Raw genomic sequence first — 72,089 nt, 5'->3', positions numbered from 1 at the left:
AAAACTAAGCAACAACAGGCGGTCTTATCGCTAAAGAGCGATCTCTTCCAGACAACCTTCGGGTAATAGAAATTATCGAAGGGAAGAAATAAGTATAATGGTAGCAAAAAATAAATGAAGTGCAAGAACAGGAAACAACAGGAGTTTACAGGAGTAAACAATTGGTGTGAACTAGCGATAGCGTAAGACCGAGAAAAGTGGCGCGGTCATTGTGTCAGAAGCCAACTGTCATTTTGGGTCACTTCGCTAACGGAGTACTTATGATATACGGTATAAAAAATGTATTGCCTTGCTTCAGATAGTTTTTATTTTTACTTTTATTTACCTAAAACAGCCCATTAAAATAAATTCCCTAATCATTTTCATTACAAGACGAACAAAGTTATGAATTGATCCATACCTGTCCTCAACTTAATGATACCTTCTGTCAGGATAAATATCTTCCTATATTTTTAAGGCTTAGGTCAAAATAAAAAAGAAACATAAACTCAAACTCAAAATATACTTTATTCATGTAGGCCTAGCATACAGGCACATTAGGTTTTGTGAGATTTTATTCCTTGTTTCTGTATCCCAAAGTCCAGACTTTGGGATACACTTTGGGGACCCAGGTCCAATTTCGCGGGAAAATTAAAATAAATATTTGCACAACAAAAAAGTACTAGTAGAAAGTTAGGAAAAAACATGATATTTATTTACTTCTCATTTTAACAGATAAAGTTTGGCTACGTTCACACGGCGACTATTCGATTCGATATTTTCTCGCATACGGTTTTATCGTATACGGGACGTCTGTTCACACGGCACAACATCCATTCGGTTTTTCTCGTATACGGTATTGCCGTATACGTGACAACCTCTCACACGGCGTCTATTCGATGCAATTACCTGCCGCCACACCACCAGTCGTTGAGTGCACGCCGACATGGATCCCCGTATTCCATTTCTTTTATATGTTTATTTATCTTTATTTATTTTTCTTCTTAAGTTAGGTTAATTATAATATGAATATAAAAGTAAAATATAAAAACACTTACAAAACAATAAAAAAAATTATAAACACATTATAAAAAACCTAACCTAGGGTGCCGCCGGCAGCGGGGCATTATTATTACCTGTTAAACAAACTCTGGCGCAGTGGTCGTCACGTGTTGAAGATCTTGTGGTCAAATAAAACTGATGTCTTCTGAATATCACGTTGTTTTATTTTAGTAATCGACAATAAAAAATCATGTAGAAACTTGTATAAATAAAATTGTAAAATAAAATAAAATTGTGCAGCTAGTGGGCGGAAGCCATATTTGCAAGAGATTTGCGCCCCCGTGCGCATCTCGTATAAGAGAAACCAGTTTATCCGTGTGAACGACTCAACGTAAACGTAAGCGCCACTGAGTATCGCATTCGATAAAATCGTTTCGAGAATCTCGCATTCCCGGTGGCAAGACCCTACGGTATACGGTAAAAAATATGTCTCGAATACGAGATTTTCTCGTATAGACGCCGTGTGAACGATTTTCAGGTTACCATACAAATTTTGCTGTCACTACGATATTCGATAAAATCTCGTGTACGGTATACGAGAAAAATTACGCCGTGTGAACGTAGCCTTAAAGTGAAGGTACCTACATCGCTCTATCTGGATCTCAGCCTATATGATGCTAATACCTTTAAGTATGCGAACTTAAACAAAAGCAGTTCTGAATGTATTTAACATGCTCGCATGCGCAAATATAAAGGATTTGAGTGCATTATTTTGATATATAAGACTTTTAAAGATCTTAAGATTATAGCAAGAATTATGTAGATTTTTCTTTATGCATAGCACACAACTACTTTTCTTTGAGTACTATTTGCTGACCTTAAGGATGACTCACACTCAGCGTCCGGGCCCGGGCCGGGGCGCCCGACACTTCAGTTTTCTGTAGAAAGCATCAAGCGTGATCACCGATTACCTATCATAGAAAAATAAGTGTCGGAAGCCTCGTCCCGGGCCCGGACCGTCCTAGCGTGAGTCATACTCTATTTATTTGGGCACTTACATATATGCAAATGCTGGTATGGAACTATTTAAATTACCTATATACTGACAGTCACCCCTTTTGGCACAAAAAGTCAAGGCAGTAAGTTAAGCCTTCTTGACGCCTAATGGTGTATAAAATACAAAAACAGAAACAAGGGTAATCATCATCATCATCATCATCATCATCTCAGCCATAAGACGTCCACTGCTGAACATAGGCCTCCCACTTGTTAAAGGGGGTGAATGCCATAATCGCCACGCTTGGCAGGCGGGTTGGCGATCGCAGTCGAGTACACCGAATTTGAGGGACGCTGCTGCCCGTCCACCGGTGGTCTTGGACGTAGTTTAAGGTCATACCCGGGTCCAAGGGTAATCTAATGTTGCAAAATTAAAGGTCAAAATTAGATCATTTTAATCGTTTCTTTTTATCATAATACATAGCTCAAATCACGTGTCGGGTCGTGTGCTTGTGTGTGTAGAAATTTTCTGTTTCGTCAGAATTTTCCATATCCATCACAAACTTATAATGACGAAACATGCGTGTGTCAACTCGTTACCATAAATCCTGGGTCCGAACCATAGAGAAATATAGTAATAGAGTGCTCACTCCATACCTCAGTTTTAATAGCAAAACTACTGTTATTTTCGAGTAGGGGTATTATCAGTACCGCTACTTGATATTAGAATTCTCTAGTGTCGCGACTCACGAAAATCGTATTGAACAACAATTTACAACTAATAATAAAAGCAGAAGGAGCTGAAAATATAGTTCCAGTTACTCCGGTTATGATTAGCTGAAAATTGTTGAGCATTAAGGCTTGGCCACACACAGAGCGCGACGCAGCGCCGCGTCCGCGCCGCGTCCACGCCGCGCGACCGCGGCACATGCTAACAGGTTACCGACGTCAAACAGACTGCGTCCCGCCTAGTGATGTTACGATTCGACTTCACAAATCGGTTCAAACCGATTTAGGTCTGAAGTCGACTAAATCGACGTGAGTGTTCCGTAAATCGACTTAAGATACGTTCACCCGCTCTAAACGCATCCTTTCATATTTGTTGATGCGTCACTTTCATTTGACATATTGAGGATTAAAATGTACGCAAATTGATTTCAAACCACGAAGAAAAACGTTGCCATGCACATTGCCGCCATTATTGAGTCGAGTCGAAACTTGGTATCTACAGGTAAAGTAAAATGAAACTTATTGTTTATGTTGTAAGGTTCAATTTCGCATGGGCTTAAAGCGATTGATTTGGCGGTATACTTGGATCGGTTTGGCAGTTTTGCGCCGCGTCGATTTGCTAACTCAACGATTCGCGGCAATGACACGAAATCGCACGAGACCGCACGCTCTTTCCTGCTTGCTCGTATAGTGCTTTCCCGTTTTAGATTTAGAAATTATAAAATTGTGATTTACCGCGCAACAAAATTAAAAAAATATTACAAAACTTTTAAGTCAAAATTTTTGCTGTCGATCGGATCAAACAAAGCGTAAAATTGACAATTCAATTTCCTCACCTCAAAGACTACGGAGCGGTTTGAACTACTGATACTTAAAAAGTAGAAGTTAAATCGACTTGGCCAAATCGGTTTGCAAACCGATTTGGGTTTAAATCGGAGTCGACTTATTCGGTTTGAAAATTTTTCGATTTGGCCCATCACTAGTCCCGCCGGTATCACGCCCCGCTTCTGTCGCGCCCCGCGCCGCGCGGCCCCTTGCGTCCGCGCGGCGCGTGCGCAGCGCTGCGCCGAGCGAACGCGGCGGCCCGCCGCGTCCCGCAAGGTCACATCAGTAGGATCGGACGTTAGGCAGCGAGCGGTGCGCCGCGTTCCCGCGCGGCCGCGCCGCGTTCACGCGCGCCTTGAGGGCGTGTTGAGAGCGTGAGGCCGGCGCGATCGGCGCGCGCCCTGTTTGACCAGGCATCGCGTCGGCATCACGCGGCGCGGACGCGGCGCTGCGTCGCGCTCTGTGTGTGGCCAAGCCTTTAGACTTTTCGGTCGGTGGAATATCTATTGGCAAGTAGCACTACTGATAAGGGTAACATTCCATTTCCAACGACAGCTGCACTACTGTCAATTTTACTATGGAAATTGACAATGACAGCGACGCGATCAGTACCGGTAGTGCAGCTGCGGTTGGAAATGGAATGTTACCATAATTCCGCTACTCGATGCCGATTACAAAAATAATAGTCGTTTTGGTACTAAAACGATACATAAAGCATTTATTACAACAATCATAAGTAATACATAGACCAAGGGTTAGGTAAGGCTTACCTAACCCTTGGGTTACTACGTGTTTGCTTTCCGGCGTCGATATAGGAAATCTGCCGCCAACGAGGAGTCGATCATGGATGACAGCTTGGAAATGGGACGAAATACCGTGGAAAAGGACCTGTATCTATTAGATGACTATTTCTCTCGGTGGCGTTTGTGCCCCAGCACTTCCAAGACCGAGGTGTCCTGCTTTCACCTGTGCAACAAACTAGTCAACAAGGAGCTAAGAGTAAAATTCAGGGGCAATCTTGTCCGACACCACTTCCTTCCTAAATATATCCGAAGCATCCTGGATTGAAGCCTTAACTTCAAGGAGCACCTAAGCTCTATCTGCAAAACTGGGTAAACAGATATAACGCTGGAGACTAAAAAGCTGTTCATTTATACAACTAGTGCGTATAACGTATTGATTTTTTTCAAATTTCGCTTCAAAATAATTAAACTATGTATATTATAAAACTGTAAAATCGAAAAACTCGAAAAAGCCGGTTTTATCAAATTAAAAACCCGGTTTTTGCAATTGGCTGTAAACCCGGTTTTTCCGGTTTTTTCGATTTCGGTGAAACCGGGTTTGTGACGCCTAGGTAAGTAAGACATATGTAGGTAGGGTAGAAAAGGGGTTTCAGTCGATGTGTGGAAGGGCGGCACCGTCGTCGAACCCAAGCCGCCTGGAGGTGGACTTAAACCGGTGGCGTGTGCCTCGGATGCACATGCTGGTGGCGCGTATAACGGCGATACTGATCCTGCATCTCAGCCAGCCCAGCATGGTGCTTAGAGAACGGTTCCACCGTTGAGATATGGTTGGTACTAAAACTGATGTATGGAGTGAGCACTCTATGTATTATTTTCTCTATGGTCCGAACTATCCCGGCGGTAAATCTCGGAGGATTTAGCCCCTTGCCCACCGATTTATACCACCATGAACCCATAATTTTTCATCCGACGTAGGCTGGGTATTGGGTTAAGTTTTGGTGTGCATATTGTTTTAGAGTGGGAACAATCTTGCTAACCGTCTTGCTTGTAAAAAACCGGCCACGTGCGAGTCGGACTCGCGTTCCAAGGGTTCCGTACACTACCCAATTTTTAATAATGTATTTTTTATATGTGAAACGTGAGTGAATTGTCTTTAATAAACCTGTAGGGGTCGTATTACCTAGTCCGACTAACGCTTGACAGCATTTTTCTAATAGGTTTTCCTGTCATGTATAGGTAAAGAACTATTTTGTTTGTTTTTTACTACTATTTTAACCACTTTAAATTAAGTCCAAATTCCCAGTTCATCTACCTACCAACATTTCTAAAGAAAACAGAACAAGCAAATGCGACTAAATATTATCAATAAAGAGCCTTGTTTAGGTAGTAAAATCTGCACTGACTCACAATTTATCACCACAAAACTGCTAACCAAATAAGCGAAACGTAAACTTGGCGCTAACTTTCCCACGTAAATTTAAATCTGTCCACACCGAATCGAAATTTCAAAACTTTCCAACGCAGTCTTGTAAAAGTACAACTTTTATTTCATTACTCACGTAGAAAATCGCGGGACTATTCCGAAGTCAAACCTAGAAGAGAATTTCCAGAAACTAATGTTTATTGCGCTTAAACTTGTGCAAAATTTTTGTCTTTTTCTTTTTGGCAGTTGCGATAGAAATCATACAACGAGGGGACAGCATAGGAGCCGTCTGATTTTTGGCGCGAGGCGAAAATGTAAAGTTTATGCTGCCGATGTAGCCCACCAGATAGTAGGACCTACTATGCACAAGAAAACGTACAAGAACGGTAAATTGTAGGACTTGCTTTGGCATATATGTTATGTATGTTTCCAATTCAGGCCACAAGATGGCAGACCCTCCAACGCGCAGGGTCCCTTTAATTTTTTTGTTTTTTGTGAGAGACCTCCAACTGAAGTATTTTTCATATTTCTAAAAGCTCCTAGCATAGTGGCTAAAAACTAAATATTTATTTTATTGTCACCAACGTAGAGCTATCTTCATCGATTTTGCGATTGCGACTTATTTTACCCCAAAATTTTTATTTTAACTAAACTTTGCACGTAAATTATTAAGTTCATAGACAGCACTTCACCATTCACAAGCAGTGGTGGCCGAGTGGATATGACTTCTGACTTTCAATCCAGAGGTCGCGGGTTCAAATCCTGGTTCGTACCAATGAGTTTTTCGGAACTTATGTACGAAATATCATTTGATATTTACCACTAGTTTTTCGGTGAAGGAAAACATCGTGAGGAACCTGCATACATCTGCGAAGGAAATTCAAAGGTGTATGTGAAGTCCCCAATCCGCATTGGGCTAGCGTAGGGACTATAGCCCAAGCCCTCTCGCGCATGATAGAAGGCCTGTGCTCAGCAGTGGAACGTATAAAGGCTGAAATGATGATGATGATGATGACTTCACCATTTCGTCCGAAAAATTATTAGATCCAGAAAGAATTACCATAAGGAAATCCCGTCGTTTTTCTAACATCAGGTAATTTTTAAAACCTCTATCGTACCTGCGTAGTGACCTTTGCCGGGTCCCGATCCATCAATCCATGCACCAACCACTGCCACTTAAGCTTATTGCCGGCTACAAATCAGACTCGACCAACATCTACAGTTTCCAATAAGTCTGGTATATCTAGTAGTGTCACAGAATAAATAATATTACTAGTTACAAAGGATTCACTCCCTAACAAAACGCGTCTGTTACGATCAGGACAGGGCCGCTAGGAGGCGACAGCGCCACGCGCTTATGGCTAGCCACCAAAATTGGTGTGGAACGGATGTACTTACTTTTTGGTGAGCCACGCCTGCCAACACTACATCAGTTTCCAATAAGTCTGGTTATATTTAGTAGTGTTCATAGTTCACCGAGCAAGTGCAAGGCGAAGACTAGACAACCCTAGACCCTAGTTGAGTTAGACCAAGAAAAGTTTGCAGCGATTTTGATAGCCCACGCAGTGCAAGTGTTACTTATACGTCATAATTAATCGTATCGTATTTATTTCGTGTAATTTTCGTGGCACTTTAATCTTATTTTGTGTTTTCTTGTATATCTAGACACGCGGCAGCGTGTCAAGCCAAGTTCAAGCTAATGTATTGTACCGATTGACTGTGCTTACGAATAAATCAATTCTATTCTATTCTATTCTATAATTTCATAAAAGTTTGACGTTTAAAACGTGGTATTTCAAACGTCAAACTTCTATGAAATTGTGACGTATAAATAACACTTACACTGCGTGGGCTATCAATATCGCTGCCGAAATTTCTTGGTCTAACTCTAATTAGGTATTTTAAATTCATATGGTACGAAATAGGCCAATCAAATTAGATCTTTTCGAAGAATTAATTCCCAGCAAACTAGAAATCATTTTAATACCTTCATTTGGTCCGAAATGCATGTATTCCGAGTTTGCTCCACCCAAGAAGGTGTGTATAGGCTATAGTTCATTTTTCTAGCATTAGAAAGAACTTGCAAGAAGGTAAGCGATCTTGACATGTCTTTTAATTGAAAAACGCTTTTTTAAAATCAAAAACTATTACCTATGAAAGCAAAATAATATAAATGATCGTATTAGACTCATAATTGTTACATATTTGCCGTAACTTATTTGTAAATGTGTTTTTCAATTAAAAGACACATCAAGATTGTTTACCTTATTTCTAATGCTAAAAAAACGAACTATAATTTTGTACCTACCACTGTTTTACCCCAATAATATGAAGACGCTTTTGTAGCAAATGCTAACACAACCTAAAACACAAAATGATCAAAGCTGGAACTTTGCCCACAAAATCGCGTATCGTTTCGCTAGTTTCGACGCCACCGAACCATACCTAATTTAACTATGCCAGTTTCTAAGTTCTGTTTAGGTATTACTTCAACTTAGTTCCTAAGTTAGAACATCTTTGTTCAGTTTGATTGGGGACGGTTTGGAGGAGTTACGAGGTTGGGAATTGTACGTTTGAAATATATATATGTACCTATATATCTTACAAATAGTTAGTAACTATAGTGGTAGTGGTACTATGTAAACTTCGCAATAAGGTTCACGAGCTTATTTAAAATAATAAAAAAGCTAACGCTTAAGTCATTTATGCCAATTTCCGATATTTTCAATATTTTCCACAAAACATACTCATAAAATTTTGGAAGTCTAGAATCGGGTGAGAAATGCGAGCTGCGAAAGAGGACATAAAATTCTGCCCAAACAGAAACGAAGGCCTTCGTTGACGCTCGATGAATTAATTAATCTTTTTTGGTCTTACTTTGGCACATAATCAATAAAAACAAACTTTTGGCTTTACTGGGAAAAAGTTACAAGTTGGTAATAAACAACAAAACCGGGCAAGTGCGAGTCGGACTCGCGCACGAAGGGTTCCGTACCATAATGCAAAAAAAAAAAACAAAAAAAAGCACAAAAAAACGGTCACCCATCCAAGTACTGACCACTCCCGACGTTGCTTAACTTTGGTCAAAAATCACGTTTGTTGTATGGGAGCCCCATTTAAATCTTTCTTTTATTCTGTTTTTAGTATTTGTTGTTATAGCGGCAACAGAAATACATCATCTGTGAAAATTTCAACTGTCTAGCTATCACGGTTCGTGAGATACAGCCTGGTGACAGACGGACGGACAGACGGACGGACGGACGGACGGACAGCGAAGTCTTAGTAATAGGGTCCCGTTTTACCCTTTGGGTACGGAACCCTAAAAAAGTGTTATGTTATGATAACATAGGTATTAAAAAAAATTACACAAATTATACGATACAAAAGAAAAGGCACACAAACATACACCTTAAAAATAAACATTTCATAATTAATTATCATTAGTAAGATAACCTATACACAATTAGTTACACAATACGTAGCAAGTGTTAAAAATCTACTATACGAATAGAACCAATGTAAGCTCGTATTGATGACGAAATTTTTTTACTTAAAATAGTTTAATACCTACTGGGGTATACCTTACTGTAATTTCACATGACTTTTTCTTCGAACTTGGCCTAACGCACTGCCGTTTGTTTAGATAAAAACTATAAAAGTATTGTCAAGGTTAATTTTTGCAATTTTAACCCAGTATGTCCTACATATATTATTTCACTTCACAAAATCTTCAACACGCTGTATTTAAAAATAAAAGCGGAAGTTTCACAGCAAAAGCCATTATTGCTCGAACCTAATTTCCGAAGCAACAACGAAGAAAAACAAAACAAAACAAAACAAAACCCCATCACGTGTTCAGGTAATGCATCGCGCTCGATCTATCATTTATCCGACGGCGGGAATCCATTACTGTACTGTACAACACTATCGGTGCATGACTATCGACTATCGATAGATGACTCGACTTATCGATGCATTTTATTATGCAACGCTTACCTATTTATTTGAATGTACTAGAATCTACATATATTATAATTGTATATTACTTACTCACACTTACAGCGACCCAAAATGAGACTTGGCCTGCGACACAAGACAGCGCCACTTTTCTCGGTCCTAGTGCGACCTCTCGCCAATTGTTGACTCGAAGTTCGCGCAGATCCACCTCCACCATACATAACTAATACATTATTACAATTCATATAATAATATAAACATCGGATAACGGGAAATTGTTAAACAATAGGACCATTATTCGATTAAGTATAGTTCGATATTTTTCGTTCGATTTTTTAGGCTAGGGACATCTTAAAAAATTCTAACTGTGACTCGAATCTAATACGTCCTACTTATTTAGTTCATAATTCAGGTCTTGATCTATTTCAGGCCCCACCCGATAAACGTATCTATTCATTTATATTTTATGACATTAAACTGGGTTATATTTCACCCAAAAAGAGAAATAAAATTATTAACTAGTTCCGCTAAGCTTTATTGTTGGTTGTTTTTTGTATCTGAGTGATTTTAAATTCACAACTAGATAAATTTATTCAAAATTTAAAAGCGCTTGAATAATAAATGTATATCGATGTCGATGAAAAATAAAGTGTAAGGTACAACATTAAGTTGATTATTCGACATTGCTACCATTTTAACAATATTATTATATTAATGTTTGTGTAGCATTCTATAAATTGTAAATTGTAGGTATAGTTTGTAGCTTTCTAATAGAACCCGACGGGTAATCCTTTGTCTATTGTTAAGTAAAACCGCTCGTGCCACGTGCCACAATCACTTGCTTTAAAAATCGTTTCGTTATTTTATACTACACTAGATAATTTATCGATACCACTACAACCCTAATCTAAGCAAATACAGACGTAATGGAGACCGGTTGATAAAATTATCGATAGCGAGCGATATAAATTGACCGAGCCGTGACAGTAATACAGAGGGTTTACCGCGAAACACGTTCGACGTGTTGCCTCTCCGTCGCACTTGTAAATTCATACGTAAGTGTGACAGGGAGGCAACGTCGAACGTGGTTCGCGGTAGGCCCCCAGAGCGCTCCTATGCCAAGTGATTGGGACACAATGTTGCTAATGGTTTAATGGTAAAACCATTCATTTACTGGCTAATGCGGGTAAATTAATTACTTTACGAGTACTTGTGGTGCTAAATTTTGATAAAGAGAGTTTTATTCGTGTTTTTTACTTGATTGCTTTCACATTGCTGGCTCGAATGTTCATTATTGTCAAGAAAGAATTATCCACTGTAGTCACATCATTTATAGTTTTTATTCGTAGGAGACAAATTCGAACTTAGGTACATCTTGTATCAACTTGATATCAAAATTATGTAGGTACTAATTTTGTTATCCTTTGCTCGTGCATTTTGCTCGAAGGTACTGTCAACGTCAAAGATCTGTTTACATTTTTCACCTTATTACAAAGGAGTAAGGTGCTAAAGTAAGTAAGTAAACATATCTTTGACGTCGACTGTACTTCGCTCGTACTAATGGCTCCTCTACACGATGGGCCGACGCCGGCCACTCCAAGGGACGCAGCCATGCGGTAGAATGAGATAACAATATCACTTTAACGCAAAAATGCGTCCCTTGGAGTGGCCGGTGTTGGCCCATCGTGTTGAGGACCCATAAATTGAGGGACGGATTGAACGTCATATTAATAGCGGTAATAATGCGGCGGCGAACGTCACTTATTTTTCAAGGAAATTGACACATACAGCGGCCACGTCCACGCCGCAGCAACAGCGACCGTGTGCGTTGGAGGGTCTGCCATCTTGTGGCCTGAATCGGAAACATTTGTGCTCATGTACATTGCCAAAGCAAGTGCTACCATCTACCATTCTCATCGGTTTCCTTGTGCATAGTAGGTTCTGCCATCTTGTGGGCGACAACGGAAGCATAAACGACACCTTTAGTTACGCCTCGCGACAAAAATCTGACGGCTCCTATGCTGCCCCCTATAGTTCATGCACGGGGCCTATAATGTTGTTGCAGTCGCCATACGAATCATTTTACCTATAATATATATCTGGTCACGCTTTAAAATGGTTTACGAAATACGAAATGGGCGTAGTTATTTACTCACACTATTTAGATACAAACTGTACTGCGTGATTTTTTTTTAAATTAGTGTTAGTGCTTGTTCTTCTTGTCCGATTGAATTCAACTTTTCCTTTGTACATGTATACATTGTAAAACCATTTAGCCTGATAGAAAACTAAAAACGCTCAGCAGCGCAACGGTGCAGTTAGTGTACTAAAAAGTTGTAGTGTAGGGCAGACTTTAGTTTTAATAACGCTAGCGCCCCGCCCCGACTTTGCACGGGTTAACAAATTATACACCTAAATCTTCCTCAAGAATCATTATATTGATAAGTGAAATTCAGACAGAACCAGCATTATTGCTGCAGTATGGAAACGCGACGTTATGGTAACATTCCATTTCTAACCGCAGCTGCACTACCGGTACTGAACGCGTCGCTGTCATTGTCAATTTCCATAGTAAAATTGACAGTAATGCAGCTGCGGTTAGAAATGGAATGTTACCCTTCTGCTGCCTGCAGCGCTCCAGCAAATGTGAAAATTCCGGGCAGCAATATCGATTTATTTAATTCGAATGTCAGTTTTAAGGGCAAATTTTCTATTACACACTGACAAGATGAAATAAAAGTTGATTCGCTTACTATCGTATACCTACATCAAAAGATCAAAAAGTCACATGATATCACGTCGCACGTTTGATAAACGTATGCAAGTATGAAAGAGAAGTTTTGCGATCCCGATTGCCAGTTTAGTTAACATACCTATATTCGTTGTTTCAACAATGTCCAAAGATATTATGTACTTAAAACTTACTTCACCTATAATTAAACAATACAGGCACAAAGTCTAACCTTGGGCAAATCAAAGCCATAAATCCGGAGCAAACACAACGCAATCCTACTTATGAAGCGGCCAACTGCCATCAAAACTGCAGTAGGGAAGGAACTTTTCTCATTCCGCTTTCATCGCTCTAAGATGAAATAAGTTCTTGTTGTGTTTAAGAGACGTTCGTTAGGCTATCGTGTGGCTTGGAGCTGTCGTTTTACGAACAAGAGAATACTTTAATCTGATGGTGATACCTTCTACAGAAATAAGCGCCCGGTTCCACGTGAAATGCTTGAGAAGTATTATTACGCGTATTTATATAGAGTCTGTTCGGAAAGAGAAGAGTTGTGGAATGTATTGGGCTCCATTTATTCTACGGCTCTTCTCTTTCCGCACAGACTCTACTGGAGACGTATTCTGAGGGCCTAAGATGGCCGGCTCTTTATCATTTGTCACCATGCCTGTCATGTTCGAACAAGTATGTAAGTGCGAAAGTGACGTATGACATGACAGGTGTCATCTGTCTGTTCTGGATTAGGTCTATGTTGCTCTGTGGTCAGTGACCGATACATCAGTCAGAATTCAGTCTTTGGCGTTGAACCTGCGCTACGGTGCGGATATATCGGTCATTGGCGTCCAAAAAGATAAAATAATACGTTAAAAATGTCATCCCAAAAACGATTTAAATACTTTATCTCCAAATTATAAACATACTAGATAATCTAAACATAAAACTAATTAAAAACTATATATAATATAAGCTAAATAATAATGACAAAAAAAATAAAATGAAAACTAATAACTATAACTACCTAAAAAGTAAAAAACCTACAAATAAAAAATGGCCCCAGGTCTGTGCCCTGTCCCAAAAATATATCCGCGCAAAAAGTAATATGATTATAACATACGTTCCACTCGGTCAATATTCCATTACCACCGCGACAATATTTTCACTCAGATGATGATAAAACACGTTAGCGTAACGTGCGTTACGTTTTGACCGTAGACACTCCGGCCGGAATACCAATAGGCGGCGTGCGTCTCGCGTAGTGATGTACCTAATATTCCCATGGTAAGGGAATTAATATGGTAGAAACTAATAATGTTTATTAAATGTACATCTAGTGACAAATATGCTTGTTTCAGATCAAACTAAATCAAAATACAAATTTTAAATTGCAATAATGCTCAACTGTTAGTTACTTACTAGTTAACGGGCACAAGAGAGCAAATACTAAACATCAGACAGCTCATTGAAAAGTCTTATGAATACAACGCTTCTTTGGTCCTCTGTTTTATCGACTACAGCAAGGCGTTCGATTGCGTTAACTGGAACAGCTTGTGGACTGTGCTCTCCGATTTAGGCGTACCTCAGCACTTAATCTCGCTTTTCCGATCCTTATTCAACAACAACCGTGGAGTCGTTAGGGTAGACAAAACCCTCTCAAGGCCCTTTAAGTTCGGAAAAGGAGTGCGACAAGGGTGTATTTTGTCCCCCATTCTCTTCAACGCCTACGGGGAATACATCATGCGACGCACTCTTGAAAACTGGGAGGGCGTAGTCTCCATCGGTGGTGTTAAAATCACCAATTTGCGCTACGCCGACGACACCACCCTCGTCGCAGCCGATGAAGCGGAAATGGGTTTGCTACTGGAACGCATGGAAAGAGTAAGCGAGGAACTTGGGCTCTCCATCAACAAATCAAAGACCAAAGTAATGGTGGTTGACCGCGCCAAGTTGCTAGAGCTCGACGGGGCACTCGACCTCCAATACGTGGACAACTTTGTATACCTGGGCTCCACCATATGCAACAATGGATCATGCGAACTAGACGTGCGGAAGCGAAATGGGATGGCGAAAGGTGCGATGACAAGGCTGACTAAGATCTGGTCAGATAGGGTAATCTCTCTGAAGACAAAGGTTGGGCTGGTGAGGACACTGGTGTTCTCAATCTTCCTCTATGGGGCTGAAACTTGGACCCTCAAAAGAGCTGACCGCGTACGGATTGACGCATTCGAAATGTGGTGCTGGAGGAGAATGTTACGCGTTTCTTGGACAGCCCGCCGTACGAATGTGTCTATCCTACGCGAAGTGGGGATCATCCTAAGACTATCGACGATCTGTCTACGCAGAATCTTTGACTTCTTCGGTCACATAGCCAGAAGACACGACACCCTAGAGAAAATGCTGGTGACAGGAAAAAAAGAGGGATATCGAAGAGGAAGAAGTCCTATGCGATGGACTGATCAAATCAGTGACAACTCCGACAAGAAAATTTACGAGGCCATTCACACTGCCGAAGACCGAAACACGTGGAAAGCAATCGTTCGAAAAGTAATTTATAGAGGTCACGACCCTCAGCTATGAGGAATACGATTCAAGGAGGAGGAGGGTAGTTAACGGTTAGTTAACTAGATATAGAAGTTATTGTGGCAAAAAAAAGTGATTGACAAAATGAAGTATCGACATGTCTGTTATCGATGATACCTTAACGTTTTACTTAAATATTACATTTTATTAAAAGAAACTGATATTCTCTTCATATATCTTCTTCTCTTTTCATATATTGGTAGGTACCTAGTTTTCTATTCTTTTGGCACTGTATACTATAGTTTACGTTTTAATTTTTAAGTGCTAAAGAGATAGTAAATAAATTCATATTATGTAATAAAGAAATTATGTACCATTTTAAAATTTATTTGCATTATTTAAATTTTTCGGTAACTTTTTTACTAAAAATTACATATTTAAAATAAATAATAATATAATATTCTATAACAGATTTATCGATGTTTCATTTTCTCAAACACTAGTTTTTTGCCACAAAAACTTATATGTCTGATTATAGCCAAATTCTTAAATATGCCTCAAATTGAGATAAGAACATTCTTGCGATACCTTTCCTCAAAGGTTAACTTGAAGAGATTCCTCAAAGGGTTTGCTTTTGTACTTCTTACTAATTGTATGTTATTTATTATATCTTTTTGTACAATAAATAGTTTACTACTACTATACTACCTTTAGGAATATTCCTTTAATTAGAGAATATTCTCGTCAACGGCACATCTCTACCCAGTCTCGTACACGGCCATAATAAATATCACTCTCGGGCTTATATTTATTCGTTGCAGCGTTAGATTACTCTTTGGTACGTGGGGTGGGAGAGGTTTGCTTGGATTGATAATTAGGCTACCAGTTCAAGGATTCCTTCAAAAGAGGCACGTTTTGATGACACGTGGAAAGTTGTTTTGAAACAGGTTTTATTTATATTATACATCATATGGCATCCATTTTGGTGTCTTTTATTAGAATAAGATATTTGTATTATAGGTTAAGCAACACCAAATAAACCATTTCTATTATATTCTATTCTATTCTAATAATAAAAACTTTTTACAAAAAAAAGAAAACCGACTTCAAAAAGGATGAAATAAAATATTATCCTTTTTAAGTCTATGCGTTACCAACTGATATGTTTGAAGTCGGTGCCAAGCCAACTTTTGAAGCATACCATGATTTTGGTGCGATTCGATAAGGATGTACGTTGGATTGCCTTCCACGACGACAATGAACGTACTTTCTGTAGGTACAGTCGACGTTAAAAATATGTTTAGGTACACTTTTCGTCTTATTACAAAGGAGTAAGGTGCAAAAGTGTAAACATATCTTTGACGTCGACTGTACTAAGAACACACCTCAGAACACACGATCAAACCTTCTTGGCACAGTCCGTACCATGTTTGTCGGCACGCAAGCGTGGGATTGGGACTGAGTTATTTCCCGTTCCTTATTCAGAGGACTACATTTCAAAATATAAAACAATTCAAGGAATTTACGTTCTTGCCAAATTTCACCTAAAGCGGTTCAGTTGTTTAGCCATGAAAAGGCGACAAAGAGGCAGACTTACTTACACATTTATAATAGTTATTAGTACAGTTCTAATGGGGTTTTTATAGTCATAAAGCTGATTATTTTTGACGGGTATTGTTACTACTTGGCTTGGCACCGACTTCAAACATATCAGTTGGTAACGCATAGACTTAAAAAGGATAATATTTTATTTCATCCTTTTTGAAGTCGGTTTTCTTTTTTTTGTAAAAAGTTTTTATTTTTCAATTTTTAGTTTTAATGCATTGTTAAGAGCAGGACGCATGAATTAAAAACAACATCATGATTAAAATTAAATGCGGGTACCTACTTTAATAAATATGTAATCAGGAATTTTCTCGAGTCCGTCTGGGAAATTATAATTCCTGTCACTACACTAAATCCATCCTCTGCCCCGTCACTGACCCAATCCCTCAACCCCCCGATCACTCTACCTCACAGCGCATCAACCCCTGATCCATGAACCCCTCGACCCTGAACCAGCAGCCCTTCAACCGCCATTCCCCGACCCCTTAACTCCTAACCCTAACCCCCGATCAGTAGCCTTACCAGCTTACCAAGAGTTTGACATTGATTTATTCGCTAGCGTGTGTGTAACTTACTTTCTTTGCATCTCGCTCGTACTGGCATATTAGTGCGAGCGAGATGCACAAAAAATAAGTTACAAAGACGTTAGCGTCGCTAACTTAGCGAATATGTCAATGTCAAACTCGTGGTAGGGCTACACTTGCACTACATCAAATTGGCGGTTTTCGGAAGCAAATGCTCGAGTTACTTTAGAAAACACCGAAATCACTTTACACGTGCCTTTAAAAACTGAGGAGTTCCCTCAATTCCTCATGGATTCCATCATCAGACCAGAACCAAAAATAATTTGGAAACACCTTGGAGGTAACTCCTTCCAAACAAAAAAAGAATTACTCAAATCGGATCACAGGTGCCGGAGTAATCGCTGAACATACATTTCAAAAAATCATCATCATTATCATCAAAACAATCATCATCATCAGGTTCTACTTCATCAAAGTGGTGGTTTTCGGGAGAAAATGCTCGAGTTGCTTAAGAAAACACCCAAATCACCATGCATGTGCCTTTAAAAATTTAGGAGTTCCCTCAATTCCTCATGGATTCCATCATCAGAACAGAACCAAATTAAAATGGGACCAACTCGGAGGTAGCTCCTTTCAAACAAAAAAAGAATTACTCAAATCGGACCACGGATGTCGGAGTAATCGGTGAACGTACATAGAAAAAAAAAAAAAAAAAATAGCCACAACCGAATACAGAACCTCCTCCTTCTATGAAATGGAAGTCGGTTAAAAATAGTCTAGTCAGTTCTATATTTTTTCTATAATCTAGCAATAGTTTCGCACGATTCGACCACCGAGTAAAGTATCTCGCTGCGGGTTACCAAATGAGAAAAGTTAGACGATCTGAAACGCGTGGCGCTATAGGGCTAGTTTTTAAGGTTCCGTACCTACCCATAGGATAAAAGCGGGACCCTATTATTGATTCTGTGATAGATATCTAAGTAAGTGCTCTCATTGGGAATCAACTATCCAGTTATCCAGTACCCAGGGATACCCACGATCAGATATCAGAATCGATTATTGCAAAAACTTCGAAATAGTCATTTATATTTCGAATTATTTTATACTCTAAATGTAGGACTCAGTTGTGTTTTTAGGTAACTTCATATTATTAGATTGCCCAATTAGAAAAGAAATAAATAACTGACAAAGAACCAATAAATACCGTTTTCGTTCCCAATGTAACGGTTTGCTATAAAACCTCGTCGCCCCACGTTGGGCGCCAATGCGACGCCTGCTATGTAGAGACTTGCAGGAAAGTGCCTCCTAACAAGGACTTGTTTCGTGACTTACATTCGTGTCGGCTCAGTCAAAAGGACCCGCGTCCTTAGATAACTTGTTTTGATTTTAACTTGTTTTTTTTTAATATGAATGATTTTTTGTAAATTTATCTTTCTGCTTCTTTCTAACCTGTCTAACTCTTCTAAATGCGACGCTAAACGTCACACCATACAAAAATACCGGTATCCGATCCTACTGCGCACGCAGGGTCACTACCGACTAGGCTAGGGGACTACTAAAAGCCAGAGTGTGAGGACTATTCGGAATGAATAGCAAAGGCACCATAATGAATTGAGCCAGAGTCACATTCAGATTGAAAATCTTGTTACGGTTTTGATCTTATTTCGATACGACCTTGAAGATCGTTCACGCTGATTGATGCATGCGAAAGGAAGTGAAAAAAAAAAACCGGACAAGTGCGAGTGGGACTGGCCCACGGAGGGTTCCGTACTTTTTAGTATTTATTGTTATAGCGGCAACACTATCACGGTTCATGAGATACAGCCTGGTGACAGACAGGCAGACAGACAGACAACCAGACAGACAGATAGACAGACAGACGGACAGATGGACGGACAGACAGACAGACGGAGTCTTCGTTATAGGGTCCCGTTTTTACCCGTTGAGGAACCCTAAAAAGGAGCGCATGAATCACGAAAACGATTGTCAACATCATATCAAAACCATAACGAATTTTCAAATAAGAATCGACCTAGTTTGCCTATTATAGGAAAAAATATATATAATGTCGTTCCCTGACGCGCCCCACTGTAGCCATATGTGGCTAATAGCCACCGCGCATCAGTTTAAAGACGGGGTAATGGATAGCCGATAATGGGCTCTCATATTAATTACCGTTAAGAGCCGTGGTAATAAAAAGTGCTTTTGCAATCAGTAAACCTTTTAAAAATACAGATGTAGTGCATAATTATTTTCCTTCGTATTTTCACGGAAACGTACGAACGTGTCTTGCTATATCAGTCAGTATCGGTACAAAAAGTCCTGAGGTTGATATAAGTAGCATGAGAAATACGAACGTTTCCGAGAAAATACGAAGGAAGACAATTATGCACTACTTGCACCTCTGTCAAGACTCTTGTAGATCTGTCTAGCAAGCGCAGCGTAGGACGTCCACCCACAAGATGGACAGACGACCTTGTTAAGGTCGCCGGAAGACGCTGGATGCGGGTCGCTTCCAACAGCACGCATGGAGATCCAAGATCCTATGTTCAGCAGTGGACGTCTTATGGCTGAGATGATGATGATGTACATCTGTATATCGGAACGATCTGGTAAACTTTACATATGAGTATGATTGTGATATAACTAATGGATTGGATAATGTTACAATAACTGGATGCGATGATTTAATATTAGGTTTAATTGCGGAGTCCTTATGACTCATCAAACTAACAGATCAAGACAAAAGCACATGATGTCTCGCAAGATAGATTTACATACATACATACATACATATAATCACGCCTATTTCCCGGAGGGGTAGGCAGAGACCACGGATTTGCACTTGCTACGATCCTGACATACCTCTTTCGCTTTCTTCACATTCATAACATTCCTCATACGCTCGCCGGTTTAGGTGCTCTTGACCTGGCCTTTCTTCAGGATTTCTCCGATCTAATCAGAGAAAGTCCGCCGAGGTTAAGATAGATTTAAGGTACCGTAAGGTCGGGGTACTTTAGCCCTTACAAGGTTACTTTGTCCGCCCATGAAAACCCATTTAATGAAATAATAAATTGTTAAAAACGCCACTAAACGCTTATACAAAAACAGATTAGTCACATAATGTCATTTTTAAGAATTTATCAATTCAATAAAATAGGTTTTCATGGGTAAACAAAGTAACCCTGGGGAGCTAAAGTACCCCGACGTTACTTTAATATGTTTCTAATGCTAACTTAACGTGTTACTTAATTGTTAGGGTAGGTACCTACCTTAGGCAGGAAATATTAGATTAATGTACTAAACATGGTATTTTTTGGAAAATTTCCATTAAAAAAAATCATTTCTAAAAAAATATTCAAACGCAGACGCATCACTTTCGGTATTTTATGGATTAAAATGTGTCAAATTCATAAACATAGCGTTTGTCAATGTACGTTTATATACGAACAAATATCCTTAGTCACTGAAAATCTCTTTCCAATATTTTAATTCCAATTTTATGAAACTTTTTTACCCTTTACAAAAAGTAAAATAATAAATATTAAATGATTCCGAGTATAAAAGTTTCAGAGTACTTAATAGTATCTATTCTCTTAAGAAGTCCTATTTCGCATTAATAAATAAAGGTTCTAAGCCCTTTGAGAACTGATTTCAATGTGAGTGGATTAAATTACATTAAAAGCATTTTTCCAGACCTTGTATCAAAGCTGAAACTATTGAAACAGAAATTGAGCTTTGCATTTTATATAATTATATTTCATTAGGAACCCTTTTTGGTATTACCTTAAGTAGAATATTAATAATCTGATTAAATGATTTTATTACTTTTCTTCTTACTTATACATTATTATATGTATAGATTGTTTCGAAAAATAGCTTTATTTTTCATCACTTTTATTATTTAGGAGGTAAACGAGCAGACGAATCGCCTGATGGTAAGTAATTAGCGGCACCCATCACTTGCCGGCCTGTCAGTATAAGGCACTGGTCCCACCGCGAGCCAGTAAGCTATGAGCTATCGGCTATAAACACGAACAAAAGATAAGCACTCCCGTGTAAATAAAAAAGACACGGCGATATTTATAGTTACTCGCCCAGCGGTGAGCTATAAATACCGCCGTGTCTCTTTTATTTACACGGGAGTGCTTATCTTTTGTTCGTGTTTATAGCCGATAGCTCATAGCTTACTAGCTCGCGGTGGGACCAGTGCCTATGGGTGTAGTTACGCTCTTGTATCGAAGGCTTGATGGTTGTACGTGGGCCATACTGAAAGGTTCTGGATTATGATAATTGAAACGACTTATTTTTTTTAAGTGGTCTGTTCCAGGAATTTTCAGTATGCCCTCAGTATACGAGTATGTCCGGAAATACCGCGGGCGACAGTTAATTCCACAGTTTAGCCGTTCGAATCAGGAAGTTTGTGGAGAAACGCAGAGTGTTGAGGACTAGATTTAGTGGAAAATGATACTAAACTTGACTTAGAACCTAAACTTAAAGAATTATTAACCGCAAACGTCGCAGACGCTTAAACCCCCCCTGGAGCCACCCAGATTTTTGATGCAGGTGGGAGGGGCCACCTGCATCAAAAATCTGGGTGGCTCCACTTCTTAAATCCATCCTTGGGTCCTAAGGACCAATCCTGCTAAAGGAAATCTCTTGTTCATGCAACGCCGTGGTTGACCTTTTTTTGCTCTGAGCAAACACAACATATGAGCGTGTAAAGCCGGGTACTCACTAGCGAGCTGTAACTGTAACCGTTGCATGTACTGTAACCAAAAAACATAGTGTGTACGTGGTTCGCAAACCTGCTGCGAGCGGCTCGCAGCGAGCCGACATCTACAACGTACTCATTTCTGAACCCGTAACGTTGCACGTAACTGTAACAGTTACTGTTGCCAAAAACATAGTGTGTACGTAGCTCGCGAGCCTGCAACGAACGCTACACGAGCGGCTCGCAGCGAACCGACGTTTACAACGTACTCATTTCTGAACCCGTAACGTTGCACGTAACTGTAACTGTTACTGTTGCCAAAAACATAGTGTGTACGTGGCTCGCGAGCCTGCAACGAACGCTACACGAGCGGCTCGCAGCGAGCCGACGTTTACAACGTACTCATTTCTGAACCCGTAACGTTGCACGTAACTGTAACTGTTACTGTTGCTAAAAACATAGTGTGTACGTGCTCGCGAGCCTGCAACGAACGCTACACGAGCGGCTCGCAGCGATCCGACGGTTGTCGGTTTTTGTCGCGAACCAAAGGACGCTTGCACTGCGCTCGTGGACGTCAAGATTAGTTGTTGCTAGCCGCTGCGAATCAGCTATATATCGAGTATTTATTCGTCATGAGTGAATGGTCAGAGGATAAATGTATTTTTCACATCACCTATTCGGAAAAAGGCTTTTACTTCCCTGCAAATAGGAGGGATAAAAGTGGCACTTTTCTTCCCTGCTAGGAGGGATCAAAGTGGCACTTTTCTGTTCAAGCACACTATTTTTAATTTTTTTTGCACATTATTTTTTTAGCTTAAATAATCTGTTTAAGCATCAGATTGTGTCAACACTAAGATTTTTTTATTTTCCTTATAGTTGATGTGAAAAGCAGTATGTGTCACACGGTATCAAAATTATTTCGTCTTGGGCGTTAACACTTGAATCCCTCATTACGCTCAGGATTCTACTTTAGAATCCCTCACTACGTTCGGGATTCTATTGTAGAATCCATCGCTTCATTCAGGATTCAATATACGCCCTTGACGGAAATATATCATTTTGATCCCTTGTAACACAAACTACTATTGCTGATAGACGCCTACAGGGAAAATAGTGTACTATGTAGTGTATCGCAAATGTCTCTACATAGCATTTGTAGATTATAAGAAAGCATTCGACTGCATTTCACATAACAGCATCTGCGAGGCTTTGAGAGAACAAGATATTAACAGGAAATATATCAACATTTTAAAAGACATTTACTCAAATAGCAAAAGTAGAGTCAGGTTGGAGAAAACGGGACCCTGCATCAACATAGAACGGGGAGTACGACAGGGCGACCCAATCTCGCCAAAGCTATTTATAGCGGTCCTACAAAATATCATGAAAGACCTGCCTTGGTCTAGAAAAGGAATTTACCTAAATGGCAGATACCTAAGCAATTTAAGGTTCGCAGACGATATAGTGCTGTTTTCCGAAAACCCTACTCAACTAAATGCAATGATAAATGAACTCGAAATAACGAGCAAAAAAGCAGGCCTTGAAATGAATCTCGAGAAAACGAAAGTAATGACCAATCATAACCCGTCTACTATTCTAGTTAATAACACACCGCTGGAATATGTTAATGATTATATCTATCTCGGAAAACTAATATCATTGAAATCTGAAAGAAACACAGAGGAAGTGAATCGTAGGATAGCTATCACATGGAAGAAGTTTTGGGCACACAAGGAAATACTGAAAGCACGAAAATTACCTACTACAACAAAGAAAGTTGTAATGGATACTTCCATCCTTCCTTGCCTGACTTATGGCTGTCAAACCTGGATATTTGACCACAAAACTAAAGCACAAATCCAAATTACACAAAGAAAAATGGAAAGAAGTTGTTTAGGCATCAAGCTCAGAGATAGAATAAGAAACACCGAAATACGTAAAAGAACTAACTTTAAAGATGCTCTACATTTTTCTCAAAGCTTGAAGTGGAAATGGGCCGGCCATATTGCAAGATATAGCGATGACAGGTGGACATCAACTGCAACAAAATGGGCAGGACCTCATGGCTCTAGGGGCAAAGGACGGCCAAATAACAGGTGGCAGGATGAAATAGTCTCAATTGCGGGCCAAAATTGGATAAATGCGGCAAAAAATAGAGACAAATGGAATTCTTTGGAGGAGGCTTTTACCCGAAGGGGGTCCATATAATATAAGTTACCTACCTAATTTTTGTAATTAATATTAGTTAACTAATTCAATTATTGCATGAAAATCTATTGTTAAAATTCAACTTCTGCACGACATTCAAATGTACTAATATTTATCTTATGTTAATGATTTATTTTTAATTGTCTCAATTGTAACTTATTATTTTTATGGAATAAATAAAGCTTTTTATTATTATTATTTATTATTATGTAGTGTATTCTATGGAACTACTTTCCCGATAAATTCTATGAATCCCACATCTTCGTGGCCGTTTATGATCATCGAGTAGGCATCTAGTAGGTATTCTGCACATGCGCAAAATACTCGTCCGACATCGTGGAGTTACAAACCAAAACTCAGGATAGATCCGGCTTCCAGCGGCTTGGCCTTCTCGTACACACTAGAACCTCGTTACTGTATCTGTTCGGTTACAGTTACAGCTCGCAAAATGAGTACGCTCGGTGAAAGCGTTCCGCCGACGTCGCGAGCCGAAACTGTAACATGCGTACACACTAGAACCTCGTACTGTATCTATTCGGTTACAGTTACAGCTCGCAAAATGAGTACGCTCGGTGAAAGCGTTCCGGCGACGTCGCGAGCCGAAACTGTAACATGCGTACACACTAGAACCTCGTAATGTATCTGTTCGGTTACAGTTACAGCTCGCAAAATGAGTACGCTCGGTGAAAGCGTTCCGGCGACGTCGCGAGCCGAAACTGTAACACGCGTACACACTAGAACCTCGTTACTGTATCACGCATGTTCGGTTACAGCTCGCTAGTGAGTACCCGGCTTAAGTCTATCTACTTTTTGTATGCGTACAATTTTGCACAGTTTAGCTCAGCGTCGTGATTCGTCATTAATTCAGAGAACGCGAAGCTATTAGTTATAGCTCTTATTACGATGTCGGCTGGAAAAGCCATCTTCGCGGATGCAGGAGAGTAAGAAACTGGGTATATTTCTATACAGATGCAGTGTATAATTATTTTCCATCGTATTTTCAATGAAACCTACGAACGTGTCTTGCTATTTCAGTCAGTCTCGGTACAAAAAGTACTGACGTTGACTGAAATAGCATGACGAATACGAACGAGAAAATACGATGGAAATGGTAGTTTGTGTTACAAGGGATCAAAAATGATATATTTCCGTCAAGGGCGTACATTGAATCCTGAGCGTAATGAGGGATTCAAGTGTTAACGCCCAAGATGAAATAATTTTGATACCGTGTGACACATAATTGTGGTATTATCTATGAAAAGGGACCTTATTGTCGATGGCGCTTACGACACTAACATCGATGAGCACAAAACGTAGTAGTAGAAAATTGGAGATTCTGGCCCTTTTTAGTTATTTTGATTTCCAATTCAGCAATTAAGTTTCTTTGATTACTGAATCATTCAATGTTGCTGTCTATCCAATGCGGAGGTCAATTTATGTTATGTGACACTGATGAACTGATCAGTCATTGGGTTTAATGTCCCTTTGTAGTTTTTTTATAAATAACTCGTATACGGTGACTTGTAGCAAAAAATGTTCTGATACATAAGTAATCTACATCAAATTGTCTACATTAAATATTCTATACACTTTTTCGCTAGGTTCAATATTTAAAAAAATATTTAAGGTGGAAAGTTAATTATGATCAATTGTCAATAGTTTTTATAAATAACTCGTAAACAGTGGCTTGTACAAAAAAATGTTCTGATACATAAGTAATCTACATAAAATTTTCTACATTAAGTATTCTGTACAGTTTTTCGCTAGGATCAATCTTCTTCTTCTTCAACCTAGCGTTTTAGCTAGCGTCCGGTCTTCAGCATCCTCTGGTATGAGATTGTTCTCTTCCATGTCCGTTATCACGACGTCTAGCCAGCGCTTCTTAAGCCTACTACGGCCGCGTGATCTAGGGCCTTGGACAGTGAGGTTAAGGCATCTATTTCCGACGTAATCCACCGGTCTACGGCGTATATGGCCATACCATCGGAGGCGAGTTTCCTGCAGCTTATCCACTACGTCACGGATTCCGAGGCTGCCACGGATGTGTTCGTTACGTATACAATCTAGTCGCGTAACGCCACACATCCATCGCAACATCTTCATCTCCGTGACGTGAAGCTGCTGGACATGCCTTCCGAGGATAGGCCAGGTCTCGCTACCATATAGTTGGTATTTGTAATATGGGCCTTGTTGCCTGAATTAAATATCTAAATAAATAAATAAAGACTGGTCGGATGATGCTCTTGTACACAAGGCCCTTTAGCTTCACTGGTATCCTGGGGTCGAAGAGGACACCGGTTACTTCTCGCCATTTTGCCCAAGCAGCGCTAATTCAGGCTTGGACGTCGTGATCGATTTCACCCGATTGGTGCAGCATGAACCCAAGGTATTTTAATTTATTCGTTTTCACGACAAATTCGTCTCCTACCTTTATGGGGTCAGGGTCCGTGCCGCCACATGCCATGTACTCGGTCTTCGCAACATTTAGTTTTAGACCGTCGTTTTCTAGCACACCCTTCCATTGGTTCATTTTATGCTCCAGTTTCTGTTTGTCCTCATCTGTAAGTGCAATGTCGTCAGCGTACATGATAAGCCATGGAGATGGTTCGTGGACTTTCGCTGAAACTGTTGTCTAGCACTACGCTGAACAGAAAAGGACTCAGGGCTGAGCCTTGGTGAACACCAACTGTGATCGGGAATGGGTGAGTAGAGTATCGCCAACGGTGGTCCTTACTATGGATTCCGAGTTGTGGTACATGTCTCGAATCATGTCAACATAGGTTTGTGGCACATTCTTCTCCTTCAAAGCCCACCAGATTACCTGGCACGGTACGCAGTCAAAAGCCTTTTGTAGATTCAGAAAAGCCATATGCAAGGGCTTTTTCTTTTCTCTGTAGGCTTCGACTAGCATTCTTAGGGCAAAAATGGGATCTATAGTGCCACAGTGAGGACGAAACCCATACTGACATTCCGAGACAGTGCACTCTTGCCAGAGCCTTGAGTCGATTACGCGCTCGAAGAGTTTCATGGTGTGACACATGACCTTAATACCGCGGTAGCTTCCACAGTCCTGTACACTACCTTTGCCTTTATAAATTGGTGTTATAATGCTCAATCTATATGAGTTGGGCATCTTGCGTCTGATGAGGATGCGATTAAAAAGGTCGGTAAGTATGATCACACCACGAGGACCTATCGCCTTCCACACTTCAATAGGTATGTCGTCAGGGCCCACGGCCCTTTCGGTTTTTCATGTTGCGAAGGCAATTTTGTACCTCGTCTGGTATAATAGGGGCAACAAGTCCAAGATTAGGGGGCAGTTCCGGAGGAGACACATTTGCGTGTTGCGTGTTCAGTAACTCGTTAAAGTAGCTACGCCACCTCTCGAATAACTTTGCAGTTAGATACTTTGCTGATTTGGCTCCTTCTTATAAATAAATAAATATTATAGGACATTCTTACACAGATTGACTAAGTCCCACAGTAAGCTCAAGAAGGCTTGTACAAATACTTAAATACATAGAAAACACCCATGACTCAGTCACTCATGACTTATGAGTAGGTAGTCTATCTGGGTGGAGTGTAACCCACTCGTGTAGGTTATGAGGTGCTCAGGTTTCTCTTGGAAGAAATTATTCAATTACCTTTATTTACCGACATTTCGACACAGGTTTCACTGGTCATGGTCGCGGCTAACTGATGTCCCATTAAAAAGCAAATAAATAAGTTAGTTAGTACTGTAAGTTTTAAATATTATATCACTGAAGATAGTCGTCTTTTTTAGATGTGATGTGACCATAACAATTTAGGTTTTTTTTTGTTTTTATTTACGTAGTGGGTGAAATATGCTTCTTTCTCGCGTTCAATGCTTAAGGTAACCAGATTTCTCAGCTGTTTATAATAGTTTTTATGCTTGTCTAAATTAGAATTATGCGCTCTTTTAAATGCTTCATCACGAAGTAACATCATGAATTTGATATTATCAGTTATCCATGGACATATTTCGTCTGCAATACGTTTGCGTCTTAGAGGGCTGTTCTTATCAAATATTGCAAGAAGAAAACGATTAAACATTGAAACCATGTTATTTACATAACTTTCTTCGAGTTTCTTATGCCACGGGGTCCAAACTATATAGGATTCCAGAGTTATTATGTCAATATCTTTTAAGTTTCTAGTCATTAAAAATTATTTTTCTTATGCCACGGGGTCCAAACTATATAGGATTCCAGAGTTATTATGTCAATATCTTTTAAGTTTCTAGTCATTAAAAATTATTTTTAAAGTGTACTACATGTATACAAAAATTGTAAAGTGATTTATTACCTGAGTATTTATGGTAAAAATAACTGATTAAATGGTACTTTAAAGTAAAGAAAATGGACAAAAACTGAAGAAAGGGAGATGATTTTTGAGTGTCCCATGCACACTTTGCATACTTTGGATCCAAATATTATACAGGGTGAAATTTAATTCACTGGCCAAATTGAAACAACCGAAAGAACTCGAAAAAATTTTAAACACGTGTTTTTTCTTTTAATACCGCTCAGTACATTTTTTTCGAAATAACTCATCATCAAGTTGTCCTAAAAACCTCGTACGTTATGGTGAACCGACAACTACCCACTACACCCGCTTCTCTCTTATCAGTTAAGGTCATTGACACCCCGCCCCTCCCGCTGTTTGCAATCGCGTCACCAATTATGAACCCTATTGCAGCGAGATTACCTACATAAGTTGCTAATTTTTCCTTTCATATTAACGGGCTTAGAACCGTCAAAATGCAAAGGCAACCCATTTTTAATCTAAAATGTTATTTCTGACTAATGATTATTAACAAAACGTCCGTGGCTTAAAAACAATAAATAAAAACTAGGTCAGGAATCTTTGCATTCAGGCGTATTTAAAAAATTGAATCAACTTACGTACATTTGATAAAAAATCGACGCAATGAACGAAAGTCCCACGAGATGGTACTCTTGGATTCAATCCTTGTCTGCGAAGGCGTGGAACGGATTCCATTTCGTATAATCTTTGTGCACCACGTAAACACTCACTACTTAATAAATAACACCGTACCACTTCGTAATATTCCCGGTTCGAAAACATTTTTTTTAACCTTAGTACGCGCGCGATTATTATTTTAAGGTTGGCGAGTGACGAGTGACTAATCATTTATGCTTACCGTTATGTTTACCGCTAGCGCGGAATGGTTTAGTTTAGACTACCCTCGAAATTGATAAACCTGCCTACCATCGCCAACACTAACTGAGTGGACCCTATTGCAACGATTATAAGGTTTAGTGAAGGTCAGATAAGGGTTTTGCTGGTGTTGTTGTTAAAACCTACTATTAGGTTTGTTTACATTTGTGGTAATAGGGTGACCACGACTCGTGGAAAATATTTAAAAATTGAAAAATAAAAATTAAAAAAAGTGTACTCTTTTTTTTCGCTAAATAGATTCCTTAAGTGTAACCTAGTGCCGGGAATGAATATGGCCAGTGATTTAAATTTCACCCTGTATATCTGGCTCCTTCTAGGCCCGAACCTGGTTGTTGTGTGATAAGATCATACCGCCAAAATCTATTAAAAACCTTATTTTTTAGCACCTAAAGTAAAAATATGCATTAAAGTTTAATTTATTGTTGTCCTTCAATATCGACGTAGTGGAATTTCCACCAACGTCACGGAGTTTTTACCAACTTAGTAGCAAAAATCTACTAATATCATACGGATTTTTACATGATCGTAACATTCGTAACATTATGTTCCTATAATTACCCGGTGTTTAGGTTTTACAAGGCAATTGGGCTCGAAAAAAGCTAATGTGCAGAAATTTGTTTTCCACGACGAACTGAATTAAACTGAAGATAAGGAGTCAATTATTGACTAAATATTTATGAATTACGTTAGATTATTATGTGTTGTATGATATCAAATAATTATAATTAAGAAAATTCAAACGATCAGACCGCTATTTCGCTTTATTAACCAACCGGCATGCCTACGTCACATCCAAAACGTTACGTGATGTATTAGTGGAACAAAAAAACGTGACGTATGAAATGAAAATGCACGGTTTACATGCCGTCAGTTTAAGTTGCCAAAATATAGTAGTAGTAGAAGAGCCGGCCGCAAATTTTCTAACCGACTTGATACCACGATGAAATGCACAATGGTTTCCCATAAAAGTGATGCTAAGTCCGAATTCGATAGTCTGCCACGGCGGAACTTGCCGAAAGTACGAAAAAGAAGGCCACTTCCGGTGCGAAAAAAGGGGGCTGATTTAACCCATCTGATACCGAAATAATAGTTATGGCAGCAGTTAGAAATTTACATGTAGACACATAAAAGCGAAGTCTGCCAGTATTTTTTTTGCCGGAAGTGCTTGGCAGACGCTCTCAAAGGTGGCCAGCGGGACCCCTAATTTAACCCATCTGATACCACCATGAAACCAATTCCAGTCGGTAGGTATGAACCCTCATGTCAGGAATATATAAGTCTGCCAAGGCTTTTCCTGCCGAAACACCTTGGCAGACGAGATTATGTAAGCAAGGTCGGCATCGGTTACCCTACACTAACCCATCTGATACCACCATGAAACCAATTCCAGTCGGTAGGTACGAACCCCCATTTTAGGAATATATAAGTCTGCCAAGGTTTTTCCTGCCGAAACACCTTGGCAGACGAGATTATAAACAAGATGACCATCGGTTACCGTACACTAACCCATCTGATACCGCCATGAAACCAATTCCAGTCGGTAGGTATGAACCCTCATTTCAGGAATATATAAGTCTGCCAAGGCTTTTCCTGCCGTAACACCATGGCAGACGAGATTATGTAAGCAAGGTCGGCATCGGTTACCCTACACTAACCCATCTGATACCACCATGAAACCAATTCCAGTTGGTAGGTATGAACCCCCATTTTAGAAATATATAAGTCTGCCAAGGTTTTTCCTGCCGAAACACCTTGGCAGACGAGATTATAAGCAAGATGACCATCGGTTACCGTACACTAACCCATCTGATACCACCATGAAACCAATTCTAGTCGGTAGGTATGAACCCTCATTTCAGGAATTTATAAGTCTGCCAAGGCCTTTCCTGCCGAAACACCTTGACAGACGAGATTATGTAAGCAGCATCCACATACGAGGGATCCGTATTTTGGGATTATACAGATTACGGACATTATTAATAGCTGTAGGCTTATTTATTACTTTATGCTTATACATATTTGTATATTATTATGTTATTAATAAAATATATTTATAATTTATTAAACCTAAACTTAATACATTGGGAATTCATTACCTGCTTACGGCAGTAGTAGGGATAAGTGGGTCAGTTCTGGCTCACTGAGCCAGGCCAACAGTCCCTCCCCCTTTTTTCCCTTGTTGAGGCCCTGCAACCTTGCCTTGAACCCAAACTAATGTCATTGTAGCTCGAATCTAACCTAATTTATTTTTATTGCTTTTAGAATATTTCAATTATCTACTTTTGCAAAGTTAAAGGTTATCTCTATTTCGCAAAATGGAATTTTAATGTGACTTTAATGTATGTGCAGTCTACTTAGTAATTGGGTTTAAAGATATAAAAACACACATTTTATTTCCTATCCTAAGTATCCTATCCTAAGTTTATTCAAATAATATTCTGAACATATATACAGCCGTATTCATAAACAGTTAGAGCATTGATCATCAGATGCTGATAACCGGATGTCACAAAACGTGATTCATAAACACTTTTTAGCGCTAAACAGTTGATCATCTCTTTATTAAATCCTCGGAAAGTTACGGAGCCGAGGACCCTTCTTTATCTGTTTATTATCTGCTATTTTACAAGATGGCGGTCACGAAACAGCTGATTTTGGCAAGAGTGACAAGAGCAAGAGCAAATAGTACGTTTTGGTTAAAATCCCAAATGTGAATGGAAAACAACTTTAATATGTGCAATTACGTATTACATACCTGGATATAGTGCGAAAATGGCGCGAAACCTAAATATCCCGCTTTTTATAAGTTGTTTATGTGATTTTGTGTATGGTGATTTTCGTTTAACCAAAATATCGAAGAAGGCAACAGAATTCTATGATCGCGTAGTCGGAAAAATGCATCATAAACGGAGCGAGTTCCTCCCTCACAGCTATTAGGCGTTTGGAGAAATAGGTAAACCGCCAGATTCACTTAAATCTATGCGGGCCAGCTTCATTGCTCGCCATACAATCGCATTTTCGAAACCAAGTTTGGCTTGGCAAGTAATATAAGAGCGTTCCATGTTCCTAATTAAAAATATTTGGAGGAGTCGCCATCGTCGGACACGGCGAGGACTTACTTATATTTGTGCGTAAACCCTTTAGTTATTCGTTATTACCACTTGCCAGAAACGTTTTTAATTTAAGATCAGGGTGTTCGCATTTCGCAAACTTAAATTTAATTGCATTTCTTGCGCACATTATACCTACCTATATAATATTATAGACCCTGTAAGAGTACATCAATCTCGTTCATAGTTTGCAATTGAATAACTAACCATTATACCTAATGAGATTATAATATTTACCATAAGTTAACTTGTTTTATAGACATATTTAACCGACTGTGTTTAATAAAAAATATCACAGGTAAGTAGGCACTACTTAAAAGTATCAACTTATTTACAGGTAAAAGAAGTGTGCACTCTTGTCAGTCTGGTAAAGTGATGAAAAATCTGAAAAAGTCACGGGTATATGCAGTCATTGCATAGGCAGTTTGCTCAATATTGGCTTTGAGCATAACAATTTGGCCTCCAGGTAAAAATATTGCAAGCTGAACTTTATAGAATGAAAGTTTCAACTAATTATTCAGTATGGTCATCCAGGTTGGATTCTATACCTACCTGTTCTTGACGCTAAGGTTTCCAGTGCTCCCAAAAATGCACTGTCGGCTATTTGTAACTCCGCTAGTTGCCTGTAGGCTGCAGTGCTTAATATCAGATGGGCAGCACTAAACTTGTCCTTGTCATTGTCTGGTATTCAAAAATACCTTTTAATTTTATTCTACATAAGAACCATTAATTACCAATATTATTTTTGAACTTCTTTGAACTAGGTACATAGCATGAACTTACCTATGAATATCTACTTTACTTTATATAAATTGTACACTTTCATCAGAACAATATTGCAAACACATGAATATCATAAATATGTGCAAAATAGGGTCCTACTTTCCTTTTTAGAACTCTCAAAATGATTTGCTATTATGGTATTTATATGAAAATTTATTTTCTAATAATAATCTGGTGCTTTATTTTATACATGGTATGGTGTGACATAATTTATTTTAAGTACAGGAAACATCCCTATTAGACTGCTAGATACATTTAAGATTTTATTGCATTGTAATTAGAAAAATGGAATTTTGAGTATTTCAATATGGGTACAGTCGCCTGCAATAATATGTTACTCTTCGAAGGCTGCAAAAATGTGCAATGCTCTTATGGGCCTTTGTTGTGTAACATATTATTGCAGGTGACTGTACATCATTAATAAAAATTGTACAAACCTTAACAAGTCAAAAAATATATTTAATTAGTAAAATAAAACACCAATTAAATTAGAACAATTTTATTACTTCAACCTAAATCAAGCTAGGTTTTCATTTTGATGTTTTTTTTCTTTTAGGTTTCTTGCTGATTTCCTGCTGGGACTTGCAGTGTACGGAGTCAGTTACACTTCTCTGACCAATATTCACAGCTGTTCACAGGCCACAGCTTTTCTTCCAAAGCCTGGAGTTATTCAACAATAACAGTGGCTAATGATGGTACTTTCAGGATCTGAAAAGATGCAATAATTTGAATAAAAGTATTTTTGTATTCAACAATTTTCTTTAATTTTTAGCTTATGATATAATGGATGTACTTAAGTTAGGGTCACATGATTCAATATAGTTATGGTAACTAAGTATCATTTTAAGCTATAGACAGAGATCAATATGACTTCATTTATTATTCATTACCTATTAGGTACTATAATATGATATCATTGTACATTGACCTTGCAAACTCTCTGGAATAGATGTCCAAACTGTCTGATGAGATATAGATTAGCCAACTTAATTATAACCAACTGTACGCAGAAAACATCTTATTTTTAATCAGCAGGTACACAGTATCTATACACACACCTGTACACTGGTATTTAAATACTGCCTAATTTGTGAACCATCCTTCCTCGTAGTAAGTAGGTTGGCTAGGTGATCGAGTATAATAACCATCGCATTGTTCCATGCATAAAATAAATACCATTACAAAATTATTACTAATGACACGATGACAAGAAGTAAACTCGCGACACAACGGCTTGTTACAATAAAACATCACTTGTACATATAATTATCATTTGGTTCCATTGTATGGTTAAGAAATATAATACCTATAATAGGTAGGTACCTATGCATAATTTTAAACAAATACACCAAGCTCCACAAAGCACGGATAAATTTACCAAATTTATAAGTGTTATAACCTTTAAATAATGTCAAAGCCGTCAATGCAAGTGTCAATCTTAACATGTTCAGATACTACATTTTATGTTACGTACCTATGTCTATAATATATTATAAATAGATGGTCATGCCCAAAATTTGAACTGTACCTAGAGTTATCATCAAAATCGCTGCAGACTTTTCTTTGTCTAACTCTAAACACTGCAGGTATGTAAGGTAAACAAGAAAGTATAGGACATTGTTCATACCTGATTTAGTGAGTCTGAATGGACTTCGTTTTGTTGACCCGTTGTGAATTTCTGCCGCAACCAGAATAAATTAGTGTGAACTCATGAACCATTATTCAATGGTTCTTCTTGCGGAGGCGAGTGGGGTCTGGTACGGTATCTGGCTTCGACTTCTTCTCTTCGCTAATTATGCACTTCTCGGTTAGTTTGAAAGAACCCCACTTCTTTCGACTCCATTCCACATAATATTGAAACTAAAAGCAATAAGATATAGGTATATCAACATTGCAGTGAACTCATATTATTACTTGTTGCTGTATAAGATACTTGTCTGTAAACGTAGTTACTCACCAAGTTTTATAAAATTTCCGGCCATGCAGCAATCTTTAATTATTTTTGTGGCACAGAAGCTATTTTAATAAGAGATAATTCCGAAAATTAGTCAAAATAGTAAATCAACTTCTTCATGATATTACGATTGGCCGCTAGTGCTGCTGTCAAACTTTTTTTTTAATTTAATGTTCAGCCATATTTTAGTCTATGATGCGCCAAGATGCCAACATAACGCGTCTAATCTGCTTATTAGTTAAGAAGCCCCTAATAAACGTTTATAAATCATGGTTCTTATCAACGGCTTATTAAGCCTAAACAGCGGATTAGCTAATAAGCTGATCATTCCTCATTTAAGGATTTTTTATGAATACGGCTGATAGTAATTAGACTGGTCATATTTTTCATAAAATCGATTTCGACTGGCAAAGCATATAACTTTTTGGCAACCGGATTTTTTAACCTAATTAGACCCCGCTGAATCCGAATTTGCCGGTTGCTCGATCGAAATCTTGACCGGAAGTGAGATATTTGACATTAAAGGTCCCTTTTTTTCGTTTTTCGTAAATAACTCTTAAACGGTGGCACATAGCAAAAAATGTTCTATTACATAAGTATTCTGCATAAAATTGCCTACAAGAAAGATTCAGTACAATTTTTCGCTAGGATCTATATTCAAAGAGATTTTAACGCGGGAAATTTAATTATAATCAGTTCCAAGGTCCCGTTTTTTAGGTTTTCGTAAATAACTCATAAACGGTGGCCAATATCAAAAAATGTTGTTAGACGTTAATAATCTACACAAAATTTTGAACAAAAAAGATTCAGTATACTTTTCGCAGGGATCAATATTTAAAAAGATAATAAAGAGGGAAAGTTAATTATAATAAATTCTAAGGTTCCTTGTTTTTATTTTTTCGTTAATAATTTGAAAAGTATGACTCATAGCAAAACAAAAATCTTATACATAAATAATAAACGTAAAATTTCCTACAAGAAACATGCAGAACACTTTTCGCTAGGATCAATATTTAAAAAGACAAAGCAGCGGGTAAGTTAATTAGAATCAATTTTAAAGTCCCTTTTTAGTTTTTTGTAAATAACTCGTAAACGGTGTCCCATAGCGAAATAGGTTTTTAAGAATAAATTATCTACATAAAATTTCCTCCAAAAAACATCTAGAACACTTTTCTCTAGGATCAATATTTCAAGCGATATTAAAGGAAGAAAGTTAATTACAATCAGTTCACAGGTCACAATTTTTTAGTTTTTCGTAAATAACTCGTAAACGGTGGCCCGTTGCAAGACAATATTCTACATAAATATTAAACATAAAATTGTCCACAAAAAAGGTTCTTTACGCTTTTTCGCTACGATCAATATTTAAAGATATATTAAAGGGGGTAAGTTAATTATAATCAATTTCCAGGTCCCTATTTTTAGGATTTCGCAAATGACTCGTAAAATAAGGCTCATAGCAAAATAAGTTCTTAATGTTCTTGTAAATAAATAATCGATATAAAATTTTCTACGAAAGACATATGGAACACTTTTCTCTTTTTAGGGTTCCGTACCTCAAAATGAATAAAAACCGGCCAAGCGCCAGTCGGACTCGCGTTGCAAGGGTTCCGTACATTACCCAATTTTTAACAGTGTATTTTATATATGTTAAACGCGAGTGAATTGCCTTTAAAAAACCTGTAGGGATCGGTCCAAAAACTAAGTAATGTCCGACTCGCGCTTGACTGCATAATTCAAATAGGTTTTCCTGTCATCTATAGATTCTATTCTGTATATTATTTCAAAATTTTAGACCCAGTAGTATCGGAGATAAAGCCCCCTTCCCCAAAATAAAACATTGAAATACAAAAAAATACCACCCCCCCCCCCCCCCCCTTTATCTCCGAAACTACTGGGTCTAAATTTTGAAAATAAAATTAAAATAAAATAGTTCTTTACCTATATAGACGTAAACCTAAAAATAGGAACCTGGAAATTGATTATAATTAACTTACCCCCTTTAATACCTCTTTAAATATTGATCGTAGCGAAAAAGTGTACAGAACCTTTTTTGTGGACAATTTTATGTTTAATATTTATGTAGAATATTGTTTTGCAACGGGCCACCGTTTACGAGTTATTTACGAAAAACTAAAAAAAAGTGATCTGTGAACTGATTGTAATTAACTTTCTCCCTTTAATATCGCTTGAAATATTGATCCTAGAGAAAAGTGTTCGAGATGTTTTTTGGAGGAAATTTTATGTAGATAATTTATTCTTCAAAACCTATTTCGCTATGGGACACCGTTTACGAGTTATTTACAAAAAACTAAAAAGGGACTTTAAAATTAATCATAATAATACAAATAACATATAACTAAGGCTTACAAATAAAAATTAAAACTATAAATTTAAGAAAACAAACCGCTCCTTGCCGTTCCCGGTGCAAATGTGCCCATGATGCTCGCAGCATTTCCACGCTGGATCACCACGGACAGCCTTTGCACAAGGAACGACTCGGAGCGGGGACCCTCCCCTTTCTGTCTGAGTCGACGTCCCAAATCACGAGTGAAGCGTTTCGCGTCGGCAGAATTGAGTATAATTAACTTACCCGCTGCTTTGTCTTTTTAAATATTGATCCTAGCGAAAAGTGTACTGCATGTTTCTTGTAGGAAATTTTACGTTTATTATTTATGTATAAGATTTTTTACTTTTCAAATTATTAACGAAAAAATAAAAACAAGGAACCTTAGAATTTAGTATAATTAACTTTCCCTCTTTATTATCTTTTTAAATATTGATCCCTGCAAAAAGTGTACTGAATCTTTTTTGTTCAAAATTTTGTGTAGATTATTAACGTCTAACAACATTTTTTGATATTGGCCACCGTTTATGAGTTATTTACGAAAACCTAAAAAACGGGACCTTAGAAGTGATTATAATTAAATTTCCCGCGTTAAAATCTCTTTGAATATAGATCCTAGCGAAAAATTGTACTGAATCTTTCTTGTAGGCAATTTTATGCATATTACTTATGTAATAGAACATTTTTTGCTATACACCACCGTTTAAGAGTTATTTACGAAAAACGAAAAAAACGGACCTTTAATGTCAAATATCTCACTTCCGGTCAAGATTTCGATCGAGCAACCGGATCGGATTCAGCGGGGTCTAATTAGGTTAAAAAACCCGGTTTCCAAAAAGTAATATGATTTGCCAGTCGCATCAAGAAGGAGAGCGATTTTGAATTTTTTTGTCTAGTCTAAATATCATTACTTATTCTGTGTACAGTGGAGAAAACGAATGAAATCATGCAATTTGATTTTGCTATTTTTAAATAAAGAGTAACTAAACAGTATTTTCCACAGTTGTTGGTAATGATACCATCTCCTCATGAACATTTTATGATACCTAACCTTCCAGTTTTCGCCCGAATTAATCAAAAAATTCACCAACTCCATTTACACCAACCAAATAGAAAACGGGTCCGTGTCCGAATTCGCGATCTCGACTCCGGGTCCGCGTCCGGGTCCAGGTTCAGGTAGAAGTCGAATTCAAAATCTTGCTTGTTTTGCCAGTGGGGTAACTTGCTTAACAATCAATTAGAAAAAGACAAGTCGTCGAGGAGTTCCGTTCTGATCACCATCAGCAATACCACTTCATCAAATGCCACTGTTCTTAATGTAAATCCTTGTTTGCCTGATGAAAATACAAGAGTCACTATACAATGCCATTAAGATTTGTAGAGTTCCCTCGATTCCTTATGGATCCCATCATCAGAACTTGAGCTTCACGAAAATATGACTTAAAAATCTAACGTGCTTAACAAACATAACGAAGAGGACAAATCCCCAAACATGAGCTATGCGTCGTTGAAGAGTTCCATTCTGATCATCATCAGCAGTTTCACTTCATCAAATGTCACAATTCTGAATGTAAATGCTTGGTTTGTTTAAAATCCACCAGTATCACTATATGTTAGAGTGGTTCAAAAAACATTTTTTTTCCTAAGGGGCACCCCCTTATTTTGTTACACTTATTATGTTGATAAATTGAGATTATAGTTGAGATAAATTAAGAAACTTGGTGTATAAGTTTCTTAATTTATCTTAACTATACTGCGTTTTTTTTAGCATTAGAAATTAGGTAAACAATCTTGATGTGTCTTTTAATTGAAAAACACATTTTAAAAATAAGTTACGGCAAATATGTAACAAGTATTAATCTAGTACGATCATTTATATTCGTCTGCTTTCATAAGTAATAGTTTTTGAATTTTGAAAAGCGTTTTTCACTTAAAAGACATGCTAAGATCGCTTACCTTCTTGCAAGTTCTTTCTAATGCAAAAAAACGAACTATACAATAGTGATGGGTAGGACATCAATTTTAAATGAGTTTGTATGAGTACCTCATTTTCTAAAATGAGGTGTTACAATGTCTTACTTCAAATGAGGTGAGGTACTAGCATATTTTTAGCGTCGACTATTCGATTAATCCAACGGGCCAACGGTGCAAAAATATTTTATAAATATACATATTTATGTATTCATCACTTCCTTTGTAAATTAATAAATAATAATAATTAAGGAGTGCAATTCTGGAGGTAGAAGGTAAGAATAGAACTTATAGGAGAAAGATCCCACATAGTAGAGTCTGTGCGGAAAGAGAAGAGTCGTGGCAGAAACGGGAACTAAAATTTTAAATTTTATATGGCAATCAAACCTTTGACGCCTGTCTTGTAAAAAGTAAACAAACTTCTGTCATTGTATATTTTTATTAACAAAAACCGCAAGTTTTATGTATATAATATTTTCAAAACACGATGAAACCGTACATAAAACCACAAGGAAAGTTATATTTAACATTGTTCGGTTTTGTCAGCGGGAAGAAAACGGCTAAAAGCCGACTATCGACTTACAAAAAGTCGCGGAACGTGTTTCCGCTATTCGCGGGTATTGATGTTGTATTTAATATTAAATAACTACCTATTTAATAAGCCCCCTAAGTAACTTGTCTCCGGTACATAATCGGTAAGTATATTCATTCAAAATATATTAATTTTCATAAATATGCAGGTCTTTCATGATCTTTAAAATAACTGACAAATAGTCTTGATACTTGCTATTTTATGCATATTTATATGTAATTTCTTTTTCAGGATTGTGTAAAAGTACCTACGGTATCTCGAATAAAAGACCGCTAAGTAGGTGATATGCAAGAATTCGTAATCTACGTGCCGGATTCAAGCACATCCAGTTCAGATGAAGATAGTTCTATGAGTGTCCCTGGTTGTTCTGAAGCTAGCTCAAACATAAGTGACATTTAATATTTTAATTCTGAGATCGATTACAAAGAATAAAACTTTTTCTAATAAAATATTTCTTTATTTGTAAGTTCGTTTACTAGGTTCTGAATAAAACTTTTTCTAATAAAATATTTCTTTATTTGTAGGTTCTGTTAGTTACGAAATTATATTTCATATTTAGCAGTGACTTTTCGGCGAAGTAAAATATCGTGAGATGAGAGAACCGGACATATCCCAATAAGGCCTACCTACTTATGCACTATTTTTATTCATATTCATATTTATTATTAATAATGTACACATACATTACAAGTCAAGTTTACAATGGGTGAAATATATCCCAGTTAAAATTACAGTTCTATTGCCCAATTTCTACCCGATCTACCCGGTTTTAATAACTGTTGGACTGCACAGATTAGGCAGTACATAAATGAGACTCTATCTTGTTTGGTACTAAAATTACAGTTGTACTGGGCAGATTCTTAACTAGTTTTAGCAGTTTTGTCAATCGCACTGTCACTTTTTAGTATCTACAAGTGTGTTTTAAAAAGAAACCTAGTGCCTGCGCTAAATCAGAGGATTGAGTTGAGGAGCCGACACCACCACCAGGCTCTGTTTAGTAAGCCGTGGTAAAAAACCGGAACAAAAGGGATTCAAGTATCATGACCTTTAGTGTCGTACTATTATCACGTGACCAGTGTTGTCAGCATAGCAAAAACCATAAAATAGCACTGGCGCGCCCTCAAATCCCACGACTCTTCTCTTTCCGCACAGACTCTAACTTAATTTGCTGCTTTTATGAAACTTGTTCTAATTTAGCTCTTTTTTATTGTTAGATTGTTTTGTCCTCCTCCTTGCTACTTGATATAGTTTTAAGTATAATAATCACTAGCGAGAGCGACCCGCTCCGGCTTCGCACGGGTTAACAAATTATACATACACCTAAACCTTCCTGAAGAATCACTCTATTGATAGGTGAAAACCGCATGAAAATCCGTCCAGTAGTTTTTGAGTTTATCGCGAACATACAAACAAACACACATACGGACAGACGCGGCGGGGGACTTTGTTTCATAATATGTAGTGATATATTTCATAACCATAAAACTACCACATTTTTAACAAACTAAGGAGAACAAATTCAATATTTTCACATTATACAGGGTGAAATTTAATTCACTGGCCAAATTGAAACACCCGAAAGAACTCGAAAAAATATTAAACACGTGTTTTTTCTTTTAATACCGCTCAGTACTTTTTTTTCGAAATAACTCATCATCAAGTTGTCCTAAAAACCTCGTACGTTATGGTGAACCGACAACTACCCACTACACCCGCTTCTCTCTTATCAGTTAAGGTCATTGACACCCCGCCCCTCTTGCTGTTTGCAATCGCGTCACCAATTATGAACCCTATTGCAGCGAGATAAGAAGACGCTTACCTACATAAGTTGCTAATTTTTCCTTCATACTTTAACGGGCTTAGAACCGCCAAAATGCAAAGGCAACCCATTTTTAATCTAAAATGTGATTTCTGACTAATGATTATTAACAAAACGTCCGTGGCTTAAAAACATTGAGTAAAAACTAGGTCAGGAATCTTTGCTTTCAAGCGTATTTAAAAAATTGAATCAACTTACGCAACTAACGAAAGTCCCACGAGATGGTACTCTTGGATTCAATCCTTGTCTGCGAAGGCGTGGAACTGATTCCATTTCGTATAATCTTTGTGCACCACGTAAACACTTCACCACTTAATAAATAACATCGTAATACCATTTCGTAATATTCCCGGTTCGAAAACATTTTTTTAAACCTTAGTACGCGCGCGATTATTATTTTAAGGTTGGCGAGTGACGAGTGACTAATCATTTATGCTTACCGTTATGTTTACCGCTAGCGCGGAATGGTTTAGTTTAGACTACCCTCGAAATTGATAAACCTGCCTACTATCGCCAACACTAACTGGGTGGACCCTATTGCAACGATTATAAGGTTCAGTGAAGGTCAGATAAGGGTTTTGCTGATGTTGTTCTTAAAACCTACTATTAGGTTTGTTTACGTTTGTGGTAATAGGGTGACCACGACTCGTGGAAAATATTTAAATATTGAAAAATGAAAATTTAAAAAAAATGTACTCTTTTTTTTCGCTAAATAGATTCCTTAAGTGTAACCTAGTGCCGGGAATGAATATGGCCAGTGATTTAAATTTCACCCTGTATAGAAGTGACTAACTTACCACTTCAGATAATTTAACAGTAATATCATCAATATGATATTAAACAAAGCACCATCAAAACATCATCAAAAACATCAACATTTATTCAGCAAATAGGCCACAAGGGCACTTTTACACGTCAACATTGAATTTACATAAAAGCAAAAATAATAACATCAACAATTTTATAAAATAAAACTAACAATTCAATCTAACGTATTACAATTACTAAGAGATGTATATGGTCTCTTAATGTCGAATTACATACAAAATACAGATAAAAAAACACACACAAAAAAAATCTATAATATTTAGAGGTGTAAATGTCTCTAGGTGTCAGAACTATAAGATTATATAGTTTATCAAGTTATCCTTAGAGATGTATAAGGTCTCCAAGAGTCAATATCCTGTATAATTAATACATTCATTAAAAGAAAAGAAACATACGAGAACAGAATGAGGCGTCTCACTGTAATTAATTAATAAAAGTTACTAAGTATAATAGCTCGTGTTAGCTTAACAGACCAGTCTCCACAAACAGCACCCGTTCACGAGTATGACGCGTATCTCAGCCATCGCCTCCCTCAACCTTCATTCGGGAAAGTGGCGACCCGATCAACAACGCCACCGTAAGCAAAGACTTTTAAGCGAGCATGACATGTTCAAGCTACCGGCCTATATTAATATTAAAATAGTAATAACATGTAGCTGTAAGACACGGCATTTTGTGCTCATATGTTACATAAAAAGACAGTAATATAGCTTCACATAATTACTAGCCTAAGTTGACTTAGAGATGTAAAGGTCTCTAAGTGTCAGAAACATTAAAAATATAGGTAAGTATGTACAATCAAAAATAAAAATCAAATAAATAAATATGTACTTAGAGATGTATAAGGTCTCCAAGTGTCCAAAACTAAAATTAAATTAAACAATATAATCAAGCGAGAACATCATTGTCTCATGTGTCAATTCTACTGTGTCAACACTAGCATATTTAATTCATAATGTAAAAAAAAACAATATTTATTTAATTCTTATTATACTAATGAAATCAAGCTACCGGCTTAAAAGCATCTCTATCGTTTATAAAATCATTTACAGTGTAGTACGCCTTACGTAACAAGGAGTGCTTAATGTGCGACTTAAATTTATGAAGTGGTAAATCCACTACATCAGTGGGGACTTTGTTATAAAAACGTGTACAGTTCCCGACGAAAGACGTACTAACCTTACGGAGGCGGTGGGCGGGCACAGCAAGTTTATGTTTGTTTCTAGTGTTATAGTTATGGATATCACTGTTAACCTTGAATTCGTGGATGTTTTTCCGAACATACATAATATTCTCTAGTATGTATTGAGATGCAACGGTAAGAATGTTAACTTCTTTGAATTTCTCTCTTAGGGATACTCGAGCGCCCAGTCCATAGATGGAACGTACAGCTCGTTTTTGCAGCACAAATATTGTCTGAATATCTGCCGCTTTTCCCCACAACAGAATTCCATAAGACATAACACTATGGAAGTAACTAAAGTATACCAGCCTGGCCGTCTCTACGTTTGTCAGCTGTTTGATTCTCCTCACTGCATAGGCTGCTGAACTAAGTTTTCCGGCTAGAGTGCCTATATGTGCATGCCATTGCAGTTTGGAGTCTAGAGTGACTCCCAGGAAAACAGTTCGGTCCTCAAATTCTAGCGTATCACCTTTTATTTTAATCTTGCTGTTATTCACCTGCTTGACGTTAGGTAGCGTAAACTTGATGCATTTGGTTTTCTTGGCGTTCAAAAGCAAATTGTTTGCCGTAAACCAGTTTACAATGGTAGATAGCGCGTCATTAATGCTCTCGAAGCTATTTTCCTTTCTGTCCACTTTAAATATAAGGGAAGTGTCATCTGCAAATAACACTATATCATGTCTATCTTGCACAACTTTTGGTAAGTCATTAATGTATACCAAGAACAGGAAGGGACCAAGAATTGAACCTTGAGGCACTCCGAGGGCTACCGGGGACCCCGCCGATTGAGTTCCATTAATAACTACTCGCTGAGTTCTATCCGAAAGGTACGATGAGACCAGGTCAAGGGCACTAGCTTTTATCCCATAGCGGCTTAATTTTCTCTTTAAATTTTCGTGATTAACGCAATCAAATGCCTTTGACAGATCACAGAAAATTCCAACAGCATCTTGAGCTTTTTCCCAAGCATCAAAGATGTGTTTTAGAAGTACCGCACCGGCGTCAGTAGTTGATCGACCTTTGGTGAAACCAAATTGATTGCTGTCAAGCAGTTTGTTTCTGTTGAAATGTGACAATAGTTGATTCAAAATAAGTTTCTCGAACACTTTGCTTAATGCCGGTAGTATTGAAATCGGTCTAAAGTTCGTGGGATCTGTTCTCGTTCCTGATTTAAACAGAGGGATAATTTTGCTATGTTTCATAATATCTGGAAAAATTCCAGCATCAATGCATCTGTTGAAAATCTCAGCTAAGTATGGTGTAATTGACTCAATGATGTAATCTAATACTTTGACAGACAGGCCCCAAAGATCTTCTGTTTTCTTTAAATTTAAAGACCTAAAAGTCTTAAGAACTATATTCGATGAGACATACGAAAATTTGAAGATTTCTGTACATTCTGCCACATTTGTCTTCAAAATTTCTTCAGCGACGTCTGGCGATGAATTAAGGGATCTTGTTGTTTCTACCGGGATATTCGAGAAAAACCGCTCAAAATGATCTGCCACTTCACGGTCGGAACTTACTAAAGTGTCAGCAATTCGTAGGTTGTAGTGCGGATCCTTCAGTTTACGTTTTCCAGTTTCATTACTGATAACTTGCCATACAGTTTTGACTTTATCGCTGGAATTTAGGATCTTTTTTGACAAATAATCGGCTTTAGCGGCGACACACAACATTTTAAAAGATTTAGAATAATTTTTGACGTACTCCAGAAATTCCGGTCTTTTATCAGTTGCCTTTAAATCATATAAGTCGTAGAGCCGGCGTCTTTTTCACCATCACCATTCGCTCCGGCCGCCGCCGGCTACATTTACATTTCATTTTTTCATGCAAAAGGCACCAAGGAAGATCCGCGGGTAAATTTAATGGCGAAAACGATGTCCATATTTTGTTATTTTGGTATAATTATAAGAATTATCACTAGGTATTAGGTATTAAAGAACTAAAATTAGCTACAACGACGTACGAACGAACAAAATAAATAAAAATATGTCACAATCATAATTTATCAGTCCGAAGTCGTTTACAAATAATGTTAATAAAAAGTATTGCAAATTCAAATCGTTATAATTTACATCTACATGTTTATTTTACCTATGCAAATTATACTTACTTTTTATTTAATAAACTTGAAACTTATTGAAATGATCATATATTGTGTACGCTACAGTATTATATTTCAATAATATTTTAGTCACTAAAGGATTACTGTTTATAAGCAAGCTTCGTAAATGCCTGTCTGGTATACAGAGTGCGTACCGCGATCCATGTTCGTCATGTTGCCTCCCTGTCACACTTACGTACGAATTTACAAGTGCAACAGAGAAGCAACTTTTCTTCATTTGAGACATTTTGAGTTTTGTATGTCGGCGAGCAGGCGAGCACCTAGCGCCTCGTGCCATCCAGGGACTCTTTTGCAAGTTGTGAGGAGCGTTGATTTTTTGAGGTTCGCGAGTGAATTTGAAAGGATAAGAGTTTTTTTGAAATTTGAAGTGTGTGAATGATTTGTGTGGCAAGAGGTGTTTGTGATGCGCGCGAGTAAATGAGTAAAATGAATAGAGGAGTGAAGTAAGACATTTTTGAGTTGAGTGGTACAAATGAGGTGCCTCGCGAGTGAGCGACTCAACACTGCTATACAAGGTGGTGCTCAACCACGTTGAAATTTTGTATGTTGTTTGAAATCCAACAAAAAGAGTAATTATGATTCAGAATTTTATTTAAAATATCTGGTTTCACACTATTTGCACATGTGATGTATAAGTTTTGAAGTAGAAAAACATTTTCTTACAAAATAATATCTTTTAAATCACACTTTCAAATAATGTGAAAACTACTACTTACATAAAAATCAAAAAAATAGTAACTTATTTATTTTTTTGATTTCATACAATTTGAAAAATTTCAATGTGTTTGAGCACCCCCTTGTAGTTAAGATTGCAAGATGCTTGGCGTATTTTGTCAACATAATAAGTGTAACAAAATGAGGGGGTGCCGCTTCTTCTAGCTAGAGTTTGAATTTTTCCCATACAAACGTGAACCACCCTTACAAGATTTGAAGAGTGTCCTCGATTCCTCATAAATCTCACCATCAGAACTGGGTTTTGACAAAGACGGAACCAATCTGTATGTATATACTTACAAGTTACAACTCAACTAAAAAAATAATTTTCAAAATCGATCCCAAAATGACGGAGATATCAAACATTAAAAAACCGAATTAATACCTCCTTTTTAGGGTTCCGCAGCCAAATGGCAAAAAACGGAACCCTTATAGATTTGTCATGTCTGTCTGTCTGTCCGTCCGTATGTCACAGCCACTTTTTTCCGAAACTATAAGAACTGTTGAAACTTGGTAAGTAGATGTATTCTGTGAACCGCATTAAGATTTCAACACAAAAATAGAAAAAAAAACAATAAATTTTGGGGGTCCCCCATACTTAGAACTGAAACTTAAAATGTCTTTTTCATTAAACCCATACGTGTGGGGTATCTATGGATAGGTCTTCAAAAATGATACAATACAATACAATACTTTTTATTGCACGCCTCACATACACTTAGTTTACAATAAATGGACAATAACATAAAAAAACCGGGCAAGTGCGAGTCGGACTCGCGCACGAAGGGTTCCGTACCATAATGCAAAAAAAAAAACAAAAAAAAAGCAAAAAAAAAACGGTCACCCATCCAAGCACTGACCCCTCCCGACGTTGCTTAACTTTGGTCAAAAATCACGTTTGTTGTATGGGAGCCCCATTTAAATCTTTATTTTATTCTGTTTTTACTATTTGTTGTTATAGCGGCAACAGAAATACATCATCTGTGAAAATTTCAACTCTCTAGCTATCACGGTTCGTGATAGACAGACGGACAGCGAAGTGACAGACGGACGGACGGACGGACAGCGAAGTCTTAGTAATAGGGTCCCGTTTTACCCTTTGGGTACGGAACCCTAAAAAGACAATAGAGGTAACAACAGGCGGTCTTATCGCTTATGATATTGAGGTTTCTAATATCATTTATTTCTAAACTGAATAGTTTGCGCGAGAGACACTTCCAAAGTGGTAAAATGTGTGCACCCTCCCCTCCCCCTTTAACTTCTAAAATAAATTTAACTTCGCACTGAATGATGACATCGTACGGGGCTTAAAGCCCCCGTAACGCAGTGAACGTGTTAAAGTCACATTAAAATTCCATTTTTCGAAATAGAGATTTCAACATTTAACTTTGCAAAAGTAGATAATTGAAATATTCTAAAAGCAATAAAAATAAATTAGGTTAGATTCGAGCTACAATGACATTAGTTTGGGTTCAAGGCAAGGTTGCAGGGCCTCAACAAGGGAATAATTTTTAAGAAAAAAAAACCGACTTCTATGGGGCCCGGTGAAAGATTATGGTAGATGGTGCACTAAGTAGAAAAGGAGGTAAAACCAGTACCTACTTTCTAGTAGCATTTCATTTCCGTAAGGGTCGTAGTTATCTAGCTTAACCTAACCCACTTCTCTGATAGCAGTTCGGTTCTATGAGGATCGCAGTTCGAACCTAATCAAACCCACTTTTCTAGTAGCATTTCGTTTCTGTAAGACTCGCAGTTCTAACCAAACCTAACCCACTTTTGTTCGGTTCTGTGAGGATCGCAGTTCAAACCTAACCTAACCCACTTAACGGCGCAGGCGGTGCGGTGTACGGGAGTTTGAGCGGGAGGGGTTTGGCATCATCATATCCCCATTTTATGGTAGGTAATCATAATGGTTTATTTAGTTTAGGTATCATAGTGGTTTTCCGGGTCAAGGTCCGGGTCTCTGAGTCAGAGTCCGGGTCCGAGTCCCGGTCCAAGTCCAGGTCCGGGTCCGGGTCCGGATCCGAGTCCGGGTCCGAGTCCGGGTCCGAGTCGGGGTCCGAGTCCGGGTCCGAGTCCGGGTCCGAGTCCGAGTCCGAGTCCGGGTTTGAACCGGATCCGGGTATGAGTCCGGGTCCCAGTCCAAGTCAAAATCGAAATTCGAAATCACCAAACATGTACTATGCGTCGTTGAAGAGTTCTGTTCTGATCATCATCAGCAGTTCCACTTCATCAAATGCGACAGTTTTTAATGTTAATGCTTGATTTTATGATGAAAATACAAAAAAATTTATACGTATGCCTTTAAGATTTGAGGAGTTCCCTCGATTCCTTATGGATCCCATCATCAGAACTCGAGCTTGACAGAAATGTGGCTTAAAAACTAAACTTGCTTAACAAACATAACGAAGAGGACAAATCGCCAAACGTGAACTATGCGTCGTTGAAGAGTTCCGTTCTGATCATTATCAGCAGTTCCACTTCATCAAATGCGACAGTTTTTAATGAAAATGCTTGATTTTCTGATGAAAATACAAAAATCTCTATACGCATGCCTTTAAAATTTGAGGAGTTCCCTCGATTTCTCATGGATCCCATCATCAGAACTCAAGCTTGACAAAATTGTGGCTTAAAAACTTAACTTGCTGAACAAACATAACGAAGAGGCCAAATCGCTAAAGGTGAACTATGCGTCGTTGCAGAGTTCCGTTCTGATCATCATCAGCAGTTCCACTTCATCAAATGTCACGTTTTTGAATGTATATGCTTGATTTGTTGATAAAAACACAAAAATCACCATATGTATGCCTTTAAGATTTGAGGAGTTCCGTCGATTCCTCATGGATCCCATCATCAGAACTGGATTTTGACAAAAACGGGACCAATCTGTATGCATATACATACAATCAAAAAAATAATTTTCAAAATCGGTCCAGTAATGACGGAGATATGGAGTAACAAACATAAAAAATAAAAAAAATAAAAAAAATAAAAAAAATAAAAAAAATAAAAAACATACAACCGAATTGATAACCTCCTCCTTTGGGATTTGGAAGTCGGTTAAAAAAGGGGGAGGGACTGTTGGCCTGGCTCAGTGAGCCAGAACTGACCCACTTATCCCTACTACTGCCGTAAGCAGGTAATGAATTCCCAATGTATTAAGTTTAGGTTTAATAAATTATAAATATATTTTATTAATAACATAATAATATACAAATATGTATAAGCATAAAGTAATAAATAAGCCTACAGCTATTAATAATGTCCGTAATCTGTATAATCCCAAAATACGGATCCCTCGTATGTGGATGCTGCTTACATAATGTCGTCTGCCATGGTGTTACGGCAGGAAAAGCCTTGGCAGACTTATATATTCCTGAAATGAGGGTTCATACCTACCGACTGGAATTGGTTTCATGGCGGTATCAGATGGGTTAGTGTACGGTAACCGATGGTCATCTTGCTTTTAATCTCGTCTGCCAAGGTGTTTCGGCAGGAAAAACCTTGGCAGACTTATATATTTCCAAAATGGGGGTTCATACCTACCAACTGGAATTGGTTTCATGGTGGTATCAGATGGGTTAGTGTAGGGTAACCGATGCCGACCTTGCTTACATAATCTCGTCTGCCATGGTGTTACGGCAGGAAAAGCCTTGGCAGACTTATATATTCCTGAAATGAGGGTTCATACCTACCGACTGGAATTGGTTTCATGGCGGTATCAGATGGGTTAGTGTACGGTAACCGATGGTCATCTTGTTTATAATCTCGTCTGCCAAGGTGTTTCGGCAGGAAAAACCTTGGCAGACTTATATATTCCTAAAATGGGGGTTCGTACCTACCGACTGGAATTGGTTTCATGGTGGTATCAGATGGGTTAGTGTAGGGTAACCGATGCCGACCTTGCTTACATAATCTCGTCTGCCAAGGTGTTTCGGCAGGAAAAGCCTTGGCAGACTTATATATTCCTGACATGAGGGTTCATACCTACCGACTGGAATTGGTTTCATGGTGGTATCAGATGGGTTAAATTAGGGGTCCCGCTGGCCACCTTTGAGAGCGTCTGCCAAGCACTTCCGGCAAAAAAAATACTGGCAGACTTCGCTTTTATGTGTCTACATGTAAATTTCTAACTGCTGCCATAACTATTATTTCGGTATCAGATGGGTTAAATCAGCCCCCTTTTTTCGCACCGGAAGTGGCCTTCTTTTTCGTACTTTCGGCAAGTTCCGCCGTGGCAGACTATCGAATTCGGACTTAGCATCACTTTTATGGGAAACCATTGTGCATTTCATCGTGGTATCAAGTCGGTTAGAAAATTTGCGGCCGGCTCTTCTACTATAGGTAGAGTGATATTAAAAACACACAAATAATTTTATTCTAGCTATATTCTTCTAACTACTCGACCTACTAGTAATTACTTAGCACCAGTGGCGGCTCGACCTAAGAAACGCTAGTGGCAGGCGCAGGTTATGCTTTCGACTGCAGCAGTATTGCAGTACGATAATACTGCTAACTGCAAATGTAAAAAAACTGGGCAGCAACATCTATTTTGATTTTGTAGCAGTAATGCAGTCGGCAGTATTATCGTGCTGCAATACTCCTGCAGTCGAAAGCATAATTACTGCAGGAAATTTCAAAATCTGTTAAGTTAAACTATAACAATAGGTATTAATCATGGACTTATAAGATGGACTGCACTGTCACTTTTTTTGCCATACTAAATTAAACTTTATCACCGAGCTAGAAAGACGTTCGTACCAGACTAGAGAAAACGGTCCACTTGAGATAGAAAAGGTGGGTCGCGGTGTCTCACTCCCACATGTTGCCAATGTTAAAAATATACCATTGTGGTAGTATTCATATCAATATACTACTCAAATTAAATAACTTCTTATATTATTTAAATGCTATATTCAGAGTAAGGTTCTGATATCTTTTAAGAAATTTGTAAATACGTATGATGTCAATATTATTAACTGATTTAACCAAGCACGCGCACAACAAAAAAAAACATTAATTTTGGTGTGGTAGACATTGTAGAAACTTTGAATGTTAATTGGTATCCCTATCGTTATGACATGTTATCAAAACACGTGAATGCAAAATTTCCTAAAAATGGTGAATAAATGTTGCGTTAAAGGTTGTGGGAGTGAAAGAATTTCTAATTGTGGAATATTGTTTCACCAGGAAGCCACAATTATTACATTTTGCGATAAAAATACAAGACAACATTGTCAAACTCATTAGGGTGACCATGATGTCGGCACGATGAGAATCAGTGTTACACAATTCTTATTAGGTACTTAAGTAAGTTTATATAAATAGGTATGTATTTATTTCGGCATGTTTAAATTGGTGAAATGAGAGCCAATACGGAATAAATAATTGCCAAAATTGTAATCCAAAGTCCTTAAACATTACAGACACATTTATGCATTGTTATAAAAATAATAAACACATTGATAATAAAAGAAAAATAGAACTTTATCGTAATTTACTGACTTTTGGGACGATACCAGAAACGTTACTGGGAATTTACCCTCTTTGGAAAATTTACTAGGAACGGCACATCACTAGTTTCTTTACATTTCACGACTCTTCTCTTTTCGCTTAGGTGGCCTAGTACCGTGAACACCGAAGTTCGCAAATTACGGGCATCTTTCTCTTTTACTCCTATAAAGGAGTAATTACAGTGACAGAGAAAGATGCTCGCGATTTGCAAACTTCGGTGTCTATGGTCCAGTGACAAGCGTCCTAGTTAAAAACGATAGCAAGCGGGCGTAGCGGACCCACGCGACCCTGAGGCAGTTACGAATTTGCCCTAAGCCCGAGTAGGCCCGGGCCTAGGGCGGCCAGATATTTTGGGCGGCAGTCTATATGATGGGTGCTGAGAAAGGGGGGGCGGCTAGAGCTTGCTATGTAGGGCTTGGGGCCTAAGGCGGCAAAGACTGTATGTAATTCCTCCACTGTCCTGAGAGCCTACCCCGATGCGTCTTTTTCGCACTTGTAAATTCGTACGTAAGTGTGACAGAGAGGCAACACGTCGAACATCGTTCGCAGTAGACCCTCTGGTTCTGTCAGCATATCTGTCTCTCTATATCTCTCACTCATACCTGCGTTCTTGACAGACGTTACGGCGGACCACCGATCTGACCTGACTGACGATCGACCATGTTCGTGGTCCAGTACCTACGTCTACTAGTAACAGCTTTTCTTCTTCCTCAGTTGGTCCCTCAATACTGAGGATCGTGACATCATATCCTTCTGTTGAAGAGCAGGTTCCTCCATAGGGTTCTCTTCCTCGCCTCGTGTAGTTTTAATTGCATATGTGCCGTAATGTGAACACACCATTTAGAACAGCTTTTAGAACAACTAAATTAAGTACCTAAGGTTGTGTGAAGCGTTTTACAGAAGAGAAAAAAACTATATCCATCCCTTTTTAGGCGAAAAGACAGTATGATTTCTATTACTAATATAACTTATGCACGATTAAGAAAAGATCCTGGTCAAACTATATATGTATTAAATGTTATCCTAATATCCCACATACATAAGACGTATGGTCACCCTAATTAGAGAGAGATACAACGGCCCACCTTGACTATCTCATGTGGACACACTTTTTGGCCAATGTCCGCCATCCAGTTAACTTTCTACGTCCGTGGTATTAATTACTAAATTATTTAATTTAGTACAACATTAAGTAGGTATTAAATTAAGTAGCTATTTTCCGCACATGTAAACCCTTCATGTAGTTCCTAAACGCGATATTATGGTTCATAACGTCACTTTGTCCTACTGTGGCTGTGATTGATTTTATTAGAATTTATATTAATTTTTAGGATAATTGATACTGATTTCGATCTCATTTGCAAGAATAATATATGATAATTATTAAAAAGAACTTTTTATAATGCCTTTACCTTACGTTTTTTATAACAAAATGATTGCAAAGCAACAATTAAAACGAAAAATGTGACGTATTAGAAAGACTTCTTTAAATAACTTTATTGTAATACTTAGTATTGCAGTTGTTATTAGTTTTTAGAAAATTAATATTGTTTTGTATTTCAATAAATAATAATTGGCCAAGCACGAAGTCAAGACTACGGTGTTCAGAGCACCGTACGACACATCCCTAGGTGGTTTTAAGTTTGGATACTAATACTAATTTATCCCATAAGTACATTTTATTGACTAGGAAATAAGAACGTAATGCCTGGGAGCTCTGGGACCTTGGAGTTTGGACTTTTATTAAAGTCCTCTGGGCTAGTATAGGTAATGTAGAAGTTACAAAGCTTCTACCTTAGATATATTTTTTAGAGATTAAAGATTTTGTTTACCACCTTGTCGGGTTGATTGTATATCCATACCAAATTACAGCTTTCTAACACTAACAATCAACCTCATCTTGGAGGTGAAAAGAGGAAAAATCGTAAGTCCCATTTCGGCCAACCGAAATCAAGAACGTTTATATAATATAGGCCTAATACCGTTTATCTAAAACGTTTGGTGAAGGCACATTTCTAGTAGAAACTAGAAACAAATTATTATGAATTTCTCTGTAATTTGTACAAACCATTTCGTAAACTGACATTCCGCTAAACTGTTGTTTTTACATCTTACTAGCATACATAACATATTGAAGTATGATATTCTTCCACTTGTCTGAACATTTTCATTATTATTGATTCTTTTTTGTGAGAATGGCTTTTTCTGCCACGGCACTTTGCCAATTATTGATTCTTTCAAACACCAAAATAGTTGACAATTTAATATACGTCAGAGTTGACAGGCAACTTCGAACATGAAAAACTAAATCCGTCAAAAATACTGGGTATACATACAACCTCATAATCTTTGATATAGTCGCAATTGTTGTATTTTAAACTTGTAGACTGGGCAGGCACGACTCAAAAAGGAATAATATTACAATTAAGTCTGTGATTCGGCATTTCTCGGTTTTTACGTTAGGCTTGTTTCTGACTCAAAATATAATTAACGTAAAGTATTAATCAATTTACTCATGTTTCATATAAGTCACAGAAATAAGTACCTAATAATAAATGTCTAAGTTTTAGTACAAGTAGGGTAACTGCGTCAGGTTGCCATCCAGTACCTGTTTCCGTCCACTTGGCGGAGTTGCTACAAAGAATTGCGTATAATTTGAATATAAACCTAACTTACCGGACAATTTTGGACTTATTGTACATGAGTTTTTAAAAGCAAAAATATTTTAGTAGAACTGGAATTCATGAGTACCAAATCTTAACTGACATTTTTGTCACTCAAACAAGTTTGATCAAGATCGGCTTACTTTATATTTCGTCAACTTTACCTTTGTTTCCAAAAACTGTGAATTGTGAATTTTAATTTTTTTTTCGTAACAATACAGTATCTAGTTGCTGCTCTCACCGATCGGTTCAAAAATATACATACTTTATACAATTAATACGTAAATGTAATGGTACTTAATGAAAAGGAATAGGTACTGTTTTTACGAATCAGATACTCTCAGTTAAATCTATAGGTAGATGACGCCATAGCTGTTAATAAATATTGAATGACTTTATTATCTCTATTCTATCGGTTTACTAACTCTATGTGCTCTAATGTGAAAAAAAAAACACAACGAGAGTGAAGAACGGAATTCTTAATTTAAATTTGAACTGATAAACTCCAATAATAAATATGATTCTTACTGAGCACACTGCGATAGTCCATTGGTTGGAAAGCCCGTTCGAAATTTAAACTTATTTGCTTTATAATAAGGTTGCATTTTGCAGATCTTTTACTCTCTCATACTTATAGTAGGCTATTCCGGAAAAAAATTAAATATCTCACAAAAGTAAGTAAGTAGAATTAAACTTTGTATCAAAGACATAAGTCATAAATTTCAATGTCAAAGTTTTAAGTAAGGTTCTTTCATACTAAATTACTTCTTAATATGAATGACCAGTGTAAGCATCAGTTAGCTAGCCCTAAGCAACCAAAGATCAGGCTGCAGTTTAAAAACTAATAAAGTTAGAGTTAACCTGATAATTTTCCCGCCGTCTCCATACTCGTTTTAGTTGGTTATTGACTGGTCAGCTGCCTGTTAGCTATAGTTTTCCCGAAAATCGCCAGGACAGAGGTGAAAATTTTTGTATGAAAACTTGCAACTTTAAATGCATTTTTTATCGAAACTATTGCATTCTAAAATGAAGTCAAAATCAGTCCATCGACTCAATTTTTTGCAAGCTTTCTAATGGTACCTCACACGATTCTTACAATTGAAAATAAAATTCAGCGTACCCCTCTTAACCCCTAAATTTCCCCCTAAAATCAGAAATAAGCAGTTTCGACTTATTCACAGTGTTAGTGATGGTACTTGCCATAACTATTCCAAATTTCAGGTACCTACATCAAACGGTCTTTGAGAAAAACGCATTTAACCGATTTGCAAGACCGAAGTGATCCCATAAGAGCACCGTGAACAAAGTTTTGTACGGTGCTCTAAAAATTGGTTCACTTAAAACACTCCGATCTTCACTTAAAACCTGCCTAAAACTTGTAACGTAATGGATCGTCACATTCGCTGTCATTCAGTTTAAAGTGATTTATTAGGAATATAAATAATTTATATAGAAAGAAAGTAACATTTTCATAAAATATATAAATAGTAGATTTAATTCAACCCATTTTTAGTCAAAAAAAAATTTTTTTTGGTGTGTGGAATTCCATTACGCGACGGACTCTAATTCTAAAAACGCCCCCCTATTATACCAGACGAGGTACAAAATTGCCTTCGCAACATGAAAAACCGAAAGGGCCGTGGGCCCTGACGACATACCTATTGAAGTGTGGAAGGCGATAGGTCCTCGTGGTGTGATCATACTTACCGACCTTTTTAATCGCATCCTCATCAGACGCAAGATGCCCAACTCATATAGATTGAGCATTATAACACCAATTTATAAAGGCAAAGGTAGTGTACAGGACTGTGGAAGCTACCGCGGTATTAAGGTCATGTGTCACACCATGAAACTCTTCGAGCGCGTAATCGACTCAAGGCTCTGGCAAGAGTGCACTGTCTCGGAATGTCAGTATGGGTTTCGTCCTCACTGTGGCACTATAGATCCCATTTTTGCCCTAAGAATGCTAGTCGAAGCCTACAGAGAAAAGAAAAAGCCCTTGTATATGGCTTTTCTGAATCTACAAAAGGCTTTTGACTGCGTACCGTGCCAGGTAATCTGGTGGGCTTTGAAGGAGAAGAATGTGCCACAAACCTATGTTGACATGATTCGAGACATGTACCACAACTCGGAATCCATAGTAAGGACCACCGTTAGCGATACTCTACTCACCCATTCCCGATCACAGTTGGTGTTCACCAAGGCTCAGCCCTGAGTCCTTTTCTGTTCAGCGTAGTGCTAGACAACAGTTTCAGCGAAAGTCCACGAACCATCTCCATGGCTTATCATGTACGCTGACGACATTGCACTTACAGATGAGGACAAACAGAAACTGGAGCATAAAATGAACCAATGGAAGGGTGTGCTAGAAAACGACGGTCTAAAACTAAATGTTGCGAAGACCGAGTACATGGCATGTGGCGGCACGGACCCTGACCCCATAAAGGTAGGAGACGAATTTGTCGTGAAAACGAATAAATTAAAATACCTTGGGTTCATGCTGCACCAATCGGGTGAAATCGATCACGACGTCCAAGTCTGAATTAGCGCTGCTTGGGCAAAATGGCGAGAAGTAACCGGTGTCCTCTTCGACCCCAGGATACCAGTGAAGCTAAAGGGCCTTGTGTACAAGAGCATCATCCGACCAGTCTTTATTTATTTATTTAGATATTTAATTCAGGCAACAAGGCCCATATTACAAATACCAACTATATGGTAGCGAGACCTGGCCTATCCTCGGAAGGCATGTCCAGCAGCTTCACGTCACGGAGATGAAGATGTTGCGATGGATGTGTGGCGTTACGCGACTAGATTGCATACGTAACGAACACATCCGTGGCAGCCTCGGAATCCGTGACGTAGTGGATAAGCTGCAGGAAAGTCGCCTCCGATGGTATGGCCATATACGCCGTAGACCGGTGGATTACGTCGGAAATAGATGCCTTAACCTCACTGTCCAAGGCCCTAGATCACGCGGCCGTAGTAGGCTTAAGAAGCGCTGGCTAGACGTCGTGATAACGGACATGGAAGAGAACAATCTCATACCAGAGGATGCTGAAGACTGGACGCTAGCTAAAACGCTAGGTTGAAGAAGAAGAAGATTGATCCTAGCGAAAAACTGTACAGAATACTTAATGTAGAAAATTTTATGTAGATTACTTATGTATCAGAACATTTTTTTGTACAAGCCACCGTTTACGAGTTATTTATAAAAACTATTGACAATTGATCATAATTAACTTTCCACCTTAAATATTTTTTTAAATATTGAACCTAGCGAAAAAGTGTATAGAATATTTAATGTAGACAATTTGATGTAGATTACTTATGTATCAGAACATTTTTTGCTACAAGTCACCGTGTACGAGTTATTTATAAAAAAAACTACAAAGGGACATTAAACCCAATGACTGATCAGTTCATCAGTGTCACATAACATAAATTGACCTCCGCATTGGATAGACAGCAACATTGAATGATTCAGTAATCAAAGAAACTTAATTGCTGAATTGGAAATCAAAATAACTAAAAAGGGCCAGAATCTCCAATTTTCTACTACTACGTTTTGTGCTCATCGATGTTAGTGTCGTAAGCGCCATCGACAATAAGGTCCCTTTTCATAGATAATACCACAATTAGAGCTTTTCACATCAACTATGAGGAAAATAAAAAAAAACTAATTCGACACAATCTTACTTAACTAAAAAAATAATGTGCAAAAAAATGTAAAAATAGTGTGCTAGAACAGAAAAGTGTTACTTTGATCCCTCGTAGCAGGGAAGAAAAAAGCCACTTTGATCCGACCTAGCAAGGCAGAAAAAGCCCTTTTCCGACTCATCATCATTTATTTAAGAGTTAGACTCTTGTCGGTGGAGCGATTTCCATGTATGTAGGTCCTCTGCCTTCTCCTTGACAGCCTGATACGACACGACGTTGAGCTTTTCCTTTACTTGATCTATGCACGTTCTCCTTGGTCTCCCCCTCCGTCTTGTTGCCTCAACTTTCCCTTCAATGATATTTTTGATAAATTCGTCGTGTCGTAGCAGGTGACCAAGCATCTTTCCTCTTCTGTTTTCTATGGTTCTCAACAAACTCCTCTTCTCTCCTACCATGCGTAAAACCTCTTCGTTTGTTTTCTTCTCCGTCCAGCTGACCTTTGCCAATCGACCGATAATCGATAGTTCGAATCGATAGTTTGCCTTTTCCGATTAGGTGATGTGAAAACAATTATACACTACATACATCTTTACACTTTGTCATAAACTTTGTATTTTGTATTTTCTGTTTTCTTAATTATTTTTTCTGTGTATCTTTTGCAATGTTTTAAATATGTATCTTTTTGTGTTATCTGTCGTGGCATCACCGAATGGGCCCTACGGAAGACCAGCGCTGGCTTTATAGCTAGCATTATGCTGAGTTGGGTCCATTACGTGATGCACACTTATTGTTCTTTTCTGTTCTTGCTGTTGTTGTCTGTACATGTTCGTACATGTTTTGTGATCGTCACGAATTAAAATCTTTTATCTTTTTTTTTTTTAACTTAATCCCGACAGCCGATTGAAATTTTAAATCAACATAGTGCCTGATATCATTAAGTATTTTATCCTATTCCATCATATAGCCGCACTGAGTGGCTACCTCGAAAACCGAAATTCGCAAATTGCGGGGCTCTTTCTCTTTTACTCCAATGAAGGCGTAATTAGAGTGGCAGAGAAAAATCCCCGCAATTTGCGAACTTCGATTTTCGCGGTTATAGCCCTGGTAACCACACTGCCGCATACCACACGGCGCTCCACTCGCAATAAATCGGGGTGTCGCGGACAGAAAAAGCCGGGACACACTGTAATAATGGATTTATTAATTCCCAGCTACTGCGTGCTCTAGCGTGGGATTGCTTATTAGATTCGTGGTAATTTTTGTTTAATATTTTTTTTATCGAAAAGCTAGTGGTAAATATCAAATGTTATTTCGTACATAAGTTCCGAAAAACTCATAGCTACATAGCTTTTCGATGAAGGAAAACATCGTGAGGAAACCTGCATACATGTGCGAAGAAATTCAAAGGTGTATGTGAAGTCCCCAATCCGCATTGGGCTAGCGTGGGGACTATAGCCCAAGCCCTCTCGGGCATGAGAGGAGGCCTGTGCTCAGCAATGGGACGTATATAGGCTGAAATGATGATGGTGATGATGATGATTTTATTTATTTTGTCATAAAATGATATCCTTTGTCAAATCTGTGAGAGATGTTATGTTGTTTTTTTACGATCAAGGAGGCAAACGAGCAGACAAATTGACGGTAAGCAATTACTGTTTGTTATGGACACTCGCAACACTGGAGGAGTTGTAAGTGCGTTGACGGCCTTTAAGATCAAACCACCGCAGAAACAAAAAAGACCGCTGTCAGACTTATTGAATGACTACAGTGCTGAATTTTTCTGAACCAAATATAGTCCAGTTTAGTTAGTCTAGTCTAGAATGAGTGATTATGATGAAATCTTGTAATAATTCAATATATAAAAATACTAGTTTGCGTTAACCTCCTCTTAATTATATGAACGGTATAATAGAATGCCTGTAGGGTTAGGATAAACCGAAACAAAGCCATTGCGGTTATTCAATTAAGCATTATGTGTTTGTTACGTAAATGCGTATGGATAATGTTGGCGTTTTGGGGTTTATTTAACTTCCGTTGTTGTTACATATTGTGTACGGAGTATTTGGCTAAATTATGAAATCTATAATACCCGAAGTCTGTACCCTAAAACGGGGTGAGTAGGTTTCGCGGGGAGAGGTGGGTTATGAATGGGGAGAGAAGGTTCGAGAGCGGGGTGAGAAGGGATTTTAAGGCTACTGCTATAAAAATAATGTATTCCAATTTAAAACGGAGCCATAGTAATACGCATAAAAAAATCGATCCAACAATCTTCCAAAATCACCTTTGTATGAAAACCCCTCTCACTCCAAATACGAGGCACTACGGGGTGAGGTGGGTTTTCCTCTTTATCGTCAAAGTTATGAAATGGAACTACCCAAAATAAAATCAAAACTAAAATACAAACGTCCAGAACCCTTATTATATACACCATTCAGTTTTCATATGTAAAAATAAAATGTTATCGATGTTTGAATTTCAGTTTTGACCCTACTCACCCCATTTTACGGTACCTAAATGTTTTAATATGTATCATTATGTGTTATTGTGTTATCTCTAATGTCATAGAATGGCCTGGATCATCAGATTATTGTCTATTTATGGACACCGTATTGGCTAATTTGTTCTAAAGGTGGCCACTGACGAGCTTTCCAACAGTCCAAATTGCGTGGCTGCAATCTAAAATCGGTCCGTGAATGTCAAAAACGTACAATGTTTAATATTAGGATGCCGTCCATTTGGATGAATCCATGGTAACGGCATCCATTTTGGCCTGCTTTAGGGTCCTCGACATAATAAAATACTATAGATTCAACTGAGACACAATATAATTGCACGAAAGTTAATAAACAACATACAACGTCATTAAGCAAACATGTATGTTCTTTATGCATGCATGGTGGCATTAAGTCCGCCTTTTGTACTATAAGACTTTTCTTTTGTGCAATAAAGATTAAATAAATAAACGTCCTTGTATTGCCAAATCTCTAATCAAAATAATATTCGGAAATCAATGCGTCTACGCCGGCTACCAACACTAGCATTCTACCAAAGCATCGCTTACGAAAGTTTATTCCTTTTTATCTTCACCTACTGCCCTATTCGAACTTTATTAACCCTTTATAATATAAGGCATAAGGGTGCCAGAAATTATGCAAAATTGAACCCTATTACTTTGAACTAAAGTGCAAAATCAGGTGGGAAATATATTCCCTCTGCCTTATAAAGGCTTAAGATACGTCAATTAATAGATTTAGAAACGATATGGATTAGATGTGTCAGTATCAAAACTGTCGTTTTCGTTTGAACAACCGTCACATTTAACACTAACGTATCTAATCCATATCACTTCTAGATCTATTAATTGACGTATCTTGAAGTTCGAATCGGGTCAATATATTTTAATTTTACCGTATATTTTACTAAACATTCTTTTAAAATTATTCTCTGAACGTAACACAGCGTAATCAACATCCACATTATCCAATCAAATATTACTGTTCATTTAAATGTATTCCCAATAGTAATCACATTTTACCACAAATACCATCGGAGTACCAATCACTGCACGCGGCCGACCGAATTGCAGTTGTTCGAACTTTATATTCATAGTATTAGAGAGATGATATGAAACGAATGCAAGTGAACGATGAGATGACGGGCAAGAGAGAGGTATGGAAGAAAAAGACATGCTGCGCCGACCCCAAATGAATGGGATAAGGGCAGGAGAATGATGATTCATAACATTAGAGACACGCACAAATGTAGTGCATAATTATTTTCACGGAAACGTACGAACATGTCTTGCTATTTCATCAGTCAGTCTCGGTACAAAAAGTACTGAGGTTGACTGAAGTAGCATGACAATTTTGGGTGAAAAACATTACTGTGTTACGTCTTTCCTGTAGACATACACAAGAGTTAAGGGCTATAAAGGTTAATTTTCTTATTTAATCCTTATCCAATAATCCAAGTAATGTTTTTGTCCCAAATACGAACGTTTCCGAGAAAATATGATGGACAACAATTATGCACAACATCTGTACCTATATTAGAAGACTAGTCGAGTGACAAAAGTTTAAATACGAAAGTATTTCACGCTTATGTATTTCGGACTTCTAATAAATATATTTACAAAAATCAGTTGACAATATGTACAGTCAGCCAGTAGACTCCCAGAGAACCTACCGGGAATCACGGTCGACGTGGTGCCTCCCTGTCACACTTACGTACGAATTTACAAGTGCGACAGAGAGGCAACACGTCGAACGTGTCACGGTAGGCCCTCAGAATTTAAGGCTTCAACATTCTCGCCCCACTAGAGAGAACGTTACCTATAAACATTCGTAATTACGCCAATTAGGAGTGCAGCTAACGTCCGAGCTACAAGCGAGGCCGTTTAAAAATCGCGTAAGAGTGAGCGGAACAATGGCCTGAGTGGAGTTAATGACAGCATCAGGCAGCCATAGTACCACGCAGTAGAAATAGCGAACAGAAAGGATACTCGAAAATTTATCGTCATAGATAATTAAAGTATAATTTTCTTTAATTTTGAACTTATTAGAGGCAGCTTCAAAGTCATTCCCGTCTCCGAAAACTTACATGGCTTCTGGGCCTAAGGTGGTAAGGCCATGTTATGGAGAGAGATGAAATTCATGTCGTGCAAAAGGCGTTGGCTCTGCCAAAAGGCAAAAAAAAAACAGGACGACGGCCCCCTCTGACGTTGTGGACGAGTATGGCCAAACGATTATAAAAAGTCCAGCTACCATACCCGACAACTCAAGATAGATAGATCGTCTTGGCGCCGAAGGATAAGGAGAGCCGACCTAACCTAATGTGGGATAGGCAAGTAATACAGATGTACGATCCGTATCGTATCTTTAGCAAATTTTTGACGTATCTTAGAGTTCAAATCAGCCGGCCTAGCCAAGGTTAAAGCATTATGTCTCTCTATCACTCTTCCATATTAGCGCGACAGTGACAGTTGCGTTTCGATCGCTACGGAGCGTAAGCGATTGGCATCTTGGCTACGCGGCCAGGCCTTTAATCTGTACTTAATCTACTGCTCCCAATAAAACTGCGTGCGCCGTCAACAGCGGGTAAGCACCGGAAAATACTCGTCGCGTCACTGTTGGCAATTACCACTACCATTAGTTTGAGCGCTTTGTTTGTGTCTCCAGCGTATTATATAATTCAATCAAATACATAAGCTTCAGCGTATCTACTGTTAATACATGCCTAGGAGATTCTTGGTGAGATTGTCGACTCACTTTTAAAACTAAAGCCATTTATTTCAATTAGTTTTTGTTGGAAATTCCCTTTTGATTGTGATGCTGCCAAGTTTTGGAGTTACTAGACTACATATTAACTCACATTATAGACGGGTCTAACGCGAATTATATTCAATTACCTTGATTTACCGACGTTTCGACACAGGTTTCACTGGTCGTGGTCGCGGCTGACTGATGTCCCAGCAAAATGTCAAAACAGAGATTCAACGTCGATGAAACGTCGGTAAATCAAGGTAATTGAATATAATTCGCATTAGACCCATCTATAATGTGAGTTAATATGTATTCAAAACGCGAATGTTTAAAATTTTATGTTACTAGACTAGTTAAACAAAATTCTTGCCTATTTATTTAAAACATCAAACTAATTAAGATAATTAGAAATCTTATTTTTAAAATTAATTTGACACAAATTACAAGTCGAGATTTACAAAAACAACAAACATCACAGACTTTATTTTCGAATGAAATCAAAACAATTTTTTTTAGCTTATAGTCTAAAAATAAACATGACTCAAGTCATAACAAAACAGCCTTCAGAAATACTACGAAACAAAATAGCATCACTTAATTTACACTATAAAGGACTAAGTTAATTTGACGAAATGTCCTCATTACATCAGCGGCCTTCGCTGGAACGACGGGCGTTATTTAAAATACACTCAAGACCACATTATAATAGGTCAGTTTTCAAATCTATTTAAATACAAAGTTGCCCGTTTTCATTGCTCTTGTCTATATTTCTATTTTGAAATTAAAAAAATACGTAGCACTTTTATTTTTTGTTGCCGTAGGCAGAAGCCTAGGAACAGCAACTACTGATACTACTAACATTTTGAATCCAGTCTGAATTCATTTAGACATCTACAAAAGTATGTCATTATTTTATTGTCTTATTAGAGGGTAGCTCTATGATGCATTTAAAAACCACAAATTCCGGCGGCACTCGTGTGATCTTATTGTGACACTCTCTTCGTTCGTTTCATAAACCCACATTCGTCTTTTAATGCCTTTCATTATGTAGCAGTCACATAAACAACCATTAACAGGTGACACTGTATCTAATTGTAAATATCACTGTAAAAAAACATTTTTGCTGGATGTTTCGGAATGACACGGCCACTGTCAAATTCGACCTCGTCACGGCATTCGCTGTTTTAACTTCATTATCATACAAATTACAATTTGTTGACTTTCCTTCCCTCCCATTTCAAAATGGCCGACTTATTTTGTAGAATGTGTTCGTATATTAGCATATATTCGGGGTTCCATAGTAAAAATGCTTAAGGTGAAGTAGACCAGAGTAAGGTAAAACAGGGGTTGATAATGATAATAATTATGTAGTAAATTAATTTTACGAAAAAAAATAATGTTTGTCATTACTCTATTTCTTTATGATATAATCTACAATTATTTTAACTCAATACACGATAATCGACAATCGATTAGATGTGTGTGTATCTATTCCATATCGTTTCTAGATCTATTAATTAACGTATCTTAAAGTTCGAATCGGGCAGTGTGACATTACATAAATATTGAATACATGAGCGTCCTTTTTAGTTATTCAATTTCGAACCGTAATTCTTATAGTAGAGATGCGTTTTTGTTTTAAGTATGATGGTAAGTATGTTGCCGCTACGGACTAAAGGGCCTAAATGGACTAAATGGCCGTCATGGAACGAACACAATATCCGTGGGTTTATTTTAATCCTCTCTTTGTAGAATTTGAAAGTAATTTAACGTAATTTAATTTTGTATTACATGGTGTTAATGCAGTTCTTTGTTTGATACGTGTTTTAAAGCTCTTTGTGTTAAATGACACTGTAAATTTGTTAGCGAGTGTAAGTTAAAAGTATGCTTACCTATAGAGGGACATGGAACAAAGCGTTGTAACAAAATAAATAAAATTCCGTTTTGGGTTACTCTTGATATCTTATTTTTTTAAATACTTTACCTACAACGAATCCACATAAACTTCCTGATTAAGTTTTAACAATATATTGTGCATTGATAAGTGGTATTGATACTTAGTAATAAGCCTTACAATCCTTATATTCTATATTTCCTCAGTCCAACCTTCATCTCTAAGGTAAAAGGAATCAAAGCTAACCTTCTTCAAATTTGACATCGCCTTTGTCATGCCATGGCTTCCATTTCGTAAATTGACGTCATTTCCATATCGTGATACTCGATATATTTGAAAACTCGTATATTGTACTGATTGTTGCAATTTGGATTGTATATTACATAGTTAAGGTTTAAATTTGGATGATAATAAACTAATCATACCAATCATGATTCCTGGTTGTTATAGACTGAATTAAATATACATATATATTTTTTTACTTAGTTAAGTTTTAGTACTTTAATTTTTAGTGTTCCGTACAAAACTTTGTTTACGGAACACTTATGGGATCACTTCGGTCTTGCAAATCAGTTAAATACGTTTTTCTCAGAAACCGTTTGACATAGATACCTAAAATTTGGAACAGTTATAGCAATTACCACCACTCATATTGTAAATAAGTCAAAACTGTTTATTTCTTATTAAAGGGGGAAATTTAGGGGGTTGAGAGGGGTAGGCTGAAACTTTTTTCATTTGTAAGAATCGTGTGGGGTACCATTAGAAAGCTTGCAAAAAATTGAGTCGATGGACTGATTTTGACTTCATTTTAGACTGCAATAGTTTCGTCAAAAAATGCATTTAAAGTTGCAAGTTTTCATACAAAAATTTTCACCTCTGTCCTGGCGATTTTCGCGAAAACTATAGCTAACAGGCAGCTGACCAGTCAATACCCAACTTAAAGAAGCATGGAGACGGCGGGAAAATTATCAGCTTAACTTTATCTTTATTAGTTTTTCAACTGCAGCTTGACCTTTGGTTGCTTAGGGCTAGCTAACTGATGCTTACACTGGTCAATTCATATTAGGCGAGAAACATCCTTAGTTAAAACTTTGGCATTGAAATTTATGACTTATATCTTTGACACAAAGTTTAATTCTGCTTGCTTATTTTTGTGGGATATTTAATTTTATCTCTATTGCCTACTATAAGTATGAGAGAGATCTACAAAATACGACCTTATTATATTGCAAATAAGTTTCAATTTCGAACGGGCTTTCCAATCAATGGACTAGGCATATCAAAAATCTAAAAAATTCAAATTAAGAATTCCGTTCTTGACTGTCGTTGTGTTTTTTTTTTTCCACAATAGGACACATAGAGTTAGTAAGGCGTATAGAGATAATAAAGTCATTTAATATTTATGAACAGCTTTGGCCTCATGTATAGATTTTATTGAGAGTATCTGATTCGTCGAAACAATATACACAATATTCCTTTTCATTAAGTACCATTACATTTCTGTATTAATTGTATAATTATAATATCTATTAATTATGTTCAGTACTTATGTATATTTTTGAACGGATCGGTGAGCAACAAGATTCAGGGCTATAACCGCGAAAATAGAAGTTCGCAAATTGCGAGCATTTTTCTCTGTCACTCTAATTACGCCTTCATTGGAGTAAAAGAGAAAGATCCCCGCAAATTGCGAATTTCGGTTTTCGCGGTAGCCCCTCAGTCCTGTTACGAGAAAATAATTTTGGAAGACATTAATAGTATATAATAGGACAGTTAAATATCACAGTTTTTAGAAACAAAGGTAAAATTGACGAAATATTTAAAGTAAGCCGATCTTGTTTTTTAGCAGTTCTAAATAATATTAAAGTCTATATATATGGCATAGAACTAGAAACAAAATCAAATAAAAAATAATAATGAGTTCTAAATTCAAATTGAAGGAGTATACATTTAAGGTATTATAGGCCAAGCGCACACCACGATATTAATTTTTGCGACACGATTTTAGAATCGCGCTGTAATATATCGCAGAAAATTCACTGCGCGCACTGCGATCAAAAAGTCGACGATTTGTTCATTCTCAACATGGATTTCGTACCAGTGCTTGTCATGAAACGTGTCTTAATATGCGATTGCTGTATGACTTTGAGCATTTATAACACAAAGGTGATCCCCGTCTATTTCCATAATTAAATAGTCAACATCTAGCGTCTCATTTTGAGACTCCATTGGAGATGCAGGTGCCGAGATGTTGGGGTTTGGAGATCGAAATGCCGACTGAGGTCCGGCCGGGGTGCGATTTTATTATCATAGTGCGCGCGGGGCCATACAACTCCGCATGCTGCAATCACTTTGCGACAATCGCGTCGCGAACAATCGCGGAAAAATGTGACAAATCACAATTTTAAAATCGCTGCGATTTTTTTGTCGCATATGCGCGCACTAACATATAAACACATACGTTGCATTTCTGCGACAAAATTATCGCAGGACAAAAAATCGTGGTGCGCGCTTGGCCTTACTCTAAATTATTATATATAATACATCAAGCATTCGCGAGATGCTCGACTTCGGTATTCAAACACAAAGCAATAGTACAAGAATCTAACTAAATGCAAAGGCCGAAGGAGCGATTCGAAGATCCGAAGCGTCCGACAGACGCGCGCCTCCCGTAACTTTTCCAAATATTTTTAAGTACAAGTGTCTAAGTCGCAAGATCCAAAGGCTGAAGTCGCATTGGGCCGAAAGCCCGAAGCATCCAGGAGGTCAGTTCTAAACACAGGTAATTAATACAAGTGTCTAAATGCGAAGGCCGGAGGCCGAGCTCCGCGTAGGGCCGAAGGCCCGAAGCCTGCAAGATGTCAGTGGTTAAACACAGAACAGACAGCCTGGACGCTTCGGGCCTTCGGCCCTACGCGGAGCCCGGCCTTCGGCCTTCGCATTTAGATACTTTTACTATTGTTCTGTGTTTAAGTACTAACATCCTGGACGCTTCGGGCCTTCGGCCCTACGCGGAGCTCGGCCTTCGGCTTTCGCATTTAGACACTTGTACTATTGTTCTGTGTTAAAGCACTGACATCCTGGACGCTTCGGGCCTTCGGGCTACGCGGAGGTCGGCCTTTGGCCTTCATATTTAGACACTTGTACTATTGCTCTGTGCTAAAGCGATGACATTTTGCTAAAGCTCGGCCTTCGGCCTTCGCACTTAGACACTTTATACTATTGTTCTGTGTGTGTAGTTGAATACGGTATCCTAAAAACAGGCAAACAACCCCTGTAAAATGTAACGATGCGAGCGGTACGGCTACCATCAGTTTGGCATTGACATAAACGCTACCGTGGGCGTGAACGTAATTTACTTTCTATGCATCTCGCTCGTACTGACATATTAGTGCGAAAGAGATATACCTATAGGAAGTAAATTACGTTCACGATATCGTTTATGTCAATGCCAATCTGATGGTAGCCGTACGGAACACTAAATGCCTCGAGCTATCTCGGACTTGGCCAAATTATTTTAAGTTGTTTTACTTTTAAAATTCAACGTTTTAAATCCGCAACGAATATTTTTTTTTTAAATCTACGCTTACTTTAAAATATTGAATGGATAATGCGATAAATAGTCATACAAATCTCCTCAGACTTAATAAAACCTTCCAGCTCGTGTCGGGCGTTAAAAATAATATAATATATTATATCCTAAATCATGAAGTAGGTACATGCAACGATATTTCCGTAAAAATGCACTCAAGCTCAAAAGTTAAACGTAAAGGATACCTATCTATGCTCTTTACGATGAACGCTTAAAATAAAATGGCGCAATCAATAATCTCTCCACTAAGGCTGCGTCTCCAATCTCCATTGAGTGAAACAAGACATCAGGTTTTAGGTAAGTAAATAACCGTTTTTGGTTAGTGATTTGATTTTGGCAGTCACAATAATATTTCTTTATTCGGTGATCGATTAAGTCTCACCTAAATATTTTATGGTCGATAGACCAACACGGTGGACACTCAGTAGGATTTTAAACTATCTACCTAATTTAAATTAAATCGTTGAAGACAAGATTATTCTCAAAATTGGTCTGATAGCAAACGCAGCCTACGAACACTTCCAAATCCATAGATTTGAGAAGTCTTCTCGTGGTTTTCCTTGCTGCGACAAATCGCTTTGTAATATGCCTAAATTAAAGAACATCTTATGGTAACATTCCATTTCTAACCGCAGCTGGCGTCTTTCGAGCGTCGGCGTCTGTCGGCGTTGGTCCAGCGCTATGGAAAATGACGTCGCTGCGCAGTTGCGTCGACGCTGCGTCGACGTTGCGTCGACGTCGGCCATAGAATTGTAGACGCCGACGCTCGAAAGACGCCAGATGTGGGGGGGCCCTAACGGATGTTACATGCACTTACGGTACGGCCCTTTCAAAAAAAGTAACAGTCATTAAAAAAAACATACAGGAATCTCTGTAGAAATTTCGGATAGTTCGCGTCACGTCATGTTTTCTACTTGAACACTTTGTCACGGGTGTGTCTTGCCCCTTAACCCTTAAGTACTAATACCTACTGAATTTCATCGGTCAAATGTCGCCGTAAACTTTATGCGTTATGGCTGCACTCTGGCCTTATGAAAATAATACTCTATTCAAAGGAGTTAAATAAATATATGCAATTTCGTGAGGAAAATTCTCACACTAAATTATGCAGTAAATAATATCGTTTGTTATATTATGCTTTACAGTTCAATTCTCGCGAATAAAGTTCAAATTGACCAGTTTGATTAATAATTTATAATAGAGCTTCGCGTACAGGTAAGTTTGGTTTACCATAACTTATCCTTTTTTTACTATGCGTAGTTAAGATATTTATTACCGCGTTCTATTGTTTCATTAAAATTTCTTTGTAGTTTTACATGTATGTAAAATGTATAATTATTGGTGCAATAAAAAATATTTACTTACTTATTACTTAAATAAAAAACCGGGCAAGTACGAGTCGGACTCGCGCACGAAGGGTTCCGTACTATAATGCAAAAAAAAACGAAAAAAAAGCAAAAAAAAAACGGTCAGCCATCCAAGTACTGACCACTCCCGACGTTGCTTAACTTTGGTCAAAAATCACGTTTGTTGTATGGTTATCACGGTTCGTGAGATACAGCCTGGTGACAGACGGACGGACGGACGGACGGACCGACAGCGAAGTCTTAGTAATAGGGTCCCGTAAACCCTTTGGGTACGGAACCCTAAAAATCAACATAGTACAATTAATTACATAAGTATGAAGTAAATAAACCTAAGAATAAAACTTAAGTATGGCTTCGAAATAAAGGTTGTCATATTCAATACGAGTTTCTTTCTTGTTGTACGAGGGAGTTAAAAGGCTGACCCGGAAAAAAGAAGAGTGGCGATTACTCCACCGAGAAGAGTCATAGCTCTTAAATAGATATGAGCGCCGATAGGCATTTAGCCGGCGGCGGCGCGCCGGTCAAAATCGGTCGGCGGCGGCGGCGAATCGGCGGCGTGGCCTTGAAACACCTTTGATTAATGAAAAAATAATTCAAACCGAAATTTTACCGAAAAAACATGTTTTTGCTGTAGGAAAGTTATAAAATAAGTGCATTTTTCAATTTTAATGATAATTTATTGAATAAACGTACGAAAATAGTTTTATATAGTATAAACACTCGCATAAACGGTATCGCGCTTCATCAGAGCCAGTCTTAATCTTGGTGAGGCCGTGGCCGGAAGATCTTTGCGAGGCCCTTATCTTTTGTGCTAACTAAACAGTAGCGGATTGACTGTATCATCAGGAAAACGTCTTGTCGATATTCTAAAGAGCCGAAGTGAGGAAAATCAAGCTTTTTTCGTTAACCAAATCAACCCAACAAAACCGATTTATGTCTAAAGGCTCGAGGCCGAGCTCCACTTAACACCGAAGACCTGATTCCGACGCCTTTCCATGCGAGCATGCGAGGCCAGAGGCTGAGCTGCTGGTATTAAGCATACAGCTTAGAATCGAACGCCAATCGTGAGCTTGGCTGACGGCCGAATGCCTGGAGCGCCGATTGCGGTGCGCTTCTGTGCAAGGCCGAAGATCAAGCTGCAAGAGAGCAGAGCTTAGAACTAGTGGTCCAGTGTAAGCAAGTCCGAAAGCCGATAAAGACCGAGGCCATAATGTTAAAAACTACGAAAGCGCCTGTATCTCCATACAGGCGCTTTCGTGCGAGGCCAAAGCCCGGGCTGCAGTGGAGCTAAGATCAGACAAAAACCAATGACCAAACATTTTAAAAGCGAGGCCGAAAGTTGAGCTCCAAACAGAGCCGAAAACTTGGCGATTCAGATAGCGGCATACTTCCATGCGAGCGATGCGAGGCCAAAGATTGAGCTTCGAGAGAGGAAAGTTTGAAATTTGAACAATGGCCAAGTTTAAATGAGAGCCGTTTCCGACGCCCTTCCTTTGGACGCGAAAACGCTTAATATCTGATATTAACCGCATTTTA

The 72,089-nt window shown here is 38.0% G+C and overlaps 2 long non-coding RNA genes across 2 annotated transcripts; one reads left to right on the top strand and one right to left on the bottom strand.

Annotated features, from left to right (window-relative positions):
- The first annotated feature begins 31,683 nt into the window (after nt 1-31,683).
- On the top strand, nt 31,684-33,824 carry LOC134664784 (uncharacterized). Its single transcript, XR_010098281.1, has 3 exons — nt 31,684-32,129; nt 32,624-32,752; nt 33,626-33,824. It is a non-coding gene; the product is annotated as an uncharacterized LOC134664784 (long non-coding RNA).
- LOC134664783 (uncharacterized) lies at nt 33,508-35,378 on the bottom strand. The gene is made up of 3 exons (XR_010098280.1): nt 35,027-35,378; nt 34,697-34,929; nt 33,508-33,777 (listed from the first exon to the last, which is right to left on the bottom strand). It is a non-coding gene; the product is annotated as an uncharacterized LOC134664783 (long non-coding RNA).
- Nucleotides 35,379-72,089: the final 36,711 nt, after the last annotated feature.

Source organism: Cydia fagiglandana, chromosome 5, assembly GCF_963556715.1.
Source record: "Cydia fagiglandana chromosome 5, ilCydFagi1.1, whole genome shotgun sequence".
Classification (NCBI taxonomy): Eukaryota; Metazoa; Arthropoda; class Insecta; order Lepidoptera; family Tortricidae; genus Cydia; species Cydia fagiglandana.
This window is presented reverse-complemented; position numbering and strand designations above follow the sequence as displayed.